This window comes from Microtus oregoni, unplaced genomic scaffold (assembly GCF_018167655.1).
Source record: "Microtus oregoni isolate MIOR12 unplaced genomic scaffold, Mior012 000015F_ref0000493, whole genome shotgun sequence".
In the NCBI taxonomy this organism is placed as follows: Eukaryota; Metazoa; Chordata; class Mammalia; order Rodentia; family Cricetidae; genus Microtus; species Microtus oregoni.
In genome coordinates, this window is record NW_024543074.1 from 3,030,367 (window position 1) to 3,100,774 (window position 70,408).

A 70,408-nucleotide genomic window follows, 5' to 3' on the forward strand; every position below is an offset into this window, starting at 1 on the left:
GGGGGTCTTTCCCTGCAGGGTGGGTGGGGGCTGTCACCACGTGGCTTCGCCTTTTTTTTTTTCCGCTCCATTTTTTTTTTTCCCTAGTCGATTTTATTTAGAGGCGGCGCCAGGGCGGCCGCGGAGAAACGTGACACACCAGCCCGCTCGCAGGGGTTTCGGACCGAAGGGAAGGAGCTGCGCGCCGCGTCGTCCACTTCCCTGCGCTCCGCGGGCACTTCTCCAGGGCTAACCCGAACTCTCCCGTGACCTCCGTGTGCCCTCAGGCCGCCCACCCGCCCGGAGCTCCGGACAACTTCAGGGGTGGGGTGCGTAGAAAGTTTGCAGCTCCCGCCGCCCTCCTCCACGCCTCTCGGCCTAGGAGGCTCTCCGCCCGCGCCCGCCCGTTCGGCCTTGCCCGGGACCGCGTCCTGCCCCGCCACCGCCACCATGAACAAGCTTTACATCGGCAACCTCAACGAGAGCGTGACTCCAGCCGACTTGGAGAAAGTATTTGCGGAGCACAAGATCTCCTACAGCGGCCAGTTCTTGGTCAAATCCGGCTACGCCTTCGTGGACTGCCCCGACGAGCACTGGGCGATGAAGGCCATCGAAACTTTCTCGGGTAAGAGCGCGGCCACCTCCCTGGGGGAAAAAAAAAAAGCCCACACAACGAAATCCCGAACAACGGAGACCTGCAGCTCCTCTTTTTCCATGCTCGCCAACTCTTCCCGGACCCGCGGGGCTCGGCCTCGGTACCCTGCCTCGACCGACCTCCCTCGACGCCCCCTCCCCACGCAGACATAGTCGGGATTTCCTTCCCCCCGCCCGGGACGCTCGTGGCTCCTTGGCCCCCTCCCCACCGACGGGGCGGGAGCCCCGGTTGGCAACTGGTGAGGGTGGGGGTCTCGCGGACACCGGGGTCCGGGTCTAGGCGTGGTTTCCCCGTTGCCCCCCAACCCCCCTCCGCTGAAAGCCCCCCCACGCCCATGCTCGCCCTCCTAGGTCTTTCCAAGAGGGGTGTTCCCGCACCTCGGGTGTCTTCCCGCTCTTCTCGTGACAAGCCCTGAGACAGGACGTAGGAGGAAGGGGCTCCCGCCTCCCGCCCAAGGCCTGGGGCTTGAGCCATTTTGATTTGAAAGTGGGGCGTGAGCCGGGTGGCGCGGCGGCGCCGGGTCGCCATGCTGCTTCCCGAGACGCCAAGGCCGAGCCGAGAGGCGCGCGGCTGCCGCCAGGGACCCTCCCTACCGCCCCCCCCTCCGGGGGCCTCCGCTCGCCCTCCGGCCCCGACAGGTGACGCCTTGTCGCCGAAGCTGTGCTCCGTGGCTTGGCCGGAACATAAAGTTGGATACTCTGCTCCCACCCCACATTGAGAAACCGGGTGCTCCGTCCCCCTGGCTCCTTCCTTCTACTTCTGGGAGTCGCAGAAGCCGCGCGCTCGCACAAACGCTCTCACACCTTTCCTAAATCTGGCTCTCAGAGCAGTCTGTTCAACTAGCCCACGTGATTAGTGGAAATAAAACGAAAATTTGAAAAACAACGAAATTACGGGTTTTTATCATGCCTGGAGCAACCTTTCCCCACACAGCCTTGGGCAGCTATAGGCTAGATCCTAGGAGGCCCAGGAATTCTTGAATTTAGCTAATGTCCCTTACCCAACCTTTCTCCCCATCCCCCACTGTTACCCTCATTCATTTTTTTTTTTAATCTTCAGGGAAAGTGGAACTACAAGGAAAACGACTAGAGATTGAACACTCGGTCCCCAAAAAACAAAGGTAGGAAAGAGCTCATTTGGGGGAACTGAGAGGAATATTAAGGAATATTAATATTAGCGTCTCCAGTGGAATAAACCCATTACTGGCCTTTCCACCTCCAACTCCGGATGTTGGGGGCTGGGAGAAGATTGGCCAAGATCTTGTAATGGTTGTTTTACAGCCTAAAAAAAAAAAAATTAACAAATCTACAACTTGGGACTGGGGTGGGCCAAAAGATGTTACTTGAAGAAATTAAAGAGAAAAAAAAAATCGATAGGGTAAGAAGTACCGTGGAGTTAGTTCAAAGTGTGGGACCATTTTTGTTGGGAAGCTTAAATACGGAAAGTTCAAACTCATGGCGGGGGTGATTTCTTCAACTTCCTGCCAGGCCTCGTTTTTTTTTTTTTTCTGTTTTTCTTATTCACGTCATAATTTGAACGTGGATTCAAGGGAGTCCTTTTCCAGTTGGGGCTGAAATAATGAACAGCCAAGCTACCCCCATTAGAATCTCCTTATACTGTGTTAATTTCTGCTACAGGCACGGATTTTGTTGCCCCCTCAGAGACCCTCCTCCCCAGCCCCTCACATCTTATATTGCCCCTTGAACTGCATTTGCAAAGAATATGCTTTGGCTGTACTATCCCTTTCCAGCCCCCCCACCCCCACTCCTTCAGCCCATTGTTACGAGGGACCATCTGGGGTGAGAGCTTTGTGAGCAGGCTGTGAGCTGGGGCTCTTTGGAGGGTCTAGAACTCTGGGGATGAATGGGTGTGTGTGTGTTCTCATGTGAGTTCCTTTTACCCTGTGTTCCGTCTTTTTCCAGCAAAATGGGGTATCTCCATCTTGCTCCCCTAAGATTCAGGGTGCCTTTCCCAGCCTGCCTTGAATTCTGAAGTCTTTGCTTGAACTCTGGCTGTAGAGTGTAAGGGCCGTGTTTCTCATAGCAGACTTTTGGAACATGGTTGACCGTGCGGTTTTCTTTCCTGTGCTTAGTTGGGAGCAGCCCTCAGTATATTTTAATCCCTTCAACCCCTCTCTCAACTTCCTGTATTTCTGAACAGATTTTGGCCCTTCCTGGGTGGGAAGGTGCTGTGCTTTTGTGTGGGGGGTATTTTTAATAATGTAGGAACTTTAGCCTGGAGATAAACTCTTCTGTGGTTTGGCTTCTGATTTTTAAGTAACTGAATTATTGTATCTATGGATGATCAATATGGCTTGTGTCTCTGTTTATAGAGTGTGATTTGTTGTCAGGTGCTTGAGAAACTTACTGGGAAGGTTCTTAACAGCTAGAGGCAAAAGAGGCACGAAGGAAAGAAGTCATTTTGAAAAATTTTGGGGAGATGAAAATAATTGAGTTAAATTATTTGAAGGTTATGTTATGGATATTAAATTCAAAGCTGTTTTGGTGGTAAATCTAATACCTGGAATTGTGAAATGTGTGATCATTCCCCCCCCCCCCCCCCTCTGCTCTTGAGAATGGTTTAGAATTTAAAGCCGAAGAAGGAAAGAGAGATAGGAAAATGTGGCAAAATGGAACTCAAAACATTTATATTTTAATTTTCATGGTGCCCTGTATTTGTGAATCTCTCTCTTCAAGCCATCTGCTTGCTTTTAAGGCATTTCTGTCTAGGCTCCTTGTTCCCTCCAAAATGCGTTACTAGGAGCTATTACTAGCTCCTTTGGGTTGGAATGGAAAGGGGATCAGTGAGAAGGCGGCTCTTTAATTTTCTCTTTTCACATCTATACTAAATTCCATCTTTTGTGTGTTCTCCCCATTACTGAAAAATTTGAGACAAACATTGAACTGGTTGTCTTTTTTTCTCCCCTCCTGAGTGATGTCAGAAGAGAATATTTCTAACATGAACCAATTTTTCACGTCCTGGGGTTTAAAAAAATAGTTTGTTTTTTTTTAAGTCAGTTTGCTGTTTTGTGTTCTTTGAGGAATCATTTTGTGGTGTTTGTCTAGTTTGTGTCTGAACGTAACTCCCTCATTTGAGTTTGTCACTGGAGTTTTCAAGCTTTTAGTTGGGACTGACATCCGAAGCAAACGAACACCTGTAGAGGTGTCTTTTTTCTGTGTGTGCTGTGTTTTCAGTGTTTAAAATTGAACTCTTGACACACTCAGTTGCATTGTGATTTGAAAGTATTACTGTATTTTGTTGTTCCTTTGAATATATTTGATATGATTTATGCCTTTTAAAAACCCAATTAGTCCTAGCATCAAACCACAAGTTTGAATTTTAAATATGAGAGATGTTAAATTTCACTATTATCTTAACCAACTCGCTCTGTGCTGGAAATTTGGTTGGCAATTTTGGCCTAGAGTTTATATCTATTCACTGGCAATCATTGGTACAAAGGAGAAGGACCCAAAGCATTTTAAAAACAGGTATGCAGCATTTGTTTACTTGTATTTGCTTCCAGGAAATTGGGTAAATGAAGGAGGGGCCATTTAGACTTTCAAAGAGAGGAAAATGATTTGATTTACTTTGCAAGAGAATGAAACTTTCCTTACACCTACCCCAGAGGCCTTTTTCTAGGAGAGTGAGACCTAAACCTTGCACAGTTTACTGTCAACTGGTCTCAGCAAAACAAAATGTTGCTATTAACAACATATGAAAGATGCTTATTGCTCTTTGCCCCGGGTAATTCAAAGTTTGAGTTTTTTTTTTTTTTTTTTAAGGCAGGTTGATAGTAGTTCTTTACTTTTACTTGATTTAAAATGAATCGGGTTAATATTTTCTCCTAAATTTCCAATGACTAAAATGAAAACTAGGTCTCTTTTCCAAGGGTGAAAAATGCTAAAAAAAGAATGTATCCCAATTTGATTCCTATTTTATAAGTTTAATTTTCTGAACTCAGCACCTTAAAATCTGTGAAGGGTTGTTCCGTGCATGACAGGAAATATTCTCGACTTTCTTAAAATGAACTGTAGAAACCTTGAGTGATTGAGTCACTAAATCTTTTCAGAACATGCTAAACCACCTTCAGAAATAAGTTTGCATTTACTCAGAAAGCAAGCAGCACACAGTTTGGAGTTAGGGGCTGAACAACTAAAGGAGGCTGAAAAATAGCCCCCAGGGCTTTCTACAGCACTTTTGTGGAAGCTGCTTGTGGAACACACCTTTAGTTGGGAGGCAGAGGCAGGCGGATCTACGTGAGTTCAAGACCAGCCTGGTCTGTTGAGTGAGTTCCAGGACAGCCAGGGCTACACAGAGAAGCCCTGTCTTGGAAAACAAAACAACAAAAAGTTTATAATAGAAGCAATTTGTAACTTTTTTAGTCAAAAGGATGTTAGCCTGCAAAATTAAATGAAAAAAAAATGGTTGTCTTTGTTTTCTTTAGTATTTGGAGGAAATTCCATCCATTTTAGTTTGCACATAGAATTGAATTTTACAGATCCATAAATTTACTGTATTGCTAGAAAAAAATTAGTTTCTTTCCTTTTTTTTTTTTTTTTTTCTAGACAGGGTTTCTATGTAGCTTTGGAGCCTGTCCTGGAACTAGCTCTCGTAGACCAGGCTGGCCTTGAACTCACAGAGATCCACCTGCCTCTGCCTCCTGGGCGCTGGGATTAAAGGCTGCATCGCCCAACACTTCCTTATTTTTTAAGATTTATTTATCTATTTATTTCCTGTGCATTGGTGTTTTACCTGCAAGTCTGTGTGAGGGTGTAAGATCCCCTGGAACTGGAGTTACAGACAGCTGTGATCTGCCATGTGGGTGCTAGGAATTAAACCCAGATCCTTTGCGGAAGAACAGCCAGTGCACTTAACCACTGAGCCAACTCTCCAGCACTGAATTTCTTTCTTTCTTTCTTTTTTTTTTTTTTGGCGACGAGGATGGGATTCGAACCCACGCGTGCATAGCACAAAGCACTGAATTTCTTAATCCTAGGTTTTCTTACCCACATTAGAAAGATGAAATTTTACTCTGTTAGTAAAGCAGGGAAGATTTGGGATTCCCATCACTAAATTTGGAGGGACTTTATTCCTGTTGTCTACGGTTTGATGGCGTGGGTTTTGGTTGTCTTACAATGTTTCTGGATGAAATACATAACAGCAGTTGGAAGCCTCTTGATTCAAGGGTTTTGGCTGTGTCAGCCTTTCAGAATTACCCTCATAGATAATCTGAATCTAACTCACGAGTGGCTTTTTTTAAGGCATGGGTTTTTGGTGTTTATTTTTTATTCTGTGCTTTAATGTACAGTTGACATTTGAGACAGGTTAGTGAAAGACACTTAAAAATATTTTATTAAAACCTTATATTTGAGGCCAGCAGTGCTGGTGCACGCCTTTAATCTTAGCACTCCTGCACTCAGCAGGAAGAGGCAGCAGATTTCTGTTTGAGGTCAACCTGGTCTACAGAGTTAAGACAACCAACCATCCAAACAAACAAAAAACCCGAACCTTACTTTTGAGCTGTGTGGTGGTATACACCTTTAATCCCAGCACTCTGTTGAGTTTGAGGCCAGCCTGATTTACATAGTGAGTTTCAGGACAGCCAGGGGCTGTGTAGAGAGACTATCTCAAAAAAAAAAAATCTTCACATTAGGTTTGGTTAAGTGAAAAGAAGGACACTAGCAACTGTTTGTGTTTTGAGACTGATTAGGTCGGTCTCGCTGTGTATCCCAGGTTGGCCTGGAACTCCCTGTATAGCTCAGGCTGGCCCCAGCCAGATGGTAAACGTCAGAGAACCTCCAGAGTGTTGTGATTATAGCCTCTGGACCTGGCTGGCTGTTTAAAGTTTAGAGATTTCTCGTTGAAGAAAAATGTTTTTGGTGCCCGCTTCTGTTTATCTGTGGAAGGTGGCCGGCCACCAAAAAAAAAAAAGTGGACCTAAGGCGATAGAGGAAGTGACATTTTCCCGTCTGTTAAAATTTAAATTGTTGGGCAGTGGTGGCCCACGTCTTTAATCCCAGCCTTGGGGAGGCAGAGGCAGGCGGATTTCTAAGTTCCAGGACAGCCAAGGCTGTTAACAGAGAAACCCTGTCTCGAAAAATAAGTTTAAAAAAATTGCCTTGTCTGTGCACATCTCTAAAAGATTCTAAAATGGGTCGGTTTTGCAAGGGATGAGGATTTAGAGATTCAGGTGTTGGATTTCCCACCTGACTTTGAAAGAGGAGCCCCTGGAGGCTCCTAGTCACCCGGTCACCAGGTTTAGGAAGACAGCGCAGCTGGCGCAAGCAAGGCTAATTTTGTTTGACTTCTCCTTTTCAAAAAAGAGGGTGTGGTGGGAGCTGGGAGTGCTGGGTGCTGAAGGCTCTTCCTGGGCCGCGCGTGTCTGACGTTCCTGTGACCTTCCTGGCCCCTCTCTTCCACCCCTTGCTCTCCCGCGCCCCACTTCCTTTCCCAGGGTCTTCAAGGTCTTGAATCAGACCTTGTTCCTGGTACCTAGATTCCAACTCTCACAGTCTCTTTGCCAGTTCCTAGCCGTAGGGCTCTGTGGGGCCCAGCGCCCTTGGCAGACCTTTCCATCTGAAGGCACAAAGGGGCCATATGAAGTGAGAAGAGGGAGAGAAGCAATGCAGTGGCACCGAGGTTATCCCTACCCAGATACCACTGCCAGTTGGCCGTTCCGGGAATAGAACTCTGATCTAAATTGTCGATTTATGTAATCTGTAATCTTTACAAACTGGAACATCTGTCTGTACATCCTGAAGGCCACTGAAACAATAGTATGGAATAATAATACTGAGAGGGTCTGTGGCTGTTATATTTTTTTAATGTATAAAGATGGGCTTAGCTCAGTTAAAAGCTAGACTCACAACTGAAAATGTATAAACAGTTGGTGCAGCTGGTGCGGCTTTGACTCGGGGTCCTATTACCTGCCAGTAAGAAACTTGTGTTCCCATCCATTTCCACTGTCCTTTTGAAACATCTTTCAAAAACAGAAGTAAAGGCCTCATAAAACACAAACAAGGGAGCTGGAGAGTTGGCTCAGCGGTTGGGAGCACTGGCTGTAATTCTAGAGGACCTGGGTTCAATTCCCAGCACCCACATGGCAGCTCACAAACTGTCTGTAACTCCAGTTCCAAGAGACCCAATACCCTCACACAGACGTATATACGGACAAAATACCAATGCATATAAAGATAAAACAAAAAATATATTTAAGGTAGATGCCCATTTGGTTATTGACCACTGAGTTGGATAGAAATGATCCCATAAGATAAAACACAGGACAGGTTTCCAGCAGGAGGATGTTCAGTTCAGTCCACTTCTGCCCCTGTAGAATTGGGTGGCCCATGAGGCTTGAGGTCATCAGCAATGACCGTGTGCACTTTGTAGACGCAAAATGGTCCTTTTAATATTGATATTTATTTCACAGCCAGCTTCATAAGACCCAGTTTGTTTGTTTGTTTGGTTTTTTTTTTTACCTTTGCAGCGCAGTTATGTTTGTAATAAATATGACAGTAGCAAGCTTTCTTTCAAAACACAAGCCACTGACGTCAAATGTATGCTGATTACAGATAAATCATGAGGTTTTTCAAAGTAAGTCTGGACCTCATAATTTTAATATAGTTAGAGAAAAATCTGATTGCGGCACACTGACCAAAGAAATGCAGTCATGGCGCCGAAGGTGAGCACCAGGAGCAGAGCTGGCCATTAGGCAACTGTTTTAGATGAAAAAGTACCAACTAAACAGCTGAACGGCTAAAAAGAATTGATTGGATTATCCAGATATTTTCCATCCCCTCGGGCAGTCTTATGCAATGGATATCTTGGGGCCTGCTAGGCACAGGAGAAAGAGTGATGGGAATTTTTGTTGGGTTTGGGTAAAGCCACTGGGAAGTTTTTCTCTGGAGGAGGCAAGCGCCAAGTGTTTCTTGTTTTTTTTTTTTGTTTTTTTTGTTTTTTTTTCTGTAATGTTTGTATGCTCTGTGCATTCTAGTTTATGTTTCTTTAGCAAAAGGGGGATTTTCCAAATATTTTCATTTAGAATTAGTTTCAGGTTAAGTCTGAAATGGGAATGTTTAGTGTGAGCAAGATCCCAGTGGGTAGTTTGCAGAGTTTGAATCTTTTGGTTTTTCGAGACAGGGTTTCTCTGTAGCTTTGGAGCCTTTCCTAGAACTCGCTCTGTAGACCAGGCTGGCTTTGAACTCACGGAGATCCACCTGCCTCTGCCTCCCTAGTGCTGGGATTAAAGACTCGTGCTTTCTGCCACCCAGGCAGAGTTTGAATGTTTAAGAGGAAAACTTAGAAATTTATTTACTGATAAATACGTTTCACCATATAGCTAGGGTGGTTTAAGATTTATTTATTTATTTTTTTAATTTTAGTTGAGTGAGTGATCCCCCCCCCCCCCCCTGTGTGTATGTGTGTGCGCCATGTAGATTCCTGGTGCTCACAGAGATCAGAAAGGGAGTCAGATCCTGGAACTGGAGCTGTAGATGACTGGCAGACACCATGTGGACGCTGGAAATTGAACCCAGGTCCTGTGGAAGAGCAGCCAGTGCTTTTATCCACAAACTCATCTCAAGCACCATGGGACGCTTTTTAAGAAGGCGCGTTCCTCGTGACTCACTGCCATCTGTATGTCCAACTTGGGCACCAGCATCCTCTTTTGATCTCCACAAGCTTGGACAGGACAGACTGACAGACACAGAGCGGGTGTGAAAAGCTTTAAAAGATATCTTTTAATAAGTTGGGTTTAGCTGGGTGGTGGTGGAGGCAGACCAAACCCTTAATCCCAGCTCTCCGGGAAGCAGAGGCAGGAGGATGTCTGAATTTGAGACTGGCCTGGTTTAGAGTTCCTTGACAGCTAGGGCTACACAGAGAAACCTTGCCTTGAGAAAAACGAACCAAAACAAAACAAAGTTTGTTTTAGGATGGGCATGGTCCCGTACATCTTTAATCCTAGCACTCTGGCGGCAGAGGCAGGAAGGTCTCTGAGTTCAAAGACAAGCCTGCTCTATATAGTTCCAGAACAGTCAAGCCTCTGTAAAGAAACCTGTCTCAAAAAACAAACAAAAACAAATAATTGATCTTATTAAAGGTTGTGTATGGAGTCTTTGGGGGAGTGAAGAAGGTAGGAATCATCTTTTGTTTTTGTTTTTGTTTGTTTGTTTTTTTTTTTTTTTTTTTTTGGTTTTTTGAGACAGGGTTTCTCTTGTTTGTTTGTTTTTAAAGACAGGGTTTTTCTGTGTGACAGCCCTGAGTGCCCTAGAACTTACTTTTTAGAGCAAGCTAACCTTGAACTCACAGAGACCGCCTGCCTGTACCTCCCGAGTGCTGGGGTTAAAGGTGTGTGCTCACATTTTTTTGTTTTTTGAGACGGAGATCTCTCTACATAGCTCTTGCTGCCCTGGGAACTCCCTTCTAGGCCAGACTGGCCTCGAACTCACATAGATCCTCTGTCTCAGAGTGCTGGGGATAATTCAGAACTCAGAATCTGGAGGGAGGAGGTAGCATTCCAAGGCCACCTCGTCTAGGTGCAGCCCAGGTCCCTCCCGGGTACTTTCTCTAACTGAGCTAGCTGAAGGAAAGATCTCGCAGTGTTGAGGTGCTGACAGAGAAGTGAGACTAGAATGTAGCCAGTGACGGCCAGTGCTGTCGCGGCAGCGTTCTGACTTTGCGCTAGGCATGGGTCCTGCTGCTGCTTGACCTGGCAGGTCTTTGTCTTCTTTCCAGACTTTGCAGTTCTGGTCCATAGAGCTGTGGCTGCCCCAGAATTGGAAAGACTTACGCGGATTCGTGTTTGAAAACATGTCTATGAAAGGTTTGGTCTTAGGACTGTGTATGGCAACTTGGAGTGTTTCTCTCAGACGTTAGATTAAGTGTTTCGTTATGCTTGTATATACTTGGTGAATTTGACGTTTTGTTTTTCGTTATGTTATTGTTTGGGTTTGCTGTTGAGACAGGGTCTGTGTAACCCAGTGTGGCCTAGAACTCACTGTGCTCCTTGGCGTGTATTGTACTGATGGCATACTGTGGGCTCGGTGTGGGGTGCCTTCACTGCTTAGCTGTGGGCACCTTCCAGAGCTCCTTCCTGTTGCCAACGCCTAGACTTAGGGAGGCACCCGGGCAAGTGTGGTTGAAATGGGTCATTTATAACATTTCCTTTGACCTGAACTGGGTCTGGTGCCTGTCCGTAATTTCACCTTTGAGGTCACTGTCAAAGGTGTGTGTGTGTGTGTGTGTGAAAGGGAACCACTTGTAGACACAGATGAGGAAGGTGTAAAAATGGGCAGAAAGGGGCACCGAGCCCTGGCAGGCAGCTGAGCTTCTCTTCCCCTGATGGCAGATAATAGGGGTGTTGGTTTTTATACTCTGCTTTTATTAGGCTCATAAAACACGCATTTAGAAATTGGGGATCACTGACTTCCCCTGGGGTGACTGAATGTAGTTCTTCTTTGCCTTTGATACAGCTTCACGTTTTCTTCCCTGGTTCCCTGGCCTGGAAATATATTGTCCTGCAAAATCCATTCAACTCATTTCAAGTTCATTTTTCTCCTTTCAGCCTCTTTATTCCAAGTGGGCATGTCCATCATACCGTGGATGCGCATGTCCGCAACCCGAGTTATGAAAGAGACTTCTCTTACCTGGGTCTGGGAAAGGCTTTCCTTTCTATCTGGATGTGGTTTCTGGCCCTTTAACAGGGTTGGGACTTTATCAGTTACTATAGTGGGTTTTACAATTCTTTAATGTAGAGTGGTGTGTGTGTGTCGCAGTCCAAGGAGGAGGAGGAAATGAGGGAAGATAGGAACAGAGATGGGACTGTTGAATGGGGGAAACTTGGAGATGTCAGTTCAGAGTTAGGAGCACTTACTCAGCCTTTCTCAAGGACTCAGTCACTTGGCTGGAGAAGTCCAACTGTAAGAGCCCAGGGCAAGGGTGACTGTTCACAGCGAGCTGGGTTTTTAAAGTGTGTGTGTGTGTGTGTGTGTGTGTGTGTGTGTGTGTGTGTCGGGGGTACGCACAGGGGTGCAGTGTTTAAGGAGGCCAGAGGCATCAGATTCCCAGAGTTACAGGTGGTTGTGAGCCACCTAACACGTGTGCTGGGAATTGAACTTAAGCCCTGGGAAAGCAGTACATGCTCTCAACCACCGAGCCATCTCCAGCCCCATGTATCGTGTGGGCATTACCTGTGGAGGCCAGAAGAAGGTGTCAGATCCTCTGGTTCGAGATACAGACATTATTTGCTGTGCCATGTTGGTGCTGGGAATCTTAACCTGAGTCCTAGAAGAGCAGCCGGTGCTATTAATTCCTGAACCATCCCCTGCTCCCCAATACTCTCGAGTGTTTTCCCCTCTTTATTAAGTTATTCCAGGTAAAAACAATCGAAATAGCCGTCCAGGGCTGGGGAGGCGGCAGGGGGGGAATCACTGTAAGTTGAGGTCATCCTTGTCTATACACTGAGTTAGTTACAGCCCAGCCAGGACTGCACTCTCAGCCTCAAAGGCTTCGGAGGGAATCTTACTGTGTGGAGGTGGAATGATCTCTAGGAACCCTGTGCCTGTCTGAGCTGATCAGACCCCACTTCCCACCCTTGCTCTTTTTGCGGCCACCTTGAATGAGGAGCTTCCTTGCCCTCCTAGCTAAGAGAGGAATGCTACCTGTCTAGTTCCAAAACTTTTTTTTCTTTTCAAGAGAAATTCCACAGTCAGCAACATTTGCCTGGGGGTGTGAGATTCTATTTGCCAATCAGCCACTGGCTATTAAACATTAAAATATATAACAGATAAGTGTGAGAAAATATTTGGCAACCTAGTACTAACTTTTGTGATAGTTTGCATATTGCTACAGGAATTGGTACTTCTTAACCATGTGTCCAGGCATCCATGCCTGCTTATCCCCTGAATCTACTATTTATTGCATGCCACTTCCTTTGCTAGATACCTGAAGATACAAGGAACAAGTGAGAGGCCGCTCTTGGGTTTTTCTTTGAAAATTCTAAACTATTAGGTGTCCCCTGCTCTCTCCATTCTCCGTTTTCTTTGTGGTGAAGTGGTCTCGTTGTTGCTGACTGCTCCTGTGTTTTTATTATTGGATTTTTATTTAGCGGCACTGGAGCTGCTCAGCCAGGGTGGGAAAGGCGGGCAAAGGGATGAGAGAGAGAGAGAGAGAGAGAGAGAGAGAGAGAGAGAGACTCCCCAAAGAGGGAGGGACAGGACAAAGTTCTTTCTATTAACCAGAGGAGGAATGTACCTATCTATCTGCCCTCTGGCGTTTTCCCTTTAGATCGAGGAAAGCTGTGGGGCTGACCGTGGATTGTGCACTCCGACGGTGGGGTACATTAGCTCATAACTCAAGAGCTTCAACGGAGGGGGCGGGTGGCAGCTAAACTGGGTTTTGGAGTACAGTCAAGAAAATGAAAAAAGGAGTGGATTAAGGAAGGTTGGTGGGCTGGTAGGGAGCTGGCTCTCAGCGGTTGAGAGCTAAGGTAGGTAGACTAGAAGCACTTGTTACTGCTCTCTGTGAGCCTCAGCATTGTGTGGGAGAATCAAGGATCAAAACTTGTCCTCTTCCAATTGAAGGGGCTTATGTTGAGTATCTAACTTAGTTCCACGCTAAGTTCCAAGAACTACAAAGGAGACCCTTGTGGGATCCACACCTGTAATTCTAGCACTTGGAAGCCAGGATGGACGGAAGATTGCCCTGAATTCAGCCTGGGTTACTCATGAGACCCTGTTCTAACAAATTAAAGAACTACAAAGGTGTCCTTGCCACCATATCCAACTGAAAAAAACTGACGCTCCAGCGGTGGTATGTGACAGCCACAGAGCCAAGGGCCTGCCTTCGGCAGAGGTGCTTGTCTTAAAAGTCCACCGATTGTATCTAAAGCTGAACACACACAGGCTGAATCTTTTCTTGAGCTTTATTGGAATAGCATAAGCTTTGCAAAGAAACACACATCCGACATGATTTGTCCCTGCTTTGAGCTGTCTTCCTTCCCAGTCTGAAGGAAACAAAGATGGTGGGTCCCAGCCTCATGTGGGCGAGAAAGTTAGGAAAAGGGATTCTGCGGTGAATCTAAGGTCATTGTTTATTTCTGGGCCTTTTAGTGTCCTCACCTGGATTCTCTCCTTCTCTAGAAACTTGATGAATCTGGGTGTAAATCTTCCAACCATGATTGATTGGCTGCTTCCCGGGTGTGTGTATGTGTGTGTGTGTTGGTGGTGATGGTGGGGGTGTGGAGAGCAGGAGCTGGGGGGGGGGTGCAGCAGAGACTAGGATGTCTTCTTCCTGCTTCCCCTCCTGCAGATAAGGACGAAGAATCTCACCCTGTACATGTTGTCTTCTAGGGAGCAAGAACCCAGTGACCTTGTTTTTCTGGAAAGCAGGAACAAGCTTTATGTTTTCACCGGCCATCACCTCTTTGGGCTAGTCAATCTCTGAGCTTCTTACCACCTGGAAATGGAAATAACTGTTCTTAGTCTCGTGTTCCAGGTTCATAGATTTTGTGTGTGGAGACACAGTACCCGGAAGTACTGTGCAAAGCTGCATATCAGTGAGATAATTGATGACACCCCAAAGGGATTGGCGAGTAAGGTCGTTTCATCCCAACCACTCAGCTTTATTATGGGAACAACGATGACTTCAGTTACAACTTTACTGTCGAGCCTTGGCCTCCCTATGGCCGGAGAGCCCTTAAGTTCTGTGCTCCGCTTCTGTCCCACTGCCAGATCCCATTTCTGCCTTGTCTGTGGCAGGTCTCCCCAGCCTGCCGCCTTGTGCAGCCCCGACGATGTCCCTTAGGATTGCCGCCTCCAGGGCCATTTTCCTCTCCCCAGCCTCGGCGGTCCCACTCCCAGCCTCTTCCCTGCTCCCTGCCCCCTACCCAGTTCCCCCTTAACTGTTTGCAGACCGGGTCTCAGGCGGGAAGCCCCCTCCCCCACAGGACCACCTCAGTCACGGCCCTGACCACGGGGAGGTCGGGTCTGGATTTACTAAAGAACCCCGGAGGGGGAGCCTGCCCCGCGCCGGCTGCCTGGCTCGCCGATGGGGTCGGGTTTCGGCCGGTGGCTCTGCGGAGGAGAGAGAGGGAGAGAGACAAAGGGCAAAGTCCCGGTCCCCACCCCCACCCACAGCCCCCAGCGCGGCCCCTCCCCCCCGGGCCCTGCTCGGCGACCGAGGGCCGCCGGGGCCCCTCAGCTCAGGACCGGCTGCTTGTCTTCGGGTACCCAGGGCGCTTTGGTGCGAACATTCTAGGCTGGCAGAGGGATTGGGGCGCATCCTTGTCCCCTCCTCCCTCTACAGCGTGCAGCAGCCCACCCAGGGGTTGGGGTGGGAAGGGGCGCCCCGTGGGGCGCAGGCCGGGCCTCTCAGCTGCTCGGGCCTTCTCAATTGCGCGGCCTGCAGGACTCCCCTCCTCCCCCCAGCTGCTGCCACCCTCCCCCACCTCAGCTGCCGCCGCCCTTCCCAGGCGCTGCCTCCTCAGTTGCCCTGACTGCTCTGCTTTCCAACCCTCTTTGGCAAGACTGTCCAAGGCCTAGGTCCTCTGAGCTGTTGAAGGCCCGCCTTTCTTCCTGGTCAGGGTGGTCGAGAGCCATTTTGGAACCAAAGCGCTGGTGGTCCTGCCTCTTATTTTAATAATCCCTAAACTCGGGATTCCCCAATCCAAGCAGAACTCAGGATGGGCAGGAATGGCGGAGGAGAGTCGTTCTGAGAACTTTGACTCCAGCACCTAGCGTACAATCTTCGTGAACTCGCCCACCAACAGGTATTTGTTGACAGTTGGAGAGGACACACAGAGTCTTTTTTTTACTGATAAGATAAAGTATTATTATTATTTTTTTTAACTCTAAGGATTTTCAGCTAATCCTTTTTCACTGGGCAAGGTTGTGAGCTGCCCTGAGGTTGGCTTGGCTTCTTTGCTCCTGGGAGCCTCACCTCAAAATAAGTCTGCCTTAGCGCTCTCCATTCGCCTCACCCTGGGGAGGTTTCCCCACATTGTTTCCACCCTCGTCCGCCCTATCCCCAGTGCTAGACCGGTTGGCTACTGAAAAAATGCTCCAAACATGCGGGAGTGTCGGTGGGGGAGCTCTCCGAGCTTACTGACTTTCCCCCACCGCCCTGGGAAGACCGAGAAACTCTCGCCATTGCCAGACTAAGGGCGAGGACGGTGCTCCCGAGGACGGCTCTGTGCCCACACGGGAGGTGTATGGGGCAAACTGCCTTCAGTGTACTTCAAGCTTTAGCGAAGGTTTTATCCTCACGTCGCACCCACCCCCAGATTCCTCCTGCTTCCTTTTCTGCACCTGCACCGTCCAGCTCCACTTTTAACAACAGCCAGACCCCTGCAGTTAAAAAGTTAAAAAGTAAGATTCTGCCCAAAGCCCAGGGTGGGGGGGAGGAGGCAGCAGCAGTTGGCTCAGGCCAACCTGGAGTTTGCCTGGGAAGATCAGCTATCCCAGAGCTTCTGTTTTGGCTTCCTTTGGGCTGCCCAGATAAGTAAGGGGTGGGGATTTAAAAAAAAACAACACACACACACACAAAACAAAAAAACCTGTGGGTTTTCTTGTCAACCCATTTACTCTTCAGTGAGTTATTACTTCGCTGCTGACTCCCCCCCCCCATTAGCACCACCTCCCCCTACTCCCCCTACCTAGTTTGTACCTTCTCTTCTATGCCTGCTCTGTTTTGTGACGGAAGAACCACCGGTGACTACCCTTTCCCCTGTAACAGATCTCTGACAACCACCCAGCCGTATTATAGGGTAGTTAGCTGTTCTGCAAATTAAATCTGGTGCCCAAATTAGAGCCGCATGCAGTAAAAGCCAGTTGGCAAGCAACTTAGCCATACAGAATATGGGCATTTTTCCTGCTCTTACCGCTGGACTCTGATGGCTTCTGCTATGCTAACACTTCTCTTTGAACAAACAGCACAGACCAGCCTGGAGAGCTGAGTTCTAGTCCTACCCCAAGTTGGCTAGTTCTGTCCCTCTCTGAACCTTGATTTCTGTGTCTGAAATGAGGGGCACAGCTCCAAAATATGAACCTGATTTTCCTTAACCAGAACATCCTGGTAACAAGCGGTGTGCAAGTAGCATGTCCCGGAAGAAGCCCAGTGATTCCCTCAACCCCCAACTTGGCAATAAACACAGGTAAAGACCTCTCCTGAGGAGAGGACATCAGGCTTAGGGCTTAGATAAGGAACGTCCTGCAGAGGGCTTTTCCTTCCCACGGTACACGGGCAGAGTGCACGGGATATATTTAAAGCTCAAAGGCTTTTGCTGCTGAGCTCAATGACCTGAGTTTGTACCCCAGGACCCACATCCTGAAAGGAGCGAACCAAACCTATTTGAACATGTTTACCGACTTCCAAACGCATGTTGTGGCATGTGCTCCCCGTACCCATACACACACAAAACAAACGAAAATTAAAGTCTTCCGAAGGCAGTGTGCATTATATTCCTGATGTCTGAGCCTTCTTGGTGCGTGCGCACACGCCTTTCCTGTGGCCGTGGCAGTGGCTTATCCTTGCTTGGTTCCAAACCTCTCCTTTGGTCACCTTTTCGTCCTGAGTCCTAACCCGCAGCTAGTTACTCAATAGAGTGCCCGCTGGCCGCCTGACCTGTCTGGCTGCCCTGCCTCTGGATCATCCTGGCATGAAGCCCTGGGCATGGAGCCAGTTCCTCATCCCCTCCCAGCACCGCCCCTTTCCCCAGCTACTGCCCTGTCTGGAGCGTGCCAGGCCGGCCCCCTTCAGAAGTTTTCTGGACTCCTCCCTACTCCAGCCCGTTTTGGTACCTAGCTCTCCATTTTTTATGTTGGTAAAAGGGGTGGGAAGGAAGTATTGATAGTCTTGAAGTGATCTGGAAGACCATGGCCCTTTTGGAAGAACCAGTGGTGCGTTCTGTCCCTTAGCTGGAAAGGGTCCAGCTTTGGAAAGGTGCTTCGGCTCCCCAGTCAGTCACTTGGGGTCCTTTTGTTTAGAAAGAAAAAGAAAAAAACACCAGCAGAATGACCTGCCTAGCAGACAGCCCGGCTCCACTCCCTTGCCGGCCTTATTTCTTGCTCCCTTCTTTCCACACCAAGCTGGCCTGGTCACCGCTAGACTGGAAACTGGGAGCTCAGCCATTCTCCATCCCAGTCTGCTCAGCACAGCGGGACAGTGTCCAGCCCCATGGAGTAACAGTTTTACTGTTACTCTTACTTCAAAGTAACAGTCTTTGAAGGCAAAGCCACAAGAGGAACTAAAAAAACAAAAACCATCCTCGTGTATTCACACATGGAAGTTTAGGATTACAGCCTCCACATTAAAGAAAGGTTAGGTGAGTGGGTGATGGCACGCGCCTGTGATTTTGTAATTCCTGCACTCTGGGACTCCGTCTGGATTGCTGTGTAATCAATATTAAGAATTACATATCTATGTACACAGTATTTTGTTCCCTTTTCTTTTTGAAAGGACTTGAATAAGTAGCCCAGGCTGGCCTGGAATTTAAGTCACTGCCACAGCCTCCCCAGTGCTGGGATTACAGGTTTGCACCAGTTTATTAAACTGGTTTTTGTGTGTGTGTGTGTCGGGGGGGGGGCAGATTTAAGACAAGGTCTCATGTAGTCTAGGCTGACCTCAAACTCCTTGTCCTCCGGCCGGAATTCTAGGCTTGAGCCTCCACACAGCTCTTAAATATTTTTTGACCAAAAAATCAGAAGATTGTTGCTGGGCAGTGGTGGTGCACACTTTTAATCCCAGCATTTAGGAGGCAGAGGCAGGGGCTAGACTGGTCTATATAGTGAGTTCCAGGATAGCCAGGCCTATGCAGAGAAACCTTGTCTCGCCCACCCCCACCCATGCATTCTGTCCTTGCAGTGTACCCATATCCAGTGCTCCTCCAGGGGATCAACCACTCTCTTCTGGAGTCTGAGGACACACACATGGTTAAAAATAAATATATCGTAACAGTAACAAAAGTTATATATTCTATAAACCTTAGGAGTAAAATCAACATTCTGTTCTTCAGTTGCTCCTGGTCATTTTGTTGGTCCTGGGAGGCCACACAGTCAGTGGCTTCCCCAGCGTGCTGGAGCTGCCAAAATCACCTCTGGGATGAGAAAGGCTCTCTAGCAGCTGGACTCTGTCCAGAAATGTGGAGGAAAGTTGTGGAAGCGTGTGTGTGTGTGTGTGTGTGTGTGTGTGTGTGTGTGCGCGCGCGCGCGCGAGCATGTGTGGACAACTTTGGGTTCTCACATTCCACCTTGTTGGGTCTCTTGTTTTCTCTCCCTTTACTTAAGCCCAGCTGACTCGAATTGATTCCCTTGTGTCGGGAGTGGTTGGATTACAGACAGAAGCATGTGAGCTCCAACAGCCAGCTTTCTGCTGATGAATTAGAATTTAGTACCTCCCCTGCACCGGAGCATGATGTGTGTCTACAGATTTGAGCATCTGTGTGGTTTCCTTTGAGTGAGGGGAGGGGGGCTAGGTAGGATCTCTGTAGACCAAGGCTGGCCTGAACTCAAATCCACCTGCCTCTACCTCTTGAGTGTTGGGATCAAATGCATGGCGCTGTCATTTTTTAGATTTATTTTATGTTTATAAGTGTTTTGCCTGCACAAATATATGGGTCACATGCATTCCTGATGCCCACAAAGAAAGCTTCAGAGGCTCTGAACTGGAGTTCCGGATGACTGTGAACCACCACATGGGTCCTGGGATGGCGACCCAGGTGGTATTGAAGAGCAGCCACTGCTCTAACTACTGAGCCATCTTCTTCAGCCCCATGGCTGGCTGTTCTGCATTCCAGTTACAGCAGCAGACCAGTCACTACACTAGTCTGGCACTTCATCTATGAAATGCGTCCTGATGGAAGCCTAGGCTTCAGCATTCTGGGCAAGTCTGTCAGTGACAGCAGCTGTGTCTGATGTGCGTTCTCATTGCCTGGGGCAGCGTTCTCTCACTTGGAGAGAGAACCTACAGGCTTCACTGAAAGCTTGGACTTCATTTAAATGAAGCTTGGTGTGTGGATGTGTGTGAGGGTCTTACCTTTGGGTTCTTGAATGGATGGGTTCAAAGTTTTCGTTGACCTGTGTAGTTTTTTATGCCAGGGTTTCTCTGTAGCTTTGGAGCCTGTCCTGGAACTAGCTCTTGTAGACCAGGCTGGCCTCGAACTCACAGAGATCTGCTGCCTCTGCCTCCCTAGTGCTGGGGTTAAAGGTGTGCCCCACCTCCTGGCCATACCTGTGTAATGTTCTTACGTCACATTTCTGGAAAAAAAGAAAAGAAAAGCTAATAACCAGTTCCTCAGATTATTAATGCACAGAAAATCCCTTTACTTAAGAAAACTGCCTATAAGAAAACTGCCTATAAGTAGGCAGGCTGATCCCAATCTGGGGGCACAAGATACTTGAGGCTGACCAATCCTACTGTTACCCCCCCTCGCCAGATGTGAGAAGTGGTCCCAGAGAGCTGAAGGTTGAGGGGAGACCCCAGGTGAAAGCAGAGCTTGATTTTTGGCGTGGGGTGAGTGTGAGATCCTGGTTTTGAAGGAGATGGAACTGGGGCCTCTGCAGTCTGGGATTCAGAGAAACGCTGCTGCCACCGTCCCCTCCTCCATCCAACTTCTGCCTTGTTTTTTTTTTTTTTTTTTTTTTTTGTTGTTTTGCTTTGTTTTTCCGAGACAGGGTTTCTCTGTGGTTTTGGAGCCTGTCCTGGAACTAGCTCTTGTAGACCAGGCTGGTCTCGAACTCACAGAGATCTGCCTGCCTCTGCCTCCCGAGTGCTGGGATTAAAGGCGTGCGCCACCACCGCCCGGCTCAACTTCTGCCTTGGTTTAAGGGAACTCCTTAACCCTAGGGAGGACAAGCCATTGACTTGATTGCAGGGGGTGCCTTCCACTCTGGGTATGGGGGTGAAAGGGACACTTTTGCCGGGAATAAGAACTTCATCACTAGGGCTAGGGAGATGGTTCAGTAGTTAAGAACACTGACTGTTTATCCAGAGGACTCAGGTTCAGTTCCCAGCGTCCCCATGGCTGCTTACAGCCAATTCCAAGGTAAGCCCCCCCCCCCCCCCCCACATACATACCGCTAGGCTCATAGACATAAACGGACTCTACAGTGCATATATGATTAACAACAAGCATAGTATAGTGGCTCAGGACTGTAGGTGAAGCTGAGGCAGGGAGATTGCTCTAAATTGGAGGTCAGCCTGGGCTACAGAGTTAGAGTTAAGATTCACATGAGGAGGGGTGGATAAGACTGGGTATAACTCAGTGGAGTGCTTGCCTAGAATCCATAAAGCAGGCAAGCAAATCTCTGGACTTGAGGACAGCCTAAAGTCTTACCAAGTGAGTTCCAGGACAGCCAGGGCTGCACAGAGAAACCCTGTCTCAAAATCAGAAAACCCAAACAAACAAGCAACAACAACAAAACCCACACGAAATAGGATGGTTATGAAATGTGGACAAGATTTTCCTTAAGCCTCTTTAATCTCAGGTTCTGTGTTGTCAGACAAGCCACCAATAGCCTATGCAGGGGGATCCTATAGACGGGTCTGGCGGGCACATAAGTCTCAGCACTCCCCACCCCCAGTGTGTGGACTGTGTGGATGTCCTGGTACATTCTGTCTGAAGCTTGAGTCTCCCTGACCTGCTCCCCTGCTGGTCCTCAAATCCCCAGGATGGCTTGGCAGCGCGCTACAGATGAATTTTCCTAATTTCCACATGTCCATTGAGCTGCCCTCCTGTGCTGGATCCCCGACTCCTGTCAGAGCAGGCAGAGGACGTGAAAGCCACCGGCTGTTGGCGCCTAGGAAGCGGCTTTTTTTTTTTTTTTTTTTTTTGCTGGTGTAGCCATTGCCTTTAATGGCCATTGCTGGCAGTTCGTACTCTTGGAGCAGTTACTGAGTTTCTCCTAGATCTTCTTGCTGGAATGGGGCTTGGCCCTCCAGGTGTGTGTGGTGCCTTTTTACCTGTGGGGCATAAACACTGCTCCACCTGGTCTGTTGGAGCAGTGTTGTTTAGGCAAGCAGTGGTGGAGGAGTCAGTGGGGCTCATAGATAGTCGCCATTTTATATGATTTTTTTCCCTCATTATTGTGAATGAACTTAAATACTGTCTCTTCCACCAAGTGGTGCTTGTTCACCCTGCCTTCTGGTCTCCTCTCAAGTACTAACAAGAGCTTTACTGGAGTTAGTTTCTACCAGGAGAAACCAATGTGAAGTGGGAGTTGGTTGTGCTTAACCCGATGGATACATCAGGAAGGAGCTTCTTCTAGGCCAATGGTTCTCAATTTTCCTAGCGCTGTGACCCTTTAATACGGTTCCTCATGTTGTGGTGACCCCAACCTTAAAATTATTTTTCTTGCTACTTCATAACTGTAATTTTGCTACTGTTAAAGCTGCTAGGCAACCCCTGTGAAAAGGGTTGTTAGATCCACCAAAGTGGTCTCCACTCACAGGTTGAGAACAGCTGAGAGTCTACTCAGCACAACAACCTAAACCAGCCAGCTCGGCCTCCCCTCTTTGGGAATAATGAGTTATACAGGGGGGTTGTAATGTCAGCACGGGAATTCAGGTTACAGATCTCAGCATTGTCCTGTGCGGTTTGGGCCTGAAAGGAATTAGATAGCCCCACACTCAGAGGAAAACCAGACTTGGAAGAAAAAGGTCCTTGGATGCCTCAGCTCTTCCAGGCCATCCCCTCCTGCTTTAATCAGGGCTGGGGGCTTTGCTGAAAAGGAAGCCTAGGAGAAGCCTACTGTGGGTTCTCAGGGTGGGGTGTGTGCCCTAGGGGGGTGAGGGAAGGCTGCTGGGATGTCTTTCTTTCATTGGTTGGGTGGCCCTGCCCTCCCCCACCTCCTGAAACATTCCAGACATTCCAGCCGATCTGCCTGCCATTGCTTTCTGGTCGTGGATTAGCATCCTTGCAGAGAAGTGATTTCTCTGCTACCACCTCTCCTTTCCTGAATAGAAAGCTCTGAAGCAGTTTGAAGAGGGAAGTTTCGGCCTTGAACTTGGAGTGCACTAATGGGCTGTTTCCAGACTAGGCTCTTGTACTAAGGTTTGCTTTATGCCTTATTACTTGGACTGTTAGCACTTATACTATGCTCTCCATCCAAAAGGATTTGCTGGAAGGAGGTGCCCTGGGATGGACCATTCCGCCTTTAGACCAAGGCAGTGTTCATTTCTTTTCCCAGACTCTTCACCAAGTCAGTGTGTCTTTTTGGTCATCATGTGTTTTGTGAAAATCTCTTATGAGGGATATCTACAACTTCTTTTTGGCTAGTCCTTGGACCTGGCTCCTGATGGGTTGAAGTCTAAGGACTCAGAAATTAGTTTGATGACTCTGTGTGTGTGTGTTTGGGTGCTGGGATTACAGGCATTGGCACCATGCTTACCATTCTGTACCGAAACTTGAATTCAGGGCTTGTGCTTACTGGGGAATACTGTCCCCACTGAGTTACATCTGCTTGTCTTTCCTCTCCATCTTTTGGTTTTTTGAGACAGGGTTTTTTTTTTCTTTTTGTATGTGTGTAACCTTAGCTGTCCTGGACCTCACTATGCAGCCCAGGCTGGCCTCAAACTCAGAGATCCTGCCTTGCTGGATTAAAGGCATTCACCACCACTGCCCAGCTCATTTAACTATTTCATCCCAGAATGTCCTTGCTGTGGCTCATATATAAAGACTTGTCATTGGCAGAATTTCAGACTAGAAGGGGTAACAGAGACCCTGTATTTTATTTCCCTGAGACTAGACTCTGCCTTCGTAAAGGTACTGGCCTGGGACAGCCAAGGCCAATGCATCCAGTTAGGACATAGCATTCGTTTTCTCTGCCTCCCCCTCCCCAAACTGGATAGTAGCTCATCTGGTAGGTCACTGAGGCCTGCCATCAAGTGACTTAAATCTTTATTTTATATTAGCGTACATAACTGTTTTGCCTGCATGTATATGCAGTGCCCATGGAGACCAAAAGAGGGCCTCTGATTCCCCTCCAGTTACAGGGGTTCTGACACGTCATGTGTGTGCTGGCACTTAAACCCTGCTCTTCTAGAAAAGCATTTAGCTGTTAGCTGCCAAGCCGCCTATCCAACCCCTAAACTTTGTCTTTGAACTAAGGGCTTGTGCAGGATCAAAGATACACAGATCTAAATGACAATTGACTAACACATCAAGTCAATTGAAATGTTTTAAACTCCCGGATTAAGGTATTGATTTGGGTGGTGAGCAGTTGCTCTGGGAGTTAGCCCTGAACCTGAAAGTGATCCTCACGGGAAATATTTCCTTTTCAGAGCGCTTTGAAAGCTGGGATGGAGTAAGAATAGTGTAGTGACTGGGCAGAGAAGGTGTGGTTTCAGGCTCGTGTTGATCACTCTGGAAGGCTCGTGTTGATCACTCTGGAGACTTCTCTGCTCCTAGATAGATCTATTGTTACAGTTTAAGGACTTACTCCAAGTCCTTCCAAATATTATCTAATGCCACCTCCCACCTGTGAATAGGTATTATCCCTGTTGTACAAAAGGGGAGACGGGGCCTCAAAGAAGTTAAATAATCTTCTAAAGATCCGTGCTAATAAGTGGTTTAGATCCCTCGCTGTGCCAAGGGCTTACCCACTGTACTATTATCTTCTGTAATTGTTGGCATATATTGTTTCCCCTAATCCGGGGTGAGCACCTGGGCCAGGCATTCCAAACCTTCTTTTCATCCCACAACCCCAACCTCAGGAGCAAAGTAGAGCTTGAGGTAGGTGCCAGTGAAAGACTGTTGAATTAGTTAGTCTTACTTGTCTTGAGATTTATTTATTATTTTACTATTTATGTGTGGGTATATTCCTGTGAGTTGGGTGCCTGAGGTGGCCAAGGCGTTGGATTTCCTGGAGCTGGAGTGCCAAGCAGTCGTTAGCCGCCTCACATGCCCATTAGGGATCAAACTCGGGTCCTGTAAGAGTTCCCCGCACCATTTTTCCAGCCCTGTGACTTTGCCGTAGTGCTGGACACTACATGGGAAAGCTAAGCTATAGCAAACGCCACAACCTCATATGTTCCTCCCCATACTAGTAGTTGAGCTGTAAAATGAGGCCTCCCCCGCTCTAAAGTCTGCATTCCTATTGGGTTGCTATTCTTTTTGGTTTGGTTTGGTTTACCTGAGCTGGGGTTTCACTGTATACTTTGGCTATCATTGAATGAATTTTTTTTTTTTTTTTTTTCCGAGACAGGGTTTCTCCGTAGCTTTTGGTTCCTGTCCTGGAACTAGCTCTTGTAGACCAAGCTGGCCTTGAACTCACAAAGATCCACCTGCCTCTGCCTCCAGTGCTGGGAATTGAAGGCGTGCGCCACCACCGCCCGGCTCATTGGATGAATTTTTTATGAAGATCGTGCTGGCCTTGATCTCAGAGAGCTACCTGCCTCAGCCTCCCACTCCCACCCTGGTTTCTCTGTGTATCTCTGCCTGTTCTGGAACTCACTCTGTAGATCAGGCTGGCCTCAAATCACGGAGATCCACCTGCCTCTGCCTCCCTGAGTGTTGGAATTTAAGGCGTGTGCCACCACCACCGCCCGGCTTTCGGTTGCTATGTTAAGGGCTGGGGAATCTAGCCTGAGTTCAGCCCCTGGCCCTGTGGAGGAAACCACTGTTCTACGATTTTGGTAAGATAGCAAGCTGGGACAAGAGTTAGAGACTGCCAGGTCATGGGGGCCTAAATCATCTGGAATTTTCCTAATTTTTTTTCCTTTCATTTCAGGAGTCGGAAAATTCAGATCCGAAATATTCCACCTCAGCTCCGATGGGAAGTAAGTGCCCAGTGGGGTGGAGTGCAGAGACGGGGCAGGGACTTGTGTCCTGCTGAGTTGCTGGGTGCGACTAGAGAGGTCTGCCCTGGCTGTTGGGGGGGGGGGTCTCTCATTTGTGCTCACACTCTGGGCAAGAGGCATTAAGGAGGTAGAAGTGTTCTGAGTTTTAGAATCCTGAGGGCAGAAGTCTGAGTCTGCTTTACGAAGTCCCTTAGCCCAGAGCCAGGGATATTCTTGCAAACACTAGGGTTGCTATCGGCAGGAGTCTAAGGCGTTGGAACCTTAGGCGAAATGCGATCCAAGTGTCTAGTTCCTGCTGGTGTCCCAGAGCTTTAGGGGAAGGGGTGTCCGGGCCCTGGGATACTCAACCTTCTTCTACTTCTCCAGGTGCTGGACAGCCTGCTGGCCCAGTACGGTACAGTGGAGAACTGTGAACAAGGTAAGACTGGGTTAAGGGATGAGGGAGTGTGCAAGGACTTGGATTGCTTCAGCATCAAGCTGTTCTGTGATCAGATCCACTGGGAAGATCCAGACAGAGTGGGTGTACGGGAGATATCCAGCCCCAGCACGTTCCCTGCTGTGTGCAGAACCATGGGACTGGACTGCTGTGTGTTAGGCAGTCTGGACTCTTCTCTCTTGCTAGCCTTGAATTCAGATCTGCCCGCTTCTGCTCAGTGTGGGATTAAAGATGTGGACCACGACACCTGACTTCATCACCCTTTTTGTTGAGTCTAAGTCCCAGGCTAACAGGAATCACAGTATTTCAGTAGAAGTTTAAGAACGGGAATTTGTAGCGGCTGGGTGCACTTAGTCCCAGCTATTGAGAGGCAGGGGCAGGAGAATCTCTGGATTTGAGGTCTGTTTGCCCTAATTATCAAGCTCCTGGATTAGGTAGAGAGACCTTGTTTTCTTTTTCCTTCCCTTCCCTTCCCTTCCCTTCCCTTCCCTTCCCTTCCCTTCCCTTCTTCCCTTCCTCCAACTAACTCTGTTGTCTGGTCTGGTCAGATCCACCCACCTCTGCCTCCCAAATGCTGGGATTAAAGGCATGTGCCACCACGCCTGACTTTTACCAGGAAAAAAAAAATTCCTGGGTGTGGTAGTATACACTTTTAATCCCTGCTGGATCCAAAACTTTCCTGAGTGTAGCCTGGTTTACAGAGTGAGATCCAAGACAACTAGGGCTACACAGAGAGGCTCTGTCTTGGCAAAGCAGCATAAAATAAAAGGAGCTTGGGCAGGGAGTTGGGGAGAGTGCTGGAGAGATGGTTAAATGACTAAGAGCACTGGCTGCCGTTCTAGAGGACCCAGCTTTGATTTCCAGCACCCAAAGGCAGCCCATAGTGATCTAATTCCACTTCCAGAGGAACTGAAAAGTTGGTTGAAAAGTCCTTACATCAACTGGGCAGTGGTGGCTGGTGGCGCACAACCTTAATCCCAGCACCCGGGAAGCAGAAGCAGGCTGATCTCTGAGTTTCTATAGAGTGAGTTCCAAGACAGCTATGGCTATCCAGAGAAACAAAAAAACAAACAAACAAAAAAAACTCTGACCCTTACCCCCCAAACAAACAGGGTTTATTCACTAATAGTTTGTGTAGGCAAAATCTTTTGACAGATGTGCCCACAGAGGGAAGAGTAATAGGAATTCTAGGCCATACAAATTAGCTGTGATTTTGAGGGTCCTCTGTTTCTAGGCGTGTAACCTCTTGCGGAGAAAATGGGCTTGTGATGTTTGGTTGCACATAGGGTTGTGTTAGACACGTAAGAGCATCGCATGTTAATGGGTGCCATGTGATGTGTGTGTAGCATGTTCTGCTTAAGTCAGTGAAGCATGAGTCTCCTCACTTTGTCATTTCTTTGAGAAGATGCAGAATCATCCTGGACTGTGTCTCCTGTCCATCAGTCAGCCCCTCCCCAGGCCTCCCTTCCCTGTTACTCCCCCACCTTCTATTCTCAAGTTCAATGGGATCACCTTTCCTCCTCCCAGTATTTTTATCTTTCCCATTTCCCCTCCTCCTCCTTCCCTTCCCTTTCCTTTCCATTCTCCCCGTCTGCCTTCACATTCCTGAGAGTGTATGGTGACTTGTCCTTTAGAACCTGGCTTGTTTAATTTAATCTAGCCACAGATGACGGGATTTGAGTTTTTATGACCAGTCTGTGGGGTCAGGGAGCGTGCGTGAGCGGTGCCCCCTGTGGCTGCGTTAGGTTGCTGCATCTCTTTCTTGGGACTAGTGCTGCAGCCCACTTTTGGAAATCTTTAAGGAATTTAAGATTGCTCTGTCTGGGGTAGAAATATTCATTTCTAAATTCTTTGTGGGAAGGGACAAGCTGTGTGTGCTGACAGATGATCACAGGAATGGCCTGCTCAGCAGTGAAGTGCCGTTTTCTCTGCTCTAATCCTCTGACTTGTCTAATGCCAGAACGTAGTGGGATTCGCTGAGAGCTATTGCCCAGTCCTGCTTCCAACTGAACTCCTGAGTTAGACACACCTGGGGGCCACACTGAGCAGGCAGCCAGCTGCCGCTGAAAGGAATAGGCTCCTTCAGGTTGACACCTTAATCTGTCCCTGGAACCCACATGACTGATTGAGAGAGCTGACTCCCTCTGACCTCCACATCTGAACACACACACGCACGCACGCATGCATGCACACACTAATTTAAAATAGTTAAAAGGATCCCACAGATCTGCTCTAGGCTCTCACCAGCCCAAGCTGGCCTTAGACACGATTCTGTTTAGGGACTGCAGGTCTGCACCACCCACACATAGCTCAAATGTATGGTTTCTTTTTAAGGCAGAGCCTTCTATGTAGTCCTGGCTGGCCTCATGTTCACTACTGGCCCCAGCTGCCCAGGAGATCGGCCACCCTTATCTTCTCAGTTTGCTGCGATTACTAGTGCATCCTGCTGCACCAGCTTTAAATCTCAGCTACTGGTTTATTTGAGAAAGACTGTCTCTCTGTAGCCCAGGCTGGGCTATTTTACAGTGTAGCAAAGGCTGGTCTTGAATCATGACAGTCAGTATTCCTGCCTCAGCCTTCTGAGTGCTGGAATTGCAGGCGTGCATGGCCATGCTCAGCTTCAATTGTCAATTTTTTAAATTTTTTAAAAGTTTTATTTACTTATTTTAGTTTATCTGAGACAGGGTCACACTATGTAGCTTTGGCTGGCCTGGAACTTGCATGTAGACCAGGCTGGACTTGAAAACATAGATATACCTGCCTCTGCCTCCTGGAGCCAGGAGGGAATGAGCTGGGACTGAAGCTCTAAGAGGGGAGCAAGTGCTCTTAACTGCTTGGTTCTCCTTATCAGATAAGAGCCCCTTATTTTTTCTTTTTTGCATTTATTGTGCTTGTGTGTGTGCATATAATATACATGGCATGGCACCTTGTGGAGGTCAGATGACAACTTGGGGCCCAGAGATGGGACTCAGGTTCTCACCCTTGGCAGCGGGTGCCTGTTTTTGTTCCACTGACCATCTCGGCAGTCCCTTGTTTTTAGTGTTATTTATTTTTGACTTTGTCTGGATGTTTTGCCTCCATCTGTGTATCTGCACTATGTGTGTGCAATGTCTGAAGAGGGTAGAACCACTGTGTGGGTTCTGGGAATTGAACCATGTCCTGGGGGCTCTTAGCCACTGAGCCCATCGTTGAGGTAGCTTTTGAGACAAAGCCCTTTTTTTTAAATATATTTTTTCTTTTTTTAAGTATTTATTTATTTATTATGTATACAATATTCTGTCTGTGTGTATGCCTGCAGACCAGAAGAGGGCACCAGACCCCTTTACAGATGGTTGTGAGCCACCATGTGGTTGCTGGGAATTGAACTCAGGACCTTTGGAAGAGCAGGCAATGCTCTTAACCTCTGAGCCATCTCTCCAGCCCCAACAAACAAAGCCTTTTTTTAAAAAAAAAAAAGATATATTTATTTATTATGTATACAACATTCTGTCTGGATGTATGCCTGCAGGCCAGAAGAGGGAGCCAGATCTCATTATAGATGGTTGTGAGCCATCATGTGGTTGAACTCAGGACCTCTGGAAGAGCAGCCTGTACTCTTAACTGCTGAGCCATCTCTCCAGCCCCAACAAAGTCTTCTTTATCAGTCTCTTTTTAAAGTTTAAGTTCCATTTTATTTTTCCAAGGTGTTTTCTTCTATCTTTATGAAGCCACTTTACATGGGTTTTGGTGGAGGTCGTGGTCAGCACCAGCAGGTCTAAATCGTGGTGGGGGTGTTCGGTCCTTCCGAGCTTCCCGGGATCGATTCCTGACTACCTTGCTATGAATAGCACAGCTCACACAGTAATGCAGCTTGACAGAGAGTTTGGGGAGCACATAGGCGTCGAAGACACTTGCTTCGGATATATCCCTGACTGGCAGCCGCCTCTACGATGTTCCGAATGACGAACTTCTTAATGGCCTTGTCCTTGGGCACACAGCGGGCGCAGTTAGTGCAGCGAATTGGCTGCACATGGCCGTGGCCCTTTTTGGCACGACCGTTGTTTCTCCTTTTTTTGGTCATCTTGCAGCCAAGTCCCGAAAGAGCCCATCTTTCTGCTTTCTCGTTCTCTCTCTCCTTTTTAATGAAGTAGCACTTCTCATCACTGAAGTGGGTTAGTTTTAGTCCTGCTGGTGAATTCAAAGTTAGCCTTAGCTACATAGTGAGCTGCAAGCCAGCCTGAGCTATTGAGTAAGACATTGTTTCACAAAGTCAAAGGTTGAGGGTGTAGGTCAATGTGTAAGGGTTCAACTTCCAGTAACACAAAATTAATTAAAAAAAAAAAAAGATAATCAACAAATCCAAGCTCTTGGGTGGGTGGGATTCTTTCTTATGACCCAGAACTATGGTGGCCCAGTGTGTCCCATGTCCACTCTCAGGGTGTTTAGAATACTGGAGCCTGGAATTCCTTCTCTGGGAAAGGTGTCTTTGTGGATATGTAAACTTATAAAGTGGACATAGGTAGTCCCGAGTCTCTTCAGCCATTGAGGGAAGGAGACTCGGGCCATTTTCTTGACAGTTACCTCTGTAAATGGCTACCCTCAGCCACTGGGTGTTGCCTTTTTGCTAATTGAACTTCCCAGGTAAGTTTGCCTTCAGAGTGGGAATGAGCGTGGGGTGGGTGTTGGCCTTGCAATGCCATTGCTGCATCAGAAAGACTTGGCTAGCCTGGCTTCCGGTGTCTCTGGAGAAGGTCTCCTGCAGATTATTTTCACTTGTCTTTTGGGTATATTCTAAGGTCAGGGTAGTCCACTGCTACAAACAGGTTGGAGTTTGTTGGCAGAACTCTAACTCTGGTGGTCTGTTGTCTCTACAGTGAACACAGAAAGTGAGACGGCAGTGGTCAACGTCACCTACTCCAACCGGGAGCAGACCAGGCAGTGAGTACCTCTGCAGTGGAACTGGGGGTCTCTGAGGGGTGTTGGAGTTGGGTCTTCTATTCAGACCCCCATGGATAGGTCTAAGTGGTCTGGGATCCTCAGCTGGCTTCTGATGCCAGTTTAGCTGACCCTCAAAATCAACTTGAGGGAGGAGGCGACTAGGGAGAAGGTTATCTCTGGGCACCCAGGATTGCAGCGTTCTGTATGTGTCGCTGGTGCCATCTTTTGGTTATGGGGGGAACTGCCTCGTTCAAAAAAAGGTAGAAGGATCGAAGGTGTTTATTTTTTGATAATGATCTCCAGTTCACTTATTACATAGCCAAGGGCTATCCTGGTCTGGTTTTCCTACCCTCTATTTCCTGAACATTGAGATTATAGGTGTGGGTTGTTGCTTCTGGATCAAGTATGTGGTGCAGGGTGGTTAGGAGCCCAGAAAACATCCCCTCCCAAGAGTCCTCATCACTACCGCCATAATTTCCAGCCCCTCTAGGATCAGCATTTATAGTTCTCACTCCCTGGAGTGGACAGACCACATGCTGTATAATAACTCTGATTGGCACAGGGGTTTCCCCCCATTTTGTTAATTTATTTTTTCTTGCCTCAACCCTGTCCAGTGGTCTTAAATGGAAAAGCATGAGTGAAGCCTTGCTGTATTGATGACTTTCCCTTAGTATCTTCTCTCTTGTAGACTGGAAGGTTGCCTAGAGACGGTGCGGTGGCAGACAGGGTTATCTCCCCCATCTTCTGTGTGGTCCCCAGTGTATCCCCGCTGTGACCAAGTAGTTTCTTTGTGGAAGGAAGCACTGGATGTGATTGACATGGTTGGAGTGACCACTGAACTTCCTCTCTGTCCCCAGAGCCATTATGAAACTAAACGGCCATCAACTGGAGAACCATGCCCTGAAAGTCTCATACATACCCGATGAGCAGATAGCACAGGGTCCTGAGAATGGGCGCCGTGGAGGCTTTGGCTCTCGGGGCCAGCCCCGGCAAGGATCACCTGTGGCCACAGGCGCTCCAGCCAAGCAGCAGCAAGTAGACATCCCCCTCCGACTCTTGGTGCCCACGCAGTACGTAGGCGCTATCATTGGCAAGGAGGGCGCCACCATCCGCAACATTACAAAACAGACTCAGTCCAAGTGAGTACTGGGAAGGCCCAGGAAAGCAGCTGATTGGAGCATCAGCATCTCTCTCCTGGGAATTGTTGCTTGGGACATGGGTTGACAGTATTACCTCTCTGGAGGTTGGGCAAATGAGATGGAATGGGTCCATATACTTTCAACAACAGAAAGAGTTCCATAATTCCTCATCGCAAGTTGCTGCTCCAGGAAATCCAGTCCTGTGAGTTGAGTCCCTCAGTCCTTAGGCATCCTTATGGTGACCACAGCTTGGCTAAAGTCTCAGCCCTTTGGCATACGTCATAATTAATCTTCTGTCTTACACTGTAGTGCGGTCACCTGCTTCCCTTACCTTTGTTGACGATTGGTGCTTATGAGAAAGAACAGCTCAGGTTGTGTCCGTATTCATGGAAAATCACTCATTTACTTGTAGTTGGGCAGTGTGTCTCCCTGATGCAGTGTTTGAAAGTGAAAGGACACTAGGAGGGGAAAAGAACTTCACTACCACACATACCTGAGGGAGTGTTTGCACAAAACAGCTGTGAGGTAGACTGCATTGTCCTCTCCAGTCACCTGAAGGAGGCAGGCAGAACAACACCTGACCATGATTTCCTGGCTCCATCTTTACTTTCCTGGTTCTATACTTGACAGGCACCATTCAAGGAAAGTGAATTCCTCTCTCTTTTTTTTTTCATTTTTGTTTTTCAAGATAGGGTTGGGAACCTGTCCTGGACCAGCTAATGTAGACCAGGCTGGCCTTGACCTCGAACTCACAAGATCGTCTGCCTCTGCCTCCCAAGTTTTGGGATTAAAGGCGTGCACCACCACTGCCCAGCTGAAAGTGGATTCTCTATGCCTTTGATTGAGAAGAGACGAGGAGTCAGTGTTATTAGAGACAAACTAACCAGCTCTTTCCTTTTGTGGTCCTCAGGATAGACGTGCATAGGAAGGAGAACGCAGGGGCTGCCGAGAAGGCCATCAGTGTGCATTCAACTCCTGAAGGCTGCTCCTCGGCCTGTAAGATGATCCTGGAGATAATGCACAAGGAGGCAAAGGACACCAAAACGTAAGATCCAAGCCCCAGGCTTCACACGTGCCAGGCGGACGCTTGGCTGCTGAGCCACACCCCAGCCTCTACTTGTAATTGTTATTGGCCATACAGAGTCACAAACTACACAAAAGCTAGAGATAAGATCTTCTCCTTGAATAATCATCTAGAAATTTTATGTGCTCAGTGTTTCTATTTATGTTCATGCAGTCATCGTCACACATTCTCTGTCTCTGTCGCTTTCTCTCTCGCGCGCTCCCTGCCCCTTAAAATAGAGAATAAGGTCTTCCACAGTCCAGCTTTGGGATTTGTGGTCTTGTTAATAATAGTTGTGCATCACCACAATATTTCCATTGTTGGGGCTTTTTTTGTTTTTGTTATTTTTCAAGATAGGGTTTCTTGTCCTGGAACTCACTCTGTAGACCAGACATCCTGCCTCTGCCTCCCAAGTGCTAGGATTGATTGATTGATTGATTGAAGGCTAGCCTCAAACTCAGGTATATGCCTGCCTCTGTCTTCTGAGTGCTGAATTAAAGGGATTTGCCATTCCATCCAACTCTCTTATTTTCTTGATACAGCTTTATTGGATTCAATTAATACAATAATGTTTGTTTATAGACATGTTACCTAGGTTAGCCTAGAATTCCCCGGGCTCAGTGGATCCTCTAGCCTCAGTCTCGAGTGGCTGGGACTGTAGGCACATGCCACCATATCTGGCTTTTTTTTTTTTAAAGATTTATTTATTTATTTATTTTTATTACGTATACAACCTTGTGCCTCCATATATGCCTGTGTTCCAGAAGAGGGCGCCAGATCTCGTTACAGATGGTTGTGAGCCACCATGTGGTTGCTGGGAATTGAACTCAGGACCTCTGGAAGAGCAGCCTGTGCTCTTAACCACTGAGCCATCTCTCCAGCCCCACCATATCTGGCTTAATCGTGTATTGTTTCCCCTTCCTTGCTGCTCCCTCAGCCCCCTTCACCTTGGGGGTAGACAGCTCAGCTAAATTACTGAGCTAAACTCTCAAACCCTATTGCACTTGTTTTTCCTATGTACAGTTTGGTGATTTCTCAGGTGTGCAGTTTGAGTTTCGATTTGTGTATGTCAGTACCTGTTGAAACCATGATCACAGTTAAGATAAATAAAGCTTTGGCTACCAAACTTCATCCTGCCTTCCACAGTCCATCCTCACTGACCATTTCTCTGTTTGTAGAACATTGATCTACTAGGTTTTATAGTCTTCTGACACTTGATTGGTGGGTCTTCCTGGGTTTGTCAGTTGAGAGTGACCCCATCGTGTTTGAATCCTTGTTGACGTTATTGACTCTTCTGTCCCCCATTTTCTCCCCAGGGCAGATGAGGTTCCCCTGAAGATCCTGGCCCATAATAACTTTGTGGGGCGACTGATTGGCAAGGAAGGCAGGAACTTGAAGAAGGTGGAGCAAGACACAGAGACAAAGATCACCATCTCATCGTAAGGCTCCACTGGCTCCCTTCTCAGAGGCGGGAGCACAAGGCCTGGGCTACCAGAGAGTTTTGTCACTGAGCCTTTTAAATTGGGCACTGCTTCTGCTGGCCTAAGGCAAATCGAAGATGGAATGGGATCCTTATCTACCTCTCAAGGGTTGGAGCACCCCTCCTCTTGGCACAGTCTACCCCAGGGCATCTCCAGGAAAGCCTGCAGCTAGGGTGTGGGCTTTAGGTATCTGCCACTGTGTGTGGTACACAAACCTTGGTCCTTTTTACGGTGGGTGCGCTGGTCTTTCTCCGGAGAACCGGTAAAAGGCACGGGCTAGCTATTTGTAAGCATCCTGCCTCTCCATCCTTTAGAAACTGACCTGTCTGTAGGGCACCTCTTCTGCAGAAGAGCACCAGGGGCCACCTGCAGCCAACCTGCGTGTCTGGGGACCGCACCTGCCACAGAAGGTTTTGTTCTTGGTTGTCCAGTCCTTGCCCCAGCTACCTGAGGCTGGAGATAAGCTGGATAACCTTTAGGAGTGCTGGCCCTGTAACTCGGCTGCTCCTAGTCCTGCAGTGCTCACTGCTTAACATTGCCCTGCTCTCCTGCCAGGCTCCAGGATCTCACCCTGTATAACCCTGAGAGGACCATCACTGTGAAGGGGGCCATTGAGAACTGCTGCAGGGCTGAGCAAGAGATCATGAAGAAAGTTCGAGAGGCCTACGAGAACGATGTAGCGGCCATGAGTGTGAGTGAGAAGGGGCATCTTCCTGTCTTTGTTGCTGGGAGTTGAATGTCAGCCCAGGAGATGGGCAAAAGCCGTACCTCCAAACTACATCCCTGTCCCCTCTTCAGTCCCTTCTCTGAACTCAGCAAGGGCAGCAGCACTTTCTTATACCTGTTTTTCCTACATGTATGTCAGGACACTATGTGCATCCCAGGTGCCCACCAAGGCCAGAAGAGGATATCAGATTCCCTGGTGAAGAGGAATTACAAATGGTTGTGAACCACCATGTGGGTGCTTGGAATTGAACCTGGGTCCTTTGGGAGAGTAGCCAGTGCCTTTAGCCACTGGGGCACCTTTCCAGCCCCTCAGTTTGTGCTTTTAGACTTACTCATATCATACACATCTCTGTTTTGGTGGCAGTGGTGGTGCTGGAGATCAAATCTTGTACATTGTAGGTAGACACTTTGCTGCCGGAAGTGGGTAGCTGTATTTACTCAACAGGGCTCATCTACCTCCTGCAGTGGGGTTGAAGGCATAATCTTAGGTTTCATGAATTTCTATACCTTAGCCAATCTGATCTAGATACTGTGATCCTTTTCCAGTAAAAGTTGTGTACCGTAGTAGACAGAAGGGTCATAATTTCAATCTTTTTTTTCCCCTTGAGACAGGCCTTAACTATGTATGCTAGAATTGAATTCAGTTCTCTTACCTTGACCTACCAAGTGCTGAGTTTACTGGCATATACCACCACACCCAGCTCATAGGATTTTTATTTTTTTATTTTGTTTGTGGGGGGGGGGGGGCTGAGGAGGAAATGAGGTGTTCTGCTCTATCGCTCATCCCTTCATTCTATTCACACACTGTCATTTACAAACCTGGAATTAACTGACAACAAGACCCAGCAGTCCTGTCTCTGTCCCCCAAACCCCACTGGGCTAGCTACAGATAGGATCATTTCCATGGGTGCTGGGATTCCCACTCTGTCCTCGGTGCTCTTAGGCACAAGCCATCTCCCTGTCCCTGTGATCTGATTTTGCTTGTCACCATCTCGTCTTGTTTCAGACACGGTCTAAGTGTGTAGCTCAGGCTGCCTTGGAACTTGATAATAGAGCTAGCCTCTAACTCGCAGAGATATATGCCTGTCTCCCAAGGCTGGGATTTTATTTTCACCATGCCCAGCCCCATCTTGGTCTTTTAAAGGAAACTAGGGATGATATACTTAGCAGAAAGGCTCAGAACTACTTGGGCCCCAGGAATCAAAGGGAAAGTTGTCCCAGCTTTTCATGGAGGGGCATCACATTCTCAGGTATAAGCCTTCTTTGTTTCCTTTAATGTGGCAGAAATAACTAGGGAGCCTGCTGGTTGTCTTCCTGCATAAACATTCCAGTATGGTCCAGCGAGGATATCTCCATGGCTCAAGAGAAACCACAGTGCCGAGCAGGTTTTTGTACAAAAGCAAATAACTCCAATGGGGAGCTGATTTGCTCTGGTCATGCTGGCTCTTGTAAGTTAGCCAGAGCCACTACCAGGGCCCAGCAGGCCCCTCGGGAAGTTGTCCTCGGAGAGCAGGTGTACTCTGGATAAGGTCATGTAGCTGTGGATATGTGACCTATGCCTCCCCTCTCTCCAGTTGCAGTCCCACCTCATCCCTGGTCTCAACCTGGCTGCTGTAGGTCTCTTCCCAGCCTCGTCCAGTGCCGTCCCACCACCTCCCAGCAGCGTCACCGGGGCTGCTCCCTATAGCTCCTTCATGGTAGGTGAAAGGATTTATTGCCGGGGACCCATGGGAGTGTGGGGGTTTGGAACATCTACAAGATGACCTTTGTAGCCAGTATAGGAGCCAGAAGGAAAGTAGTCCAGCCAAGTGGTGACAGCTTTCCACTTGATTTTTTTTCTTCCCCTTAGCTGGAAGAGAGCTAAAAAGAGTTCATGCTATCTTTCTGTGGCCCAGGGTGCAGCTGGCTACCCACTGTGGAGGGTGGAGGGACTCCTGGGTCCTGCCTCGCTCCACTCCCTGGTCCTTTGGTAAGGATTCCTCTGTCCTGGCAGCAGGCTCCCGAGCAGGAGATGGTACAGGTGTTCATCCCCGCCCAGGCTGTGGGTGCCATCATCGGCAAGAAGGGACAGCACATCAAACAGCTCTCGCGGTTCGCCAGTGCCTCTATCAAGGTGATTTGCTCTGAGTTCTTCTGAGACTAGTATGGACTCCAGCTCCCTTCACACTTTGGGGGAATGAAAGCCCAGTCCCTTGTGGGTGTCTTCAGTACTTGAGGTTTGCAGGCTACATGAGAGATGGTATTATATAGACAGAAGGCTGAAATTGCCACAAAGTAGAGTGAATCCCATCCCAGACCCATTCAAAACCAATCTCCCCACCCCTGCTGGACTCCAGTGGGTCTCAGTTTCCTGGTATGGGTTGTAGGAAGCAGGTGGTGTATGTCTGCTGGTTGTCCTGCATCCAGGATCCAGGAGAGCGAGGGGATTCTCATCAGGAAACCAGTGCTGATGATCTCACACGTCCAGATTCATGGGTTTCATTTAATGGCATTTAAAGCTTTGTGTCCCTCCCCCCCCCTCCCCCCCCCCCCGGGCCCTAAAAGAGGTGTAACCACTATTCTTCTCCTACCTAGTCATCACATGACTCCCTGCCTCTTTGCAGCCCTCTGCTAAGAGCCTCAGAGGGGCTGCTGGCTGAGAAGTCCTACTGAGGAAGCATCTCTGAGGCAGGTCCTTCTGGCCTGCTGCCCATGCTGTCTCCTCCCCTTCTCAGAATGGGCAATGGGAGGGAGCTAGAGGAGGTAGGGATGCCTTCCTATGGAAGCACCCCCATCTGACCAACCGTGTGTTTTATAGATAGCTCCACCGGAAACACCTGACTCCAAAGTTCGAATGGTTATCATCACTGGACCCCCAGAGGCTCAATTCAAGGTTTGATTTATATTTTCCACGATGGATACAGAGTAACTAAGGTTGGGAACTTGACACATGCAGGAAAAATCCTGGGGCTGTCATGGCTTCTAGTCTTTTCTGCAGGATAAACAGCTGCAAAGCTGCTTTCAAAGCGCTATAAAGCTTAATAGCTGTTCATATCCACTTCCTTCCTTGCTTCCACATGCCCACTCAGGAATGCGAGAAAGAAGGGAATCTGGGGTGTTGGCATTTGATGGCAGCTCCCTGTCTCCTTTATGTCTGTGCTGCTCCTGCTTCACTTGATCTCTGAGGTGTGAGGCAGGGTACTTTCTAGGTACCCAGAGTCAGTTCTTGCCATTCACGGTTGTGATGCGTTAGTTATTGCCACATCTCAAGTCGTCCCAGAACCTGTGTTTATTTGGGTCTCCTTTAGGAGGGAGGTGGGAAGAGGTTAGGGCAGGGTAACTCTATCTGGCCCAGAACCAGATCTGCAGACCAGATCCTCATGCCTGTGCAGTGCTGGGATATTTGTTCATTTACTCATGGGTCATAATCTGAAGGTCTCCAGCATTGCAGGTAATCAGGGAACCATTGTAACCACCTGCTTAATAGCTGGTTGGTCCTCCTAGGTAGAGTTCTGGCCACTTGGGTGGGAAAGGCTGGACTGGAGCCTAGGGCCTTTCACCCAAATACATGACTGCTTTTAACCATGGCCTCCTCCCTAGGCCCAGGGAAGAATCTATGGCAAACTAAAAGAAGAGAATTTCTTTGGTCCCAAGGAGGAAGTAAAGCTGGAGACCCACATACGCGTGCCAGCTTCAGCAGCTGGCCGGGTCATCGGCAAAGGTGGCAAAACGGTAAGCTCCGAGGGCTGAAGGCTCTAGGCTTGGCCTCTACAGCCCACCCTTTGGTCTAGTCTTCTCACTTTTGCCCTCATTTGTACATTGACTTGATTCTACTTCCAGGCCAGTGCCCTTCACCTCTCTCACCACCCTCCAGTCCCACCGTGGTTTTATTTTTTTTTCCCTTTGGTGCTACATCTTGAACTCAGGACCTTGTATACGCTAATCAAAGCATTCTCCCCCTGAGTTGCCTTCCGCCCCTGTGCATTTCATTGCTGGTGCTCTGAGCTCCTGGCTGTCCCACCCCTAGGTGAATGAGCTGCAGAACCTGACTGCTGCTGAAGTGGTAGTGCCAAGAGACCAGACCCCGGATGAGAATGACCAAGTCATTGTTAAGATCATTGGGCATTTCTATGCCAGCCAGGTATGTACCATGCTCCTCTGCCTCCAGAGGACTCAGGAGCAGAGAGAGGGCTCTCCAGGTCGATCTGTGTGACTTGCACAGGGCCTCGGCCTGCTCAGCGCTGGGCTGGGCTGGTTCAGGTTGAGGAGTGGCTCCATGGGTAAAAGCTCTTATCACCAAGCATACCCCCGAGTGCAGTCTCTGGGACCCTCGTCACGGTCCCAGAGAACCAACTCCTGAAGATTGTCCTCTGAATTAAATGTGCAAATGCACACAATTCAAAAGTTTAAAAAATTAAGTTATTAGTTTCCAAGTCTATTATGTACGATATATAATGATTGTATTTATTAAGTATTCATACATACATGTCCCTGTACCTGGCTTTGCGTCATTTGTAACTCTTGCCCCTTTCCCACAAGTCACAGTGGCGGCTCTGACTCCGGGGAAGCAGCACCCATCTCAGGTTCAAATTTGGTTGATCCTAAGCAAGGGGAGGAAACAGATTGACAAAGGGGCTCTCTCTTTTGGGGGGAGGGTTGGTTTTTCTTTTTCAAGTTTCTCTGTGTAGCCCTAGATGTCCTGGAACATAGCTCTGTAGACCAGGTTGGCCTCAAACTCACAGAAATTTGCTTGCCTCTTGCCTCCCAAGTGCTGGGGTTAAAGGCGTGTGCCACCACTGCTTGGCAACAAAGGGCTTAAACCCTCAACCATCAGCCCAGTGTTGCATCTTTATCAGTGAGCTGTGGCCCTAAGGACTGATTGTGTGGTTTGGAGACTCAAGCTTTCAGCCGACTCCACAGAACACCCTCCCTGCTGTGCCCCCTGGTGTTGGTAGCTTTCTACTAAGGTCTTTGAGAAGCAGTGAGAACCATGGGAATGATAACTAAGATTTTTGCTGGGCCCAGCATTGTCTCACAAGCTTTGTGTCTAGTAAATCGTTCAAGCCCCACAAGAACCCATGATTCAGATGAGGGAAATAAGGCCGTAAGAATGGAAGTAGATCTCTGCTCACCGGTGCCAGGTGCATTGGCACTGCGTTTCAGCAAAAGAAGGCACTGGAAATCTACGTGAAACCACCAATGCCAATGAGCCCTCTCCCTTCCTCCTGCCCTTCCTCGGGTCTTTCCCATTTGCAAAGCCTCTCCTTGGAGGGCCTCATCCTCCCTTTCCTTGCCTGTTTTCAATGCAGATGGCTCAGCGGAAGATCCGAGACATCCTGGCTCAGGTTAAGCAACAGCACCAGAAGGGACAGAGCAACCAGGCCCAGGCACGGAGGAAGTGACCGACCGCCCCTTCCTGTCCCGATGGCTCCAGATCAGCAGGCAGGACGCGGAACTGGAGTGTGGAGGGCCAGTGCGCTTTTCCCAGCAGGCCTGAGAATGAGTGGGAATCAGGGGCTTTGGGCTTGGCTGGAGATCAGGTTTGCCCACTGTCTTGAGAAAAATGTCCCAGTGAGGAATCCTGATCTCTCGCCCCCAGTTCAGCCAGGTGATCACCATGGTCCACCCCTTGGAGTGCCACCCTTGCAATTGTAGCTGGTGGCCACCAAGGCCTCCCCCCTTGTAGCTTGGGTTGCTTTTAAACGTGGATTGTTTGAGGAAGTTCTCCAGCCTCCATCAGGAAGATGGGTCGGCTCCCAGTGGGGAAGAGAAATAAAATTTCCTTCAGGTTTTATTAAACCTCAAAGGATGGTTTGTTTCTTGACCCCATAATCTTTCTAACTTGACTTCTTGGTTAATTGATGAAAATTTCTCCCACTCTCAATGTCTTGACCAATATCTTGCCGCTTCCCGTATTCATTTACACTGTCCCAGCCTTGCTACTGTGGGGTGGGGTGGGGGCTGGAGCACAGCTTTGTTTACAATATTAACGCTGGAGAGCGCCTGATCCTCAACCAACCAATGGAAACAGCAGGATAGAAAGGAGAGAGATAATGATTAAGATATACTGATCCACGTTTAAAAGGAGTCCTTGGGCTGAGGATAGAGCCCAGTGGTCAGCATACTTGCCTGGCATGTTCAAGGCCCTGGTTTCCATCCTTGGCATCACAAAAAGAAAAACATAGCACACCCTCGTGGGTGAGCTATTACAGATCGCCATCTAGAAAAATTGGCACAACAGAAATTTCCCCTGGTTAGCGGGGGCTTCCCCACAAGATTCCCCACTACGTTTATGCCCATCTAACCCTGTGGGTCCTGCATGGTGCCCTGGTACACATGGGTGGTACCGCGTGCTCAGCAGGGTGTGGGCTAATCACTGTCCCTGATTCCTATCATTCTCAGGCGGATTTTATATATTTTTTTTAAAGTCTATTTTAATGATTGGATATATGAGCTCTGGGAAAGGGGGTGTGTGCTCCCTTTGATAGCGTCTCAGTTCCATGGAGGAGTTGAGTGGCCCAAAGGTGCTCTCGCTCTACCCGTGTGCTCTTACAAGGGCTGAGGCAGGCATTGTGGTCCCTGCCACGGCACTGTTTCCTTGTGGCAGTGGGACTACAACCCAACCTTGAGCTCCTGATAAAGCTTAAAGTCCTTCATCTGGCAGACTTAGTCAATTACAGAATATGCTTCTGTTTTTATTGTAGAGGAGTATTTGACTGACTGCTCACGTCTCCATGAATTGTCGATTGTTATTATGAAAGGCATGCCTGAGAACAAACTTCAGAATACCAGCAGCATTGTGCACAAAGGGGTGAACACACTTAATTTATTAATTTACCAGGCTCAATAAGATCCTGTTGGAAGTTTAGCCCTTATGGAGGACAGTGGCCATCGGTTAAGTGAGGCTAGGCCTCCCCTCCTAATACTGTACTGATTGTAACGCATATTTGCCAGGTGATGCACTTTAGCTACCCTGGGCAATACTATCAAGTGTGCTGGGAAGAAAGGAAGGCCTCTCTGCACTGGGAAAGCCCCTGCAGAGCCCCCCTCTTCCTGATAGGACAACAGTGACGAGCAACCGTGATGTGTGGGCGGAGTCAGGCAGTGCTGTGCTAAGTAAACTACCTCAAGGTGTGACGTTACCTCAGCAATGATTTCTTTTTGTTCCCCTAAACCCCGGTTTTTAATTTCCCTTTTTTTCTTTTTGATTTTTTTTCTTTGCGGCTTGCTGATATTTTATATAAAAAAAGAAAAAGCAAAAGAGAAGCTGATAGTCTTGAATATTTTATTTTTTTAATGAAAAGAAAAAATGAGAAAGTTATGTTTCATAATTTCTTACATGAGCCAGTAACTCTTTAGGAGCTCTCTGGAGAACAGGCCCTGTGGGGAAAGGTGGGTACTGGGGGCTGGATCCAGGGGAGGAGTGGATAACCCCAAAGGGGTCCAGGGCCTTGAAGTAGGAGATAAAATCTAGCAGAGCTTGGACCCCTGGGGACCAAACAGCAGTCAGTGCCCACTAACCAGATGGCCTGTGGGCACCCCTCCCTCTCCTCCTGTGGTGAAACAGGGTCTCAGCTGGGTTTTCCCACCAGTGGTGCTGTTATTTTAAGATATTGCCTCCGTTTTATCGAGGAGAGAAAGAATAACTAAAAAATATAACTTTTTAAGAAAACCTGTATTTCTTAAAACATATGGGAGCCAAGATTCCGCTTATGGGAGAAAGACAAGGCCAGCCTCTCCCCCTCGAGGGACCGTCCTGGTTTCTCAATGCAGCGCTTTCCGTATTTATTTTTTGGTTATTGTTTCATTTCCATCCCACCTTGCTGTTCTTAGTCTGTATCATTCATAGACTGCAAGGCAAGCAAGTCGACAAGGACTGCTCTCCCCCACCTCCTTGTCTCCTTAGCTTGGTTTGGTTGGACCTATTAGGTAGAAATTCTCGATTTAGGGTGGTGGGCAGCCAAGAGGGAGGGAAGATGATGAACATGATTGGGACAGAGTTTTGCTTTGGTACGATCTTACCACATGGCCCCTGTGACAACCCCTCATAGCCCTCGAACCATCTAGTCCAAAGAGGAGAAGCAGGAAAGTCTTTTGGATGGTAACAGGCCTGTCCCAGACACAAAGGGTCTCCCAATTTCCCGTCTGGCTCTACAGGCTTCGTCTCCAAACGAAGCAAACAATGTTCAGACATTGGCCGTTTAGTGATTTAAAGTGGATTTCTTGCAGCAAGCATGCTTTGATACCGGCTCAAATGATCATGGGTGGAAGGGGGGATCCCACAGTATCTGAAATGAGATTGTTGGGGTGTTCCATTCCTTGGGGGCCTGCTCCCTTCACACTTTTTCAGCCCAAGTCCTCTTCCTTTGACTGATTGAGCCCCCAGAAGAGATCAGAAAGTATGGCAGGGACCTGAAAACTTACATGGATTGGGCAAAGTTCCCCTTGTGGCCAGACTTGTCCAGCAGAAAGATTGTGAAAGTTGGCTTACTAGAAAGATTGATTTGGGGTCAGAGGTCAGCAGAAAGGAGAAGCCTGGTCTGTCTAGGGTTGTCCTGTGACCCAAGGGCCAGATCTTAGCCCCTTTGCCCTGCTCATCACCTCTTTCCCCCCATCCTAGGTAAGAAAGCAACTATTACAATAAGCACTTGGGAGATTTGGATGGTATTGAGAAAAGCAACTTAAAACAAATGCTCCCACGCCCTAAGGTGTGTATAAAGAGGTGTATGTATGCTACACGTGTGTTTTTATGAAACGACCATCTCTTTAGGATTTTTTTTCTTTTCAATTCTTTGAAACACATAAAAAGCCAAATGGTTTGATTCACTGACTTTAGAACTGTGCCTGCCGCTCACAGCGTGGGGGCTTAAACCACCTTTGGGGTCTGGTTGCCTTTGCAGCTGAGTTCTAGACTCAGTGTTGAAGGGACCAAGGCAGGAGAGAGCCTAGTTGAGGACAGGGCAGTTGTGTGGCCTTGGCTCCTCTCTAGTCCTTTCTGTTTTCCATTTTCTCCCCGAGCTCTCCACTCTTGGGGAAAACTCAAGCCTCACTGTTGGCTGGAGAGACCCCATGTAAAACCCAGAGGACACTGGAGTAGGATGCTCCGGTTGGTTCTGTATGTCCGTTTTCCTTTGTGCCAAAGACAGACAGACAGACAGAGGCTGAGAGACTGTTTCTGAGACAAAAGCAGTGGCCGGCCATCTTTCTACATCTCCTAGGCCTGTTTGCAAGGGGGAGGGGCCTGGAGACAGTGTACACTAAAGACAAGGACCCACTCTTAAGCTCCTGGGGGATTTGGGAGTGGTGCTTGCCAAGGGCTAGGGAGCAGGAAAAAAGGGGTCCTTTGACTCCCTGTTGCACTTTGGGGAAGGAGGGACTCTTTCCAGCTCCTCGTGGGACTGCTTTCCCCTGTCCCCACTGCAGAGATGGCACCGTGGAATTCCCTTCAGGCCTGGCAGACTGGCAGTGAGGAGGGGCCTCAGTTAGCTCTCAAGGGTGCCTTCCCCTCCTCCCTTTCCAGACACCCTCTGCCAAACTGGGAACCATCAGTGCTACTAACTACCTCAGCCCCAGAGGGCGCCAAGCCTAACTGAGCCCCAGGTGGAGCTGACTGGCGCCTTTAGGCAACTCTACTCCCCCTCTCTTGGGGCGAGGTCTCCTTTCCTTTCCCTGTTCGTGAGGGAGAGCCTAGTGGCTTTGCCATTCTAACCACACAACTGTTTTGCCTGTTTGTTGAAAGCCCAATAGAAGGAAAACAGCTCTGCCTGACAGGACACTGTAGGAAGATTGAAGAGAATCCTCAACGCCAGGGGATGTAAAAGCCATTTTCCTTCCAGATACTCAATGGTTTAGGTGCAGCATGTTTCTCTCGTATTCAGAAGTAGAGTAAAACCAGCCGAAACTCCCTGTTTCTTTCCTTTGGTTACATCTCGGTGAGGGTACAGGATATGGGAGAGGCCACGCACCCAAGGGGTCTGGTGGATGGGTCAGAGCCTTAGCCCTGCATGGTCTGCGGGCACCATTGCTGATGGCCTCCGATGGTTGGATATGGACCGACAGAAGAAGAGCGTTTGTTCTTCTGAAATAGCAGGAAGCTCCTGGAGCCCGTGTGTTTTCGTAATCACAGATGATGAATGATGAGTATGAATGGATGAACTACTACCTCAGTCCTTACAGTGAGATTGGAAATAAGGGCAGGGACTCATGCATGAGGGTATGAATCCCAGCCAGAAGAGAGTTGAGGCTTATGCCACAAAAGGTTTGTCTTGGGGATCGGGCAGGCCTGCCAGGGTCCCCACTCATATCGGTCGGGTTGGCAGGGTTCGTCATCTTGTCCCGTACCCCCCTTTCCTCACCCATGCTCCCACCCCTTTTGCTCCAGCTTGTCCTTCCCGCGCTTGCCTTAGCTTGGGTGGACAAGCCAGTGAGGAAAGGAATGGGCTCTTCCCTTAGAGAGCTGGTTGCAGGTGAGTTCTGGGTCTGGCCTGGACTCCCTCGCTCGGCTCCTGTGTTCGGAAGTCCCAGAACCAGGGCCTCTACTACAGGGTTTCTTGAGTGCCCTCTACCTCCACTGAGCTCTTCTCCGTGCGGGGCAGTTGACTCTGGGGGAGAAGGGATGGACATGATCCTTTGCCCTGGGGCCCAGCCCAGTCTATCAGGCTTGCTCAGGCCATCTTCGTAGTTGGGGATGCCACTGGGTGACCTAGCCCTCCCCACCCTCTAAAGGACCTTCTAGAAGCCCCGTTTCACTTTTGTTTTTATCTACCTCTTAGCGAAACAGCATAGAGAAATTAGGTAGTGGCGACTCAACTTGCTTAGCTTAGGGGGTGAAAGGTTTCTTTTTCCAGAAGAAAAAATATTACCTTAAAAATGCTTTCCAAAAAATATTTTAAAAAATTTAAAACCAAAACAAAATTATTTTAACAGAGGGATACGATTTCCAGTAACCAATGGATTAGTTGCCTAAACAGTCCCCCCCCCCCAGTACATACATACGTGTCACTTTCTGGCAACCTTCACTTAAGATGATGAGATAGCGTTCCTAGTGTGCTCCTTGGCTTATCATATCACACCCCATGGCTGCCAGTGAGACCCATCTGTGCTTCTGGTCACTAACTCTCCCAGCCAGGTGACTTAGACCACGAGAAGGAACACTGGGTTGGGGAGACACGGTCCTGACTCAGTGTTCCCTTTTGGCAGGTGGCTAGGGACCACTGGTGACATTAATTACAGTTTTATGTGAGCTCATTCGAATGAATTTAAGCAGATTATAAATTAGCATAATAAATATCTTCTATAACCATTTGGAGTCTCCCTTCAGAATCTTGATTCTGGTTGCTCAAACCAGAGTTAAGTCAAAAGAGCCTGCTCCCCTAAGGCAGAATGGATTGATTGACAGGCAGTCCTGAGACAGGCTTCCCGTGAGGAGTTGATGCTTCTGGGTGGGAATCTGGGAGGGGTTGGAGGGCTGCTGCTTGTGACTGTTGTATTCGATAATCACAACTTTGAAAACTGTACTTTACGGGAACTCTGCCAGTGTCACATCCCTGAATTTGATTGTGCCCTCTTCCTATCTTTTTCTTGAAGCTGGGGGAGGTGGGCAGCTGGCTCGGACTTGGCAAGTTTGTTGTTTCAATGAGTGAGCGCTCCGGGTTCCTTCCCGGTGAATGTTGTTTCAGCCACAAAGCAATTTCATTCCATTGTTTCGATCTCAAAATAAAAGAAAACTTCTATTGAAAACTGAGTGTGTTTGTTCCTGGGAAGGGTTTTAGAGTCTGGGGGATGAGATGCCCAGAATGAGAGAGAGCATCCTTGGGTATGCCTGAGGTTGGTCCCTGGGGATTGCCTAGAGAGGAATAGCCCACAATTGTTGGTGTGGCCAGAAGAAATTAAAGGCAGGAGGAAGCTCAGAGCCCAGGTTGCCTCTGCTCCCTTACTACCATGAGGGACTGCTGTGCTCTGCCATGCCCTGGCACTGATGACCCGAAACAGTGGGTCAAAATAGTTGTACTTTATTTTTAAAAAAGTCCTAAGCTTACAAATGAACTCCCAGCTCTGGAGGGCAGAGAGTTATCACCTGAGATACTGGCAAGAAAGGCCTAACACAGTGGTTCTCATCCTAACAATGGTTCTTATCCTCTGGGTTGAGACCCCCTGCGGGGGGGGGTTGAGCTATATTTTCACAGGGGTTACCTAAAACCAACAGAAAACATTTTTATATTACAGTCGCAAAATTACAGTTGTGAAGTAGCAATGAAAAGAGTTTATGGTTGGGGTGTGACCACAACATGAGGAGCTGGATTTAAGAGTCACAGCACTAGGAAGGTTGGGAACCGTGAGCTTAACAGCACAGAAAAATCTTCCCCTGACCCCAAGTAGGCCACATTTCAAGCTGTGAATAAGCATTCCAAGTAAGGTTGCTAGTGGTGCACACCTTTAGTCCCAGCACTCGGGAGGCAGAGGCAGGTGGATCTCAGTGAGTTCGAGACCAGCCTGCTCTGTTGAGTTCCAGGACAGCCAGTGCTACACAGAGAAACAATTTAAAAAAAAAAATGCTAGCAGTTTGTCCTTTAGGAGCTATATGGTTCCCTGCCTGTGAGGAGCTTAGACTCTTGTGGGAGGGACAGCTATGAAAGCCGTTGAGTATCCCTAGGTGCCAGTGGAGAGCTGTGCAGAGTGAGTAACCACTTGGAGCAGATGGGTTAGAAAAACTAGGAGTGGGCAAAAGGATACTGAGGTAGGAAGAAAGGCTTCTGTTTGATGAGCAGGGCTGGGCAGGAGGGAATAAATACCCATGTTGAATGGAAAGTACATAGGACCCGAGGGGGCAACTGTGGAGGGAAATTGTGGCCGAGGAGTAAAAAGCTGATAGGCTGTGCCGGGCGGTGGTGGCACACGCCTTTAATCCCAGCACTCGGGAGACAGAGGCAGGCGGATCTCTGAGTTCGAGACCAGCCTAGTCTACAAGAGCTAGTTCCAGGACAGGCTCCAGAGCTACAGAGAAACCCTTCCCTGCCCCTCCCCCCCCCAAATAAAACCAAAAAAGCTGATTGGCCTATGGCTAGGCAGGATTTTGGGGTTAGAGAAAATGCTGGGAAGAAGGAGTTAGAGGAGTCACCAATGAGACAAGGGGAGGAAACAGGAAGTGCAAGATGAAAGAGAGGTAACGCCACACGGCAGAATGTAGATTAATATAAACAGGTTTGTTTAAGTTGGAATCAGCCGAGCCTTTAGAATTAAGTTTTTATATGGTTATTTGGGAGCAGCTTCTGAGACACAGAGAAGCTGCCTACTAGGAAGATTCTTGAAGGCCTTGCTGTCTAGGCTGTTGGGTCTTCCTGAAATACTGGTAGGTGGTTGGTACTGGAGTTGGGTTCATAAAGAGGCGGTGGCATCTAGAGGGTTAACAGGAGGCAATAGAGACCTGAATAGGGAAGACAGTGTCAGTGGGATTTTCAGAGACAGGAGATAGAGGCCAAAGGTAGTTCTAGACACAGAACACGTTGAGACTTTGTCGTAGTGATGTTTTGTTTGTAATCTGACAAATAAAGCTTGCCTGAAGATCAGAGTGCAGAGCTAAGCCACTAGTTAGCCATAGGCCCAAGCAGGATGGCACACACCTTTAACCCCAGCACTAGGGAGGTGGAGACTCGAAGGGATTTGGCTGAGCGGAGAGAGGAATACAAGGTGGGAGGAGACAGGAGCTCAGGTGCAGTCTGAGGTTTCATAGGCGTTCAGTCTAAGGATTCGTAGAAACAGGATCAGGTCTGAACATTGGTAGAGGTAAGAACTCTGGTGGCTGGCTGTTCTGCCTCTCTGATCTTCTAGCATCTGAGTGCAGGTTTTTATTATTAGGAACAATTAGAACTCATGCTGTTCTTTGTAGGGCGGCCATGCCTCATAAACTTTCTGCATTGGGAAATAAGTTTACGTGAAAAGCAGGGCAGCCCAGCCACGCGAGAGCTCTTTCTTCTAAGAGATCCTCAGACTGGAAGAGAATGAGTTCCTGTCTCGTCCCAGGTTATATTCCTCTCTAGTGCTGGGATTAAAGGCGTGCACCACCGCCGCCCGGCTTCTGTGGTGAACTAGTGTGGCTACTGGGACAAAAGATGTGTGCCACCACTGCCTGTTCTGTAAGGCTGGCCAGCGTGGCTGTTTGACTCTGATCTTCAGGCAAGCTTTTGTTTTTATTTTTGCTTCTTTGAGACAGGGTCACTCTGCTATGTAGCTTGGACCGTCTAACAAGCTCCCATAAATGAACCTCTTAAGGCAGCTTTGATTGCATGCCACGGTATCTTGACAAAATATCTTCATTCCGCACTTTCAGTCATTGTTACTGATTAGCATAGTAAGGGTGAATTAACACAGAACCTGTACTTCCAGAGAGAACTCTTGTCTTGGGAAGGGGGGAAGAAAAGAAAAAGTACCAGTCTCTAGCTCTGCTAAGACCCACCTCAAAGGGGAAAGGGACTGGAGAGATTTATTTGGTGGTTAAGAGGTGTACTGCTCTTGCAGAGGAATGGAGTTCGGTTCCCTGTACCCCCATGACAGCACACAGCCATCCACGGGCTCTGGTGCCCTCTTCTGGCCTCCACAGGCATTGCATGCACTTAATATACAGTACATGCAGGCAAAATATCCATACACACAAACAAATTTTTAAAAATTAATCCTTTTGCTTTTATTTAGAAGGAGAGAGTCGTTCTCTGACTTTCATATATTAGTGATGGCATGCATATGTGTGCGGGCCCCGCTCATGTTCATACACACAGTTAAAAAATGAAAGGTTATGTTTTGTTTATTTGTTGTTGTTCTGGGCTTTTTGTTTGTTTTTTGAGACAGGGTTTTCCTGTGTAACAGCTTTGTCCTGGAACCCTCTAGAGACCTGGATGGCCTCAAATTTAGAAAGGTCCTGCTGCCTCTGCCTCCTAAATGACGGCCCACACCTTTTATCCCAGCACTTGGGAGGTAGAGGCAGGGGAATCTTTGTGAATTTGAGGCCAGCTTGGTCTACATATTGAGATAGCCAGGACTGTTTCACAGAGAAACCCTGTCTCAAAAAAAACAAAAACGGGGTTGGAGAGATGGTTCAGAGGTTAAGAGCATTGCCTGTTCTTCCAAAGGTCCTGAGTTCAATTCCCAGCAACCACATGGTGGCTCATAACCATCTGTAATGGGGTCTGGTTCCCTCTTCTGGCCTGAAGGCATACACACAGGCAGAATATTGTGTACATAATAAATAAGTAATTTAAAAACAAAAACAAAAGAAAAGAAATTAGAAGTTGCTCAGCAATAGACCATTCTCATAGCACACGTGAGATTCACGGATGAACCAGTCTGGAAATCCAGGGCTAAGATCACTTGCATCTCTTGAGAGGGCCTAGGTTTGGTTCCCAGCCCCTACACGGCCATGTACAAACTCCAGGGGATGTGACGCCCTCTTCTGACCTCTTTGGACACTGCATACAGGTGTTACACATACAAGTAAGAAAAACACTCATACACATGTAACAGAATTTACCTTACAGACTCTTACATATTCACAAATAGACTCTTACATATTCACAAATAGTTATCAGGCTAATAAGAAATGATGGTTATTAACACACTCGAGAATCGGTGCTTTAAAAAAGTCAGTGCTTTTAAAAATCTCAGATTAGTGAATTCTAGAAAACTAAACATGACCTGGGAAAAGAATTACAAACAAACTGAAGATACAAGAGGCGATACAGGGTGGGCAGTTATCTCAGAACTCTGAACTCATGGCTACACAGAGAAACCCTGTCTCAAAAAGCCACCCCCCAAAGAGAAGAGATATGCTAAAGCACTAAATATGGAAAACTCGAGTAATCGTGTATTATTGCAAACCTCCAGGGAACTCTTTCTAGGAAACCTCCAGGAAGAAGGCCTTCTGGGTGCTGCAGCCGGTGAATGTGCTTGCCCAGCATGCATAGATCCCTGGGTTCCACCCCCAATACCACAAAGCCAAAGGAAAACCCAAAGATGTTACTTTGCTGTGTTTTAAAGTTTGTGGTCATGGTAATTCAGTAAGACATTAAGTTGGGCTGGGGGACAGGGGCTATAATATAAGAACAAGGCCGGAGGCTAAGAACATGGCTTACTTGATAGCGCGTACCTGTACCTAGCATGCACATGGCCTGGGAACCGTCCTCATTACCTCATCAACCTGGCACAGTGGTGCAGACCTGTAATCTCAGCACTCCCTCAGGGCCAGAGGATCAGATCAGTTCAAGGCCATTCCCAGTTACAAAGAGAATTTGAGGCTAGCCAGGGTTACCAGAGACTTCAAAACACCAAAACGGGTGGGAGGGGCTGGAGAAGAAGTGGCTCAGTGGATAAGTGCTTGCTGCTTTCAGAGGACCTGCGTCTGATTCTCAGCCCTCAGGTTGGGCATCCCACAACTGCCTGGAACGCGAGCTCCAGGAGTTCCAGTGGGGAGGTGCCTGGGCCTTGCTGAAGTCCAGTGAAGCAAGTCTACTTCCTCCCAGAAGAATGGGATCTGGGGCCAGGCACACATGTGATGCTTCCAGGGCTTCTGACAGCCTCACACAAACATACATGCACCAGTGGGAAAAAAAAAATTCTAAAGTTTCAAAAATAGAACCACCAGGCAGGCAAGCTGTAAATCCCAGTTGGGAAGTGGGAGAGAAAGAAGAGGAAGAAAGTCAAGCCTTTGAGAAGAGGGCAGAAAGATATCAACAATGAAGATTGGCAAGCCACCTGCACAGCAAACAGATGCATGACAGAAGGGACATTCAGAGAACAAGTTAGAAAAGCCCAGAGAGTTTGCTTAAAGAAATGAGGAACTGAAGCTGGGCAGTGGTAGAGAACGCCTTTAATCCCAGCACTCGGGAGGCAGAGGCAGGCGGATCTCTGTGAGTTCAAGAGATAAATCTTTGGAAAAAAAAATAAATCTTTGGAAAAAAAAAACCTTAAGAAATAAAATCTTTCAAGAAGTAATTTAGAAACAGATTTGGGCCAGGGAGTGGTGGTGCACACCTTTAATCCCAGCACTTGGGAGGCAGATGCAGGTGGATCTCTATGAGTTCAAGACCAGCCTGGTCTACAAGAGCTAGTTCCAGGACAGGCTCCAAAGCTACAGAAAACCAAAAACAACAACAAAAAACACGAGGGACTGGAGAGATGACTCCGAGATTAAGAGCACCTACAGCTTTTCCAGAGGCCCTGAGTTCAATACCCAACAATCACATAGTGACTCAATCTGATGCCCCTTCTGGCCTGCAGGTGTTTATGCAAATAGAGCATCATATACATAAAATACATAAATAAAAAAACAAAGGAAGAAATGAAAAGGCCTCCCTTGGTTGTACATGCCTTTAGTCCCAGCACTTGGGAGGCAGGTCGAACTCTGTGATTTTAGAGGCTAACCTGACCTGGTCTACATAGGCCAGCCAGGGCTGTATATAGTGAGACCCTATGTCAAAAAAGAAAATAAAACTTGTTTTTGATTTCTCTCTCTCTCTCTCTCTCTTTTTTTTTTTTTTTTTTTTTTTTTTTTTTTTTTTTTTTTTTTTGAGGCAGGGTTTCTCTGTGTAACAGTTCTAGCTGTCCTGGAACTAGCTTTTATAGACCAAGCTGGTCTTGAACTCATAGAGATCCACCTGCATCTGCCTCCCAAGTGCTGGGATTAAAGGTGTGCACCACCACTCCCTGGCCCAAATCTGTTTCTAAATTACTTCTTGAAAGATTTTATTTCTTAAGGTTTTTTTTTTCCAAAGATTTATTTATTTATTACATATTCAGTGTTCTTCCTGCATGTATCCCTGAAGGCCAGAAGAGGGCACCAAATCTCATTACAGATTTTTGTGAGCATGTGTGGCTGCTGGGAATTGAACTCAGGACCTTTGGAAGAGCAGGCAAAGCTCTTAACCACTGAGCCATCTCTCTAGCACAAAAGATTGTATTTGTGTGTGTGTGTGTGTGTGTGTGTGTGTGTGTGTGTTTCCTGGAACTAGGATTAGAGTTGGCAGGTATTTCTGAGTTGCCTGGCTGTGGGTGCTGGGAACTCGAGTCCTCTACAGAGCAGCAAATGCTCTTAACCACTGTTCCACCTCTCCAGCTTGTGTTTCTAAATCCTTATCAAGAAGACTAGAACCCAAAAGAGGGGACCTCAGATTCCCTGGTCACACTGCCTCAGTCTCCAGAGGGCTGGGCATACAAACCTGGCTCTCCTTGGTAGTGTTAGAGAACACATTCCTCAGTGTTTGTGTGACTGCCAGGCTTTTTAACCTCTTTCCTGTCTGTACAAAGCTGAGACGTGGAGTTTAGGTTACATCATTAATCCCTTTGCCAAAGTAGCTCTCAGCACTGGCACGTTCTCTGTATTTGATTCCAGACCATTTGATGGGCTAAAAGTGCTCACAGTTCGCTCACGTTTTCTCCCTCGACTTAGTATCAGACATAGGGCTTAACAAAAGGCATATGGGGCTTTTGTGGGACCAGTTAATTGTGCTAGGAACCCTTTTGTCTGGCTGAACAGATCTACAGGCACCCACCTTAATCCTTTCAAATTTCACTTTAAAAGGGTGTGATAACCACACCTTGGATTTAGTCTTTGCCCTAAAGCCATGTGGTAGACTGCAGAAATGGCCTCTGGTTCCTCAGCTCCCCCTTCCCCAAGCACGCATGCCCCTCTGCATTATGGTTGGGGCAGAGCTCACAGGACTTGAAGTCTGTCTCACTTTTCTTGGAGTTAGCCCGGTCTTGCTCTCCATTAGCTAAGTGATAAAGGGAGAAATTTGGCAGGGCTTGTGGGGCTGGGCATGCAGTGTGCTTGCCCAATAGAGGGGGACCCCTAGCACCGGGAGTGGGGTGCCCTGTCCTGCTGACCTCTCAAAGCCTTGTGTTGTGTCCCCCTTTGAAAGATGGGGGACTAGATGGAGCAGCCATGAGGGATTCCAGCTGAGGCTTCCTCAAACTATTCTGCCATGAAATGCATGGCTGAGAGACCTTTAGGGCATTCAGACTTAGCCCCAGTCGAGTTAGCCCAAACCAAAAGCATTACAATCACAAGGACAGGGACTTATTTTAGGTCACAGTTTTAGGGTAGTTATGGTGCCAAAACTAATTGGTACAAGTGAGGTGCTACGGTTTAGGTACATATGGTTTAAAGGTGTGTACCCCAAGAGTTCATGTTTGGAGGTGGGCATTGTGGTTCAAGGTAGATTATAGAATCCCTGTACTTGGCGGGGGGCCAGGGTTTGCGGTGGGAGCAGGGGAGCTTTTGGTAGAACTCTATGTTCTGGCTAGCCTGGGCTACACAGTGAAACCCTGTCTCAAAAAAAAAAAAAAAGAAAAAAAAGCAAAACAGAGACAGAAACAGAAGGAAAGGGAGAAAAACAAGTCGGACATGGTGATGCACACCTTTAACTCCAGCACTCAATAGGCAGAGGCAGGTTGGTCTCTGAATTTGAGGTCAGTCTGGTCTACAAAGCAAGTTCTGGAATAGCCAGGGCTACACAGAGAAATCCTGTCTTGAAAACAAACAAACAGAAAAAGAGTTCAAAGTCTTCCTGTTCTCTTCTTTTGAGATAGTCTCACTATATATCCCTGGCCACACCTCAACCTCAACATCACCACCAACTGGGAAATTAGCATTCAAATACTTGAGCCTGTGGAGGAGATTCTCACTCAAACCACCTAGGACTAAATGGTAATACTAAATTTGAATTGTTTTATGATATTTTGTTTATGGCAATTTGCTGGCATTATCTAAACAATCTGTACTTCCAATTCCTTACTTAGGGAAGAGAGAATTTAGCTTTTCAGCCATGAAAGTCTCCAGATCATTAACGTCTGTTGATCACAGCTGCAGACAGGACCAAGCATATTTAACAACACACTGGCAATCTTCACTGTGTTGCCCAGGCTGGTCTTGAACTCTGGGGCTCAAGCAATCTTCCCCTTCAACATTCTGAAGTGCTGGGACTAAAGATGTATGCTCTGAGCCCCGTGGTCTCTTCCTTTTTAATCAGCTGATTCAAATCTCATCCTGATAATGATCAAGGTGCTTTCATGAGGATTTTACCAGAAGCTGTGTGAGGTCTGTGCTGAAGCTTTCATACCTATTTCCTAAGTGTCTGAGTCCCAGGAATCTCCTTTGTCTTTTGTTCTAAGACGAGACGAGGGCAGGGAGAGTTTTGATCGCTCATCCATTGTAAATGAACTTAATGAGAGACAGAGTGGCAATCATAGAGTCTGCCATGTATCAGAGACCGTGGTCAATTAGAAACAGCCCTGGGCCAATGAAGGACTTTGTCTCTGACCCAACGTTTGATCCTTGAGTTGTTCCAGTCTCTATCCATGACCCCCATAGCCCTTTGACTTGGCCGGGGTAAGTATGACTGCTCCCTGTGATCTTATCTCTGTCTGCGTGGGTGATCTGCAGACTGGACCATGCTCATATGTCAGGCCCATCAAGTGTGCTCCGTGGTGGAGGAGAACTTGCTCTTCATTGAGGAGCCAGACACTGAGGTGCTGTGGGATAATGGATGCTGTAGGATAACAGGATGACCCAAGAATGACAGAATTCAAAGGGTGATAGGCGCTTGTCTTTTTTTCTCCAGCTTCCAGTAAGGGAAGAGGTGGGTCCTGAGGAATAGGAAATTTCTCTATTGCATATGATTTCATGCAAGTCCTAGGCTTTCATTCATAAGCCTTCACCATGGGAAACAGCAAGGAAGGAGACATCCTGGTGGTGAGGAAGACCAGCCTCAGCCAGTGACAAGCTGTGAATTGACATTGAATTTTGCATCAGCCGGCTGGCTGCGGTGGTGCACACCTTCAGTCCTGGCACTCTGGAGACAGAGGTAGGAGGATCTCTATGAGTTCAAGGCCAGCCTAGTCTATATAATGAGTTCCAGGACAGCCTGAATTACTAGACCCTGCCAAGAAAAAAAGAAGAAAAAAAAAAAAGGAAAAAGAAAACCATGAGAGGTTGCTCACACACGTGTGAAAGTGTATGTTGGGGGTCAAAGGTTGATGTTAGATGTCTTCTTCTTATTCTCTATTTATTTTTTGAGATATGTCTAGACGTGCTGACCAGGGAGCTCCAGGGACCCTCCTGTCTCCGCTTCTGCAGTCGGCACGGAAGTGAGCAGTACCACCTGGCTTTAGGAAGCCCTGGAGGAGCTGAACACAAACACTGGCCGAGCCAGCTCCCCAGCCCCCACTTCTTTGTTTGAGACAGTCTTGCCCTGTCCTCATCTTCTCATGTGGACGAACCTGAACAATGGGCAGTTTGTTCCTCTGGTGACGTTGCTGCTCCCAGACCTGGGGTCTCACAACGGTACACCAGGTACCCATCCATAGCTGTGAAGGCTCAGAATGATGTTCGTTTGGATGAAAAGCTTTGTGAGGGCTCAAAGTGTGTTCCACTCAGCCTCTGAATCAAAGATCTTATTGTGTGGCTGCCTCTACTCTCCATCTGTCTTTGCTCTTCAGGTTACCTTGAGTGCACAATGTATTTCTTGTGACAAAAGTTTAATCTGCCCCCCTCAGAGAGTGTTAAGTTGTTTATTCTGATAAGGCCTCGCCTGAAAAATCCTTAATGTTCAACCAGTCTGACCTTAATGTTCAACTTGTTTCCTTAAGACTTAGCTATATATACTCCCATGTCCTCTGCTTTTTTCCCTTTGACAGATAATCTAGGCACTCACATCACGTCAGTACCTCCCAAAGACAGAACCGTTCAAAATAGACACTAGACCTCTGCTTTTCCAATGTGGCCATACAAACTGTTGGGGGGTAAGACAGTGGATAAAGGGCTGCTTCCATAGATGAGAGGAGTCAGGGTTAAAAAGAAGGTCGGCGCGGATTGTCCTCAGTGGGCCCTGGGCTTCGTTGCGCCGTAAAAAAAAAAAGAAGAAGAAGGAAGAGGAGGAGGAGGAGGAAGAAGAGGAAGAGGAGGAAGAAGAAGAGGAGGAGGAGGAAGAGGAAGAAGAAGAAAAAAGAAGGAGAAGAAGAGGAGGAGAAAGAAGGGGAAGAGGAAGAAGAAGAGGAGGAGGAGGAAGAGGAAGAAGAAGAAAAAAAGAAGAAAGAAGAGGAAGAGGAGGAAGAAAAGGAGGAAGAGGAAGAGGAGGAGAGGAGGAGGAGGAGGAAGTTGTGTGGTGGTGGTGCACTCCTTAAATTTCAGCTCTCAGGAGACAGAGACAGGTGGATCTCTGAGTTCGAGGCCAGCCTGGTCTACAAAGTGCATTCCAGGACATCAGGACATCCAGAGATGTTACACAGAGAAACCCTGTCTCAAAGAAAAGGTGTCATATAGCACGGCAATAGAAACAAGGACAAAAATCATCTGATATCTTGACAATGTAGAAAAGGCCCTTGATAGCATTTACAGCCTCTTCAGGATAAAAGCACCAAAGAAACCAGAAATGGAAGCAACATACCTCAACACCAGAAGTCTATAGCTGGATATATGTATCCAGCATCCTGAATGAGAATGACAGAAAACCATTCTTAGGTATTTTGTTAAGCCAAATCTCTCTATCAACACAAATAATTCCAATTAAACCAAATTAAAGGCACCCATGTTTAATGCAATACTCCCGGGTGTTCCCAGGAAAACATGGAGAGGGAAAGAGAGAAAAGGGGAGACCACGTAAAACCCGGAGACCATGTGTGTTCATTCTCTGGAGGGCAGTTTAAATAGCCTGTGGGAGTGGTCCCACCTTTCCTGGGGAGGGGTTACCATTTGGCGGGCGTTCTTTCTTTCTTTTTTTAATATTTATTATGTATACAATATTCTGTCTGTGTATATCTGCAGGCCAGAAGAGGGCACCAGACCTCATTACAGATGGTTGTGAGCCACCATGTGGTTGCCAGGAACTGAACTCAGGACCTTTGGAAGAACAGGCAATGCTCTTAACCACTGAGCCATCTCTCCAGCCCTTGGCAGGCTTTCTTGACCCTCCCTGGGGAAGGGTCACTGTTTGGTGGGCTTTAGACTGAGGCAACTTCCAGGGGAGGGAACTTATTTCAGGAGCTGGGGTGAAGTCCCCAGCCAAACAATCCAGACTTTTTGTACAAAGGGGTGTTAGGGAAGTGAAGTGATGCTTTTGACCAAGCATTCCAGGCTTTTTGGATAAAGGGGTGCCAGTGAGCTGAAGTGAAGCCCCTCAACAAAACATTTTAGACTCCTTGGATAAAAGGGGTGTTGGCTCAAGTCTGGATGCTTCCTGCAGGCATGGGGCGACGTGGGAGAGGGGAGATCTGGGAGTTGGTGGACTCACGCTCAGTGAGAGGTGTGGCTGGTACTGTCATCCTGGAGACCTCAGGCAGCTGTTTCTTGAGGGAGATGAGAAGGCAGGTGGCTAGGAGAAAAAAATGTATTGTTATTATTGGCCCTATGAATGGGGCTAGCCGTAGGAAGAAATTTACCTGCCAGAAAGAATGGGACAGAGAAGTGCCCTGGTTGTACAGGGAGGCTCGGGTGTATAAGTGGGACACAATAGCAGAGAAAACCAGATTTTAGTTGGTAGGTGTCCTTGATCCAGGAGAGTTGGTACCAGTGGTGAAGTCCCAGGAACTGACTCAGGTGTTGGCATTGTTTGGAGAATGCTTTGTAATTTGGTCTTGGCCCAGACAGCAGGGGTGACCTGTAAAATATGCTTGAAAATGGATGGGGTTAAAGCAGGCTCTGGAGACTGTTAGTTTTTAACCAAACCTGATTTTTGATACAGCAGCAGAACTTTTTTCCAGGAACCTGTAGGTATCTGTAAGACAACTGGGACAGATTTACATCTTGGTGTCATAAGACAATTAAAGGGAATTAGAAACTCTGAAGATACATCTGAAACCTGTTAGTCCTGTACTATGAAGCCTGTTAAAGAGGCACACCTCTCTGTATTTTAGCAGGAAACTTAACAAATGAAGCAGTGAGCTCCCAGTACCTTAAGTCATTAAATGCCATTAGACAGATCTAAGGGGATAAATGAGCACAAATGAGACAGCTTTTTAGCTATGCAGGCAGTCCCAAGTCTCTCCTTAGCCCTTAGGGAACTCCAGCCTTAGCAGCAGTGCTTGCCGTTAGCTGCTGAGTCCAAGAGGCCCAAAGATTTTCTTGTGCTGGGAGGATTTAGTCTACCTGTCTTGGCAGGATGAGAAGATCAATTTCCTGGGTGGCATCCAGGAAGCTGGAGAGGTGGAAGGCTGCTTTTTGCTGTGCAGGTGGCTTTGCAAAACCCAAAGGCAAGCCTCGAGGCATGTAGTAATAAGGGCGGCAGGGCTGCGTCCCCAGCACCCCGGCTGCCTGGCTAGCTTATGCCCGAAATAACAACACACAAACTGTATTCATTTAATCACTGCTTGGCCCATTTCTATCTAGCCTCTTCTAGGCTAATTCTCACATATTAATTTAGCCCATTTCTAATCATCTGTGTAGCGCCCCTACGTGCGCTTACCGGGAAGATTCTAGCCTATGTCCATCCTGGGTTGGAGCTTCATCACGTGCGTCTGCCTGGGAGCTGGGAGCATGGCGTCTCTCTGAGGCGTCTGCTCCTGAGAGGAGAGCTGTGGAGTCTGAGCTCACTTCCTCTTCCTCCCAGCGTTCTGTTCTGTTTACTCCTCCCACCTATCTTCTAACCAATGAGGGCCAAGCAATTTCTTTTTATTTAACCAATGACCTTCCTCCATCAGAGGCAGAAGGTCTTTTGCAACCACTTATCTTCTTGGAGGAGCCACAGGATGCTGCTGGGACTGGCATGTCCCTGTATTAGAAGCTCTTTTGTTAAATGCCATACTCTCAGATCTGTAAAAGCACTTGAGAATTGGGTACCATTACCTGTTAGTTAGATTAGACATCTATTTTACCCAATAGTTACAGCTTACCAATGCTAGTAAATGTAAGAAGATTAAAAGGAATATTTTAATAAGTCAAAGAATAACTAGCACATGTGGGCACTCTTACCCAAGATGGTGGTGGGGTCAAAATGGGGGTTACCCACTTGTTTGTATTTTCCCAGAGCTGTTGTAATTTGGAGTTATAAGTTTTACAGATCTTAAAACATGCACACATACACACAGAGAAATAAAACAAGCACACTGTAAAATTAAACACACATACTCACAGAGACATAAAGCAAGCATACTGTGAAAATGCACCCACATACTCATAGATATAAAACAATCATACCGTGGAAACACATTCGCATGAAACAATCATACTGTGGCCACATTATTCTAACAGACAGACAAACAAAACACGTTTAGGGGGCTGGAGAGATGGCTCAGCGGTTAAGAGTATTGCCTGCCCTTCCAAAGGTCCTTAGTTCAATTCCCAGAAACCACATGGTGGCTCACAACCATCTGAAATGAGATCTGGTGCCCTCTTCTGGCCTGCAGGCAGACACACAGACAGAATATTGTATACATAATAAATAAATAAATATTAAAAAAACACTTTTAGGTAAGTGGCAGAAGCCAGGGAAAGCACAGAGGTGGTCCCATTAAGGACCAGATTAGCAGGCACTGCAAGAGGGACAAAAAAAAGAAGGAACACCTATATGTTTGGTCAAAAGCATCACCTCAGCTCCCTAAGACCTCTTTATACAAAGTCTGGATTGTTTGGCTGTGGGGGCTTCACCCCAGCTCCTGGTATAAGCCTCCCCTGGGAGTTGCCTCAGTCCAAACTCCACCTCTGAGAAAGCCCACCATACAGTGACCCATCCCCAGGGAGGGTCAAGACCATTCCCATAGGTTATTTAAAATACCCCCCCCCCCCGAGAATGAACACATGGTCTCTGGGTTTTGCGTGGTCTTCCCCAGAAAGTAAGGTAAAAACATGGGTGTGTTTTGATTCAATTTAATTTGATTTGATTGAAATTATTTGCATTGACAGAGAGGCTCATCTAAGACAAAATACCGAACAACCATCTCCTCTAAAACCAGGAAAGAGGGAAGGGTCTCCATTTTCCCCACTCTTGCTTGAGTCCTCAGCAAGACTAATAGGACAAAGAAATAAGAGGAGCCCACCTGGTGGTTCCCATCTGTAATTCCAGCACTTGGGAGGCTGAGGTAGGAGGATTATGTGAGTTCAAGGCTCCTCTGGGGCATGGGGTGGGGGACCGAGGGCGATGGGGTAGAAATAGGAAAGGAAGAATAAGGATTATTCCCATTGACAAACATGCTTGAGAAAGAAACCAGAACAAAAAACACTTCCATTCACAAGAGGCTAAAAAATACCTCGCAGTAGCCCCAAGCTAAGCAAGGGAGTGAAAAGCCTTCAAAGCAAAAACCTCAAAACACTGAGGAAAGAATTCTTTGGTGCTTTTTTGAGACAGGGTCTCACATATACCAAGCTGGCCTGGAACTCCATATGAAGCCGAGGATGGTGTTCAGTTCCTGACTTCCCTGCTTCCATTTCCCAAATGCTGAGAGAACACATGCGAATCGCCACACCTGACTAAATAAAGAATTTGAAATTGAAGAACACATTAGAGGGTGGAAAGAACCTCTAAGCTCATGCACCAACAGAATTAATATTGTGTAAAATCAAATCTCTACGGTCAATACAATCTCCATGACAATTCCAACAATATTTGTAATGCCTGTGTTACTCTCTATGGTACAGTTCATGCACCACTGTGCCGTTTGTGATCCGGGCAAGGGCGTGGAGATTAAAAAAAAAAACACAAGAGACATGGGTCATTGATGAGGAGATAATGCTGAATGCCATTTATTCAAGCTTAGGAAAAACCTTATATACCTAGCCGCTGCACAATGGAACTCCCCTCCCCCTGCTGCAGGTGGGAAATTACCATGCCCAAGATGGAGTAAACAACGGCCCTATAGCTAACCACCAGGCAGGGCAGAGGGAGCACAGGAACAAACAGGATGTTTAGCCAGAAAATGCAACAAAATGTCTGGCCAGAAACTGTCCTCAAGATGAACCCTGGGAGCAGGGGTAGACCCGTGGGCCCTACAGGTCCCCCTTTTATATAAAATACATGACTAGGCCTGTCCTAGGTGGCATTGGACATCAGGCAACACCTCTTACCCATCATGGGAAAGCGTCCAGGTCAAAACACATTTCCTGTCTTAGGTTGGGGCAGCCCCCCCAAAACCTTTCCCGTCATTGGCTCACTAGTCACCCATCACCATGTTCAGCCAGATTTGTGCTGAAAGATTCTCTGGGGCAATAGCTAAGAGGGCTCGCCAAGTAGTGACATTGACCTGAGCTTACCTCTGGCTCTGGCACCATGAAAACATGAAGATGATGCTCCAGCACATATAAACACTCCTAAGGAGGCTGTGTCTGCTCAGTCCTTAATGAGTCTGCACATAAATTGGAGCCCTTTAAGTAAGGTGCTGGTGGGAAGAACCCTGGTATTGTTAACTAGAAAAATCTCAAGAGCCAATTCATAAATTGTGTACTCCAGAGTCCGTGAATAACAACATTAAGCATTTTTGCTGTATCTGTTAAGTTGTAACCTAGCGGTGGTCTTTAACCAAAACCAATTGCAAATTTAACTGCAATATTCATTTGTGAATTTAGCTCATTTTGAGTGGCCAAGACATTTGCAACCTGCCCCATAAGGTATCCATTGTGCAAGCAAAAGCAACTGACTGACTAATAGTAAATCCAGCAGCCATAGCCACTCTGGCAGCCACAGCAATGGCCGCCAATATGACTGCTATAATGCCCAAATCTCTTCTTGTTGGATGCAGGATGAGTTGTTCATCATGGGATGGCTTGACAGGTAGAGGAACAATCCTTGGCACTCGGACCACCACATCCAGTTCCTCAGGGCCCCAGCAACGCTTCAGTTGACAAACCAGTGTCTATTTGATCTCTAGGCTCTGTCCTGTCCTCAGGCGCCTGGACAGGAAAATCCACAGCACGCACCAGGTGCTCAGGTAGCCATACTGGACTCTCAGCATCCTGCAGGAAAACACAAACAGCCCCTCACCCCCACACCAGTACAGGATCTGGACCACATCAAGTGCCACCTGCTAGATTCTTCCATTTGACATGAGGAATCCGGGAAAAATCTGGCCGCCAATGCTGGTCGGCAGCGGTATGAGATTGAGCATCAACAGTCAAAAAATTTAAAATGTATAAAAGATGAATGGTCTCTGGGACTGGAACCATTTTCCCCCTTGTAGGAGAAGGGGTCAGTTGTTCTTTCCGGCCACATGGCTAGCTTACACCTGAAATAATCACACAGAAACTGTATTTGCTGTGATCTAGCTGCCTCACTTCCCTTGACCAACAGCGGAACTTCCTTGTGGTCTGTAATTGACAAGGATGTTTGTGTTCTTTCCGGCCGGGTGGTTTTCCACAGAAGCAGTAGAGATATAAAAGGCTTTATCTCTGGGCAAAATAAAGGTTGCTGTTCTTCCACCTGAAAAGAAGCCTCCATGTCTCAATCCCAGCACCCCTCACCAGTCTTGGCTATCTAGGCTGTGCCAGGAGCGTGGCAAAGGGGAGGTCTCACTGAGATCTGGAAAGTTGGGATTCATGAACAGGGTCGCTTGGTCTGCTGTCTATATCAAGGAGTGTATTGGGGAAGGTAATGTGTGTTGATTTTTCATCCCGAGATACTTTGAGGGACACCCTCCAAAAGACTAGAAAGCAGGAATTTTTAAACTGGGCCGGACCCAATTGAGATCTCCAAGTACATTGAAAGCAAATTTCCCCTGGGCTGACAACCTGCCCTTCCCCCCCCCCCTTTAATCCCAGCACTGCTTTGCGACAGAGGCAGGTGGATCTCTGTGAGTTCAAGGCCAGCCTGGTCTACAAGAGCTAGTTCCAGGACAGGCTCCAAAGCCACAGAGAAATCCTGCCCCCCCAAAAAAAAACAAAAACAAAACAAAAAACCCAGAATGGGAAAAGATCTTCACTAACCCCACATCAGACAGAGGTCTGATCTCCAAAATATACAAAGAACTCAAGAAATTGCGCACCAAAAGATTACATAATCCAATAAAAAAAATGGAGTACAGACCTAAACAGAGAACTCTCAACAGAGGAATCTAAAATGCCTGAAAGACACTTAAGGAAATGTTCAACATCCTTAGTCATCAGAGGAATGCAAATCAAAACAACTCTGAGATTCCATCTTACACCTGTAAGAATGGCCAAGATCAAAAACACTGATGACAACTTATGCTGGAGAGGTTGTGGGGAAAAGGGAACACTCCTGCATTGCTGGTGGGAATGCAAGCTGGTACAGTCCCTTTGGATGTCAGTGTGGCGATTTCTCAGAAAATTAGGAAACAACCTTCCTCAAGACCCAATAATACCACTTTTGGGTATATATCCAAAGGATGCTCAATCGTGCCACAAGGACATGTGCTCAACCATGTTCATAACAGCTTTGTTTGTTATAGCCAGAACCTGGAAGCAACCTAAATGCCCCTCGATTGAAGAATGGATAAGAAAAATGTGGTACATTTACACAATGGAGTACTACACAGCAGAAAAAAACAACAACATCTTGAATTTTGCAGGAAAATGGATGGAGCTAGAAAACATTATTTTGAGTGAGGTAACCCAGACACAGAAAGACAATTATCACATGTACTCACTCATAGGTGGTTTTTAAACATAAAGCAAAGAGAGCCAGCCTACAAACCACAATCCCAGAGAATTTAGACAACACTAAGAGAGACTTACATAGATCTAATCTACATGGGAAGTAGAAAGTAGAAAAAGACAAGATCTCCTGAGTAAATTGGGAGCTAGGGGACCTTGGGGGAGGATTGAAGGGGGGAGGGGAGAGGCCGGGAGGGGGACAGAGAAAAATGTAGAGCTCAATAAATATCAATAAAAAAAATCAATGCAAAACATATCAAAGACTTCAATGGAAGATCTGAAACTTGGAAGCTGCTTGAGGAAAAGCAAAAAAAAAATACTAAAGGATGTAGGTAGGGGTGTACTTTCCAAAAAGTACTACAATAGCCCAGGAAATAATCATGTGAATGAATAAATGGGAATTTATAAGATTAAAAGATTCTGGAGCTGCCGGAAGCCCCGACGATCGCCATCCGCGCCGCAGTCGGCTCGGCGCCCCTCCCCTCTGCCTCCTCCGCGATGCCCCCCAAGAAACAGGCTCAGGCCAGGGGCAGTAAGAAGGCGGATCAGAAGAAGGAGAAGATCATCAAGGACAAAACTTTTGGTCTCAAGAATAAGAAAGGCCGGGCGGTGGTGGCGCACGCCTTTAATCCCAGCACTTGGGAGGCAGAGGCAGGCAGATCTCTGTGAGTTCGAGATCAGCCTGGTCTACAAGAGCTAGTTCCAGGTCAGGCTCCAAAACCACAGAGAAACCCTGTCTTGAAAAACAAACAAAAAAAAAACAAAAAAAAACAAAACAAAAAAAACAAATAAAGAATAAGAAAGGAGGCCGGGCGGTGGTGGTGCACGCCTTTAATCCCAGCACTCGGGAGGCAGAGGCAGGCGGATCTCTGTGAGTTCGAGACCAGCCTGGTCTACAAGAGCTAGTTCCAGGACAGGCTCCAAAACCACAGAGAAACCCTGTCTCGAAAAAAAAAAAAAACCCAAAAAAAGAAAAAAGAAAAACAAAAACATACAATAAAGAAAAAAAAAAAGAATAAGAAAGGAGCAAAGCAACAGAAGTTTATTAAGGCTGCCACTCATCAGGTGAAATTTGGTCAGCAGAATCCATGTCAGGTGGCACAAAGTGAAGCCTAGAAGAAGCTGAAGAAAGATGACAAGAAGAAGGAGCTGCAGGAGCTGAATGAGCTGTTTGAGCCTGTAGTCGCCGCACAGAAGATAAGTAAAGGTGCAGATCCCAAATCTGTGGTGTGTGCATTCTTCAAACAAGGGCAGTGTACTAAAGGAGATAAATGTAAGTTCTCTCATGACCTCACTTTGGAGAGAAATTGTGAAAAACGAAGTGTTTACATTGATGCCAGAGATGAAGAACTTGAAAAGGATACTGATGGAGGAAGGTCATTGGCTAATAAAGGAACTGCCTTGGCCCATTTTATTGGTTAGAGGATAGGTGGGAGGAGTAAACAGAACAGAACGCTGGGAGGAAGAGGAAGTGAGGTCAGACTCGACAGCTCTCCTCTCGGGGGCAGATGCCTCAGAGAGACGCCATGCCCCGCTCCTGGGATGAAGCTCCGACCCAGGATGGACATAGGCTAGAATCTTCCCGGTAAGCGCACCTTGGGGTGCTACACACAGATGATTAGAAATGGGCTAAATTAATATGTGAGAATTAGCCTAGAAGAGAATGGGCCAAGCAGTGTTTAAATGAATACAGTTTGTGTGTTGTTATTTCGGGGCGTAAGCTAAGCTAGCCCAACAGGCGGCTGGGGTGTTGGGGACGCAGCCCCGCCACTCCTATTACTACAGGATACTATGGATAATTGGGATGAGAAAAAGCTGGAAGAAGTAGTAAACAAGAAGCATGGTGAGGCGGGAAAATAAAAAATCAAGAACTCAAATAGTGTGCAGACATTTCCTTGAAGCTATTGAAAATAACAAGTATGACTGGTTTTGGGTGTGTCCTGGAGGTGGCGACAATTGCATGTATTGTCATGCACTTCCTCCTGGGTTTGTGTTGAAGAAAGACAGAAAGAAAGAAGAGAAAGAAGATGAGATTTCATTAGAAGATCTAATGGAAAGAGCGTTCTGCCTTAGGTCCAAATGTTACCAAAATCACTCTAGAATCCTTCCTTGCGTGGAAGAAAAGGAAAAGACAAGAAAAGATTGATAAACTTGAACAAGATATGGAGAGACGGAAAGCTGACTTCAAAGCAGGGAAAGCACTCGTGATCAGTGGTCGTGAGGTGTTTGAATTTCGTCCTGAGCTGATTAATGATGATGAGGAGGAGGCAGATGATACCCGCTACATTCAGGGAGCAGGTGGTGATGTGGTTGATGACTCTGTGGGTGTGAATGACATAGACGTGAGCCTGTACATCCCGAGGGATGTGGAAGAGAGGGGTATCACTGTAGCCAGTCTCGAAAGATTCAGCACGTATGCTTCAGACAGAGATGAGAACAAATTAAGTGAAGTTTCTGGAGGCCGGGCTGAAGATGGCGAGAGAAGTGACTTGGACGAGGACAACGGAGTGGGGGACAAGAGAATGGATCCATCGATGCTGTTCCCGTGGATGAGAATCTGTTCACTGGGGAAGATCTGGATGAACTAGAAGAAGAATTAAACACACTTGATCTGGAAGAATGACACCAAACAAGGCAAGAAAGAAAATTAGGTCAGCTCAACAGGATCAGCCGTAATCGAAATTGACTACGTTGTTTTGCCACCTAGAATCAACAGGATGTTTATTTCCCGTGAGCTAACTTCCTGCCTCAAACTACTGCAGCACTTCCTAAGGCCACTTGCAGTTGGAATGCAGGGAGGGGCAGTGGGCGGAAGGTCAAGATAAGGCTCTGTCAGTCCTCCTTGCCTTCTGCCAGGGTGTGGTGATAGCTGCATTGTTACTAGTGTAAACCTAAGTATAGCCAGAACGCTTTGCTTATTGCTTTGCAGTGTGAGGCTCCCTGATTGAAGGGGATGGTCACGTAAGCCGGGAGGAAACAGCTCTTATTGCCTTCTTCCTGCACCCACCCTTCAAGAGCCTCTACTGATTCAGCTACTGCAAAGTTCTTCTACACCCTCAACCTCCCGGGGGAAATTGTAATCTTTTTACCTCAGCTTCCTAAACTGGGATTATAAGAATGTGCCAAGAAAGGGTCTCACGTGGGATGGCCTGGAACTCACTGTGTTGCCCAGCTGGGATGAACTGGAGCTCACGACCCTCCTGCCCCAGCATCCTAAATGCTGAGATTATGTGTGGGATGCAGATTTCCCTTTGGTGTTTTGTTTTGTTTTTGAGACAGGGTCTATTTAATAACTGGCTATCCTGGAACTCACTCTGTAGACCTCTACCTCCCAAGTGTTGGGATTAAAGGTGTGTGCCATCACCACCGGGCTCTTTTGGTGGTTGTGATGGAGGCTTTATTATATACATGATAATAATAGATAAGAATAGGCTAGGTCCAGAGTCTTCTTGGTGTTTCTGTACAACATTTCTTCTTCCTGTGTCTGAAATAGGACCTCTCTTCAGTGGGGGTCTTACAGAACAGGAAAAAAGGAGCATTAGGACTTGGGACTTGGGCAGGGAGCAGAAGGAGCCGCTCACTCCAGAGTCTGGTTTATAAGTCTCTGCAGCTGAGAAGGAAGTATGTCAGCAGAATTAACAAAAAATTCACTTTGACAGTATTTGAATAAACACAGTATTTCTTTAGTAGAGATTCATGAATTAAACACATTGGTGACTAATTTGGAGTCACTAACAATGTGTTGGTGTCCCATTAGGGAAAGAAATAAAAACACTGCCTTTTGGAGTCATTTAACAAAGAGCAAGTCCAGGTTGGATGTCTCTGTTTCACGCTCCCTGTGTCCTCTTCCATCCTGTGTCTGTCCCTGTGCGTGCGTCTGTCCCTGTGTCTGCCTCTGTCCCTAACAGAGGGCTTCACTCTGCCGTTATTGAACAGCACAGAGGGAATCACATGGTGAAAGAATGATGGACACTTTACAGACATCTTTAACAGAGTTTTGTAAGGGATCGAGTCACTGGCTCCAGCTGATGCCAACTGACCCGGACAACAAGCCGCACTACAAACATCATTGTTGACCAACCAAAAGCCATAGATGGGAATTCGCTTTAGAAGATTGCTTCCAATCTGTATTTGATGCTTTCAGCAAATGATGCATACATATAGTCTGGATTGGGGCATGGAAGAGTTACATAATTTAACTAATGCATATGTTTGGGTTGGAAGCATCACCCCAGCCCCTGGCATTCATCCTTGTGGCGCCAATGGAGCAGGAAGCAGGAAGCAGGAAGCTCCATTTCAAGCTCCCTCCCTTGGGAGTCACCTTGGTCCCAACTCCACCTCTGGGAAAGCCTGCCAAGCTGTGGACCACAAGCTATTTAGGCTGCTGCCCAGAAAAGAAACAAGTGGTCTCTGGCTTTTGTATGGTTTTCCCTTTTCTCTCTCCCCTCACCATGCTGGGAGTGCGGCATTAAACGTGGGCATCTTTTATTTGGTCTAATTTGGTCTGATTGGAATTATTTGCGTTGGCGGAGAGACTCCTCTTAAGAATTATTCCTAACACGCCGGGGTGGTCGTGGCGCATGCCTTTAATCCCAGCACTCGGGGGGGCAGAGGCAGGTGGTTCTCTGAGAGTTTGAGGCCAGCCTGGTCCACAAGAGCTAGTTCCAGGACAGGCTCCAAAGCTATAGAGAAACCCTGTCTTGAAAAACCAAGAAAAAAAGAATTTTTCCTTAACAACATAACCTAAGATATGCATAAATTTAGACTGTAAAATGTCAGAGTGTGACAAACCCAAGGCAAGTAAGGAGCTGGCATTGTTCTCTTAAAGGAAGATTAAACAGACAGACTAAGTACACAGTAGGATACTAGTCTCAAGTGACACCAAAGTATATTATTAACTTTGGCTGTGAGGCTCAGCAAAATTCCAGTAGCTTAGAATGTAAGAGGTAGTTTCATAATATTGCATTACCACAAGGGTTTTTGTTTATTTTTCGAGGCAGGGTTTCTTTGTGTAGCCTTGGCTGTCCTAGACCAACTCTGTAAACCAGGCTGGCCTCAAATTCAGAGACCCACCTACCTTGGCCTCCCAAGTGCTGGGATTAAAGGTGTGCACCACCATATCCAACAATTTATTTACTTACCTTTGTCACAGGGATTTCAAGTAAGAATATATGTATATATGTGTATGTATAAGTGTGTGTGTGTGTGTGTGTGTGTGTGTGTGTGTGTGTGTGTGTGGAGTTCCCCAGGCAAGAACATGAATGAAGTCCCTCACTACCACAGATTCTGCAGCTGAGTTTCTCATATTTGGGGAACTCATAGGAGCTAGCACATGCAGAGTGGACCACACAATCCTCTGCCTGGAATCCCCTCTCAGGTAAGTATTCAAAAAAAGAATATGAAAATAGCAATGACAGGAGGCAGAGGCTGGCGGACCTCTGTGAGTTCAAGGCCAGCCAGGTTTATATAGCCTAGTTCTAGAACACCAGAGCTAAGTAAGGAGACCCTGCCCTTTAATTCCAACACTTGGGAGGCGGAGGCAAGTGGATCTCTGTGATTTTGGAACCAGCTGGGTCCTACATAGCAAGTTACAGACCAACCAGAATTGCACAGTGAGATCCTTCCTATAAGGAAGGAAGGAAGAGAGGGAGGGAGGGAGAGAATGA

The 70,408-nt window shown here is 47.4% G+C and overlaps 1 protein-coding gene and 3 pseudogenes across 3 annotated transcripts; 2 read left to right on the forward strand and 2 right to left on the reverse strand.

The window, feature by feature from the left end:
* The first annotated feature begins 429 nt into the window (after positions 1-429).
* Positions 430-40,566, forward strand: Igf2bp1 (insulin like growth factor 2 mRNA binding protein 1). 3 transcript variants are annotated; one of them, XM_041664960.1, is made up of 15 exons: positions 430-604; positions 1,694-1,754; positions 25,354-25,402; positions 25,790-25,841; positions 30,713-30,776; positions 31,634-31,915; positions 32,826-32,960; positions 34,295-34,417; positions 35,015-35,150; positions 36,760-36,882; positions 37,179-37,298; positions 37,983-38,057; positions 38,765-38,896; positions 39,192-39,305; positions 40,474-40,566. In XM_041664960.1, exons 1-15 carry the CDS (start codon positions 430-432, stop codon positions 40,564-40,566), a joined length of 1,734 nt encoding a protein of 577 aa, XP_041520894.1. The 3 variants fall into 3 exon arrangements, with proteins under 3 accessions (XP_041520894.1, XP_041520895.1, XP_041520896.1); XM_041664961.1 differs by having other exon boundaries at positions 37,182-37,298; XM_041664962.1 differs by lacking the exons at positions 31,634-31,915; positions 32,826-32,960.
* LOC121456630 lies at positions 29,572-29,939 on the reverse strand (annotated as a pseudogene).
* Positions 40,567-66,600: 26,034 nt separating the features above from the next.
* LOC121456947 lies at positions 66,601-67,365 on the forward strand (annotated as a pseudogene).
* Positions 67,366-69,988: 2,623 nt separating this feature from the next.
* On the reverse strand, positions 69,989-70,127 carry LOC121457223 (annotated as a pseudogene).
* Between the last annotated feature and the right edge of the window lie 281 nt (positions 70,128-70,408).

Excerpts from the sequence above, each read along its gene's own strand:
- Igf2bp1 (XM_041664960.1), top strand. The coding sequence starts at position 430 with ATGAACAAGCTTTACATCGGCAACCTCAACGAGAGCGTGACTCCAGCC. Across the intron at positions 35,151-36,759 it reads ACGATGTAGCGGCCATGAGT|TTGCAGTCCCACCTCATCCC; the intron begins GTGAGTGAGAAG and ends CCCTCTCTCCAG. Across the intron at positions 36,883-37,178 it reads CTCCCTATAGCTCCTTCATG|CAGGCTCCCGAGCAGGAGAT; the intron begins GTAGGTGAAAGG and ends CTGTCCTGGCAG.